This window comes from Salvelinus namaycush, chromosome 9, assembly GCF_016432855.1.
Source record: "Salvelinus namaycush isolate Seneca chromosome 9, SaNama_1.0, whole genome shotgun sequence".
NCBI lineage: Eukaryota > Metazoa > Chordata > Actinopteri > Salmoniformes > Salmonidae > Salvelinus > Salvelinus namaycush.
This window is the reverse complement of record NC_052315.1, coordinates 35,718,515-35,790,603: the sequence shown is the minus strand read 5'-3', so window position 1 is coordinate 35,790,603 and position 72,089 is coordinate 35,718,515. Positions and strand designations below refer to the sequence as shown.

The 72,089-nt window shown below is 43.9% G+C and overlaps 1 protein-coding gene across 1 annotated transcript; it reads left to right on the top strand.

The window, feature by feature from the left end:
* The first annotated feature begins 19,202 nt into the window (after positions 1 to 19,202).
* LOC120054020 (GTPase HRas-like) lies at positions 19,203 to 54,416 on the top strand. The gene is made up of 6 exons (XM_039001375.1): positions 19,203 to 19,429; positions 39,492 to 39,630; positions 41,881 to 42,059; positions 48,742 to 48,901; positions 49,158 to 49,282; positions 51,208 to 54,416. Exons 2-5 carry the CDS (start codon positions 39,520 to 39,522, stop codon positions 49,275 to 49,277), a joined length of 570 nt encoding a protein of 189 aa, XP_038857303.1. The 5' UTR covers positions 19,203 to 19,429; positions 39,492 to 39,519; the 3' UTR covers positions 49,278 to 49,282; positions 51,208 to 54,416.
* Positions 54,417 to 72,089: the final 17,673 nt, after the last annotated feature.

The following is a 72,089-nucleotide window of genomic DNA, read 5'->3' as shown; positions in this document are numbered from 1 at the left end:
CTGTGTATGTTCCTATCCCATAGCCTACCAGCAGGACCCAGGGGTCTCGGTCTTCAAAGCCTAGCTCTTAACCACATTGCGGGCCTCCAGAGCCTTCTGCTTCTGGGCCTTTCCTGATGCAGACAGCCAGGCCAGGGTGAAGCGTCACAGTGATCCCCATGGGACGACACTAGCTCTGGTTCCAATTACAGCTCTCTTTGTGGGAGGATGGGAAACCCACACACAGTGGGTCTCCTGCTTTGTCCCCTATCATAGGAATGGAGCATCTAGGTCTACCTGCCTTTTTACTGTTAGCTGCTGCTAGTAGTAGTGTTTGTAGTACTCAGAGCAGAAAATGCTTTGCTTTATTGAACAGAAAATTCCAACACATAACTACAATAGACAGAGAGACAGAGACAGAGCACTATAGTGGGACTTTCCGCTTACCCCACTGACGTTATCATACTGTTGTTAATTTTCAGCTGCACCAGCTTGGGCAAGTAGGCACCTGCAAGATGATAAGATAAAGAGAGAGAGACGTTCCTCACACGTCACAGAGGGCCGATGACTTGATTCGATTGGGTCTTAAACAACTGGCTGGCTCCCTCCCAGCCACGCCTTAACAGACCTATAATCTCCATTCATTAGCGGAGAGAGAGAGACAGAGTCTGCTGCTAGTGATTCACCCCTGTGCAGACAAACTTCCGTCATGCCTGCACAAGTTGTGCAATTGAGGTTTTCTTAAGGACATAGGTGAGCATGATGGTGCGGTTCTTTCTGTCCTTATCTGTTAAAGCAGTGAGAAGAGCAGGAGGGAGTTGTGCTCAGTGAGAGAGCTATGTATGGTACAGTACAAACCTGAGTGTGAATTTGGCATGTTCTGTTTTGTGCATGGGGTTGGAACCTAAATTATTGCCATTGTTTCGTTCTGAACAGAACCATTATTTTTTCCGTTCTACTGTTCCGACCAGCAAAATAAAGTTCTGAACCAGTTCGAACCCCCAAAAAAGTAATGGTTCCTTTTTAAACTTCTGAAATCGATTTTTTTTTGCTTGACATTAAATTACATAACTAATCGGATAGAGCAGCTTGCTATGGAGCGGGAAAGCGAGGGTGGAGGTGGAGGAGGAGCTTGACTTGAAGCGCTGGAAATCTTGCTGTTATGCATTATCTGAATTAGGCTCACAGAATTATACCTATGGAGGAGCAGCTTCTATGAAGGAACTTTGAATGTCTTTGAACTTCAGAGAGTTGGCTTAATGTTAGACCAGAGAAGCTAGCTAGATAGCTAGCTAACAAGCTTGTGTGTGCAGAGCGGCACCAGAATTAAAATAAAAACACGTCTTAGCTTTTTGTAGTTAATAAATCCAATATGAAATGTGATAACTACAGTATCCTTAACTAGTATTGAAAAGGTTAATCAATTATTCTCTAATTAAATCTCTCTCCCTAATTTCTGAATCACGGTTGTAACGTCAGTAGGCTACAGTAGCCTATGTTTCGGAGGGGAAGGGTCAGGTAGCCTACACACACACACACACACACACACACACACACACACACACACACACACACACACACACACACACACACACACACACACTGGCAAAGATTTTCAGCTGGCAGGCAGACACTGGAATACGTTTCTGAGTGACAGTGAGGGCTTTGCGTAGGGTCTATGTTGCAATTTTTAGTGGGACTGGAAAAAATTCCCGGAACGTAAAATATCGTTATTAACCGATTCCCATTATTTGAAAATAATGTTTCTGTTCCGGAACAGATCACTTTCGTTCCCGGTTCTGATTCTGTTCCTTGAAAAACATATTTTTTCCTCAAATTCTGTTCTGTTCCCTGCACCGGTTCCAACCCCTGGTTGTGTGCATCATACAGCCACGGTATGTTTTTTGTCTGGCCTTTATCTGTGTCTGGCCTTTAACAGTAAACCATGTCTGTGTAGATTGTGATTGTCTTAATTTATCATACTATGAGTCAATACACATAATATGAACTCATGTGTGAGTCTGTCAACACTGTACATTTTCACACATACAGTAGGTATTGCATAATGCCCACTTCATGTTTGTTTAAAACAAGGATTCACATACAGTACTGTTCACATATACGTCATATTCAGTAAAATATACAGTACATAGTCCCCTATAATTGCAAATACTGCAACAATACAGTGAGCTCCAAAAGTATTGGGACGACACATTTTTTGTTGTTTTGGCTCTGTACTCCAGCACTGAAATCGTAGTAGCATCCACATTAATATAGAAGTGTTTAGAAACGTATTCTATTCTTATTTACAATAAAAGTGACTCCAAAATGACACAATACATTATTTACCATTCATTTCTATTGGGAACAAAATAATCTGAACCACATCCAAAACAAACAGCAAATGCATCCAACAAAATATGTCACTGTCCCAATACTTTTGGAGCTCACTGTATGTTACAAGTAACTGCCAAAATAAAGGAAATGGCAACATAAAGTGTCTTAACAGGGTGCTGGGCCACTACGAGCCAGAAGAGCTTCAATGTACCTTGGCATAGATTCTACAAGTGTCTGGAACTCTATTGGAGGGATGCGACACCATTCTTCCATGAGAAATTCCATCATTTGGTGCTTTGTTGATGGTGGCGGAAAAACACTGTCTCAGGCACCACTCCAGAAACTCCCATAAGTGTTCAATTGGGTTGAGATCTGGTGACTGAAAAGGACATGGCATATGGTTTACATCATTTTCATGCTCATCAAACCATTAAAAACCACTCGTGCCCTGTGGATGGGGGCATTGTCATCCTATGGGGGCAAAGCCATGGTAGCCAACATAATAGCCTGCCCAGCATTTTCATACATGACCCTAGCATGATAGATATTCATTTCTTAATTAACTCCGAAACCACACCTTCTTCTTTGGGATTGGGTTGGTGGATCAAATCCAACTTAACCTGTCTGGCACCGGGGTTCCGCTAGCGAAACTCCTCCCACATTCCACTGAAAAGGCAGAGCGCGAAATTCAAAAATATTTTTGAGAAATATTTAACTTTCACACATTAACAAGTCCAATACAGCAAATGAAAGATACACATCTTGTGAATCCAGTCAACATGTCCGATTTTTAAAATGTTTTACAGCGAAAACACCACATATATTTATGTTAGCTCACCACCAAATACAAAAAAGGACAGACATTTTTCACAGCACAGGTAGCATGCACAAAGCCAACCTAACTAACCAAGAACCAACCAAACTAACCAAGAAACAACTTCATCAGATGACAGTCTTATAACATGTTATACAATAAATCTATGTTTTGTTCGAAAAATGTGCATATTTGAGGTATAAATCAGTTTTACATTGCAGCTACCATCACAGCTACCGTCAGAAATAGCACCGAAGCAGCCAGAGTAATTACAGACACCAACGTCAAATACCTAAATACTCATCATAAAACATTTCTGAAAAATCGATGGTGTACAGCAAATTAAAGACAAACATCTTGTGAATCCAGCCAATATTTCCGATTTTTTTAAGTGTTTTACAGCGAAAACACAATATAGCATTATATTAGCTTACCACACTACTGCATTCATTCATCAAGGCACGTTAGCGATAGCAATAGGCACGTTAGCGATAGCGAATAAACCAGCAAAAGATATTAATTTTCACTAACCTTCATAAACCTTCATCAGATGACAGTCCTATAACATCAGGTTATACATACACTTATGTTTTGTTCGAAAATGTGCATATTTAGAGCTGAAATCAGTGGTTATACATTGTGCTAACGTAGCATCTTTTTCCCAGAATGTGCGGATATTTTTATGACACTCAACTATTCTGACCAAATAACTATTCATAAACGTTACTAGAAAATACATGTTGTATAGGAAATGATAGATACACTAGTTCTTAATGCAATCGCCGTGGTAGAATTCTAAAAATAACTTCATTACGACATCCAGCTTAGTTATAGCGAGAGAGTGCCCAAAATCTGGGCGCAAACTACTATTTCACATGTTCGACAGATATATGAAATAGCATCATAAAATGGGTCCTACTTTTGATGATCTTTCATCAGAATGTTGTACAAGGGGTCCTTTGTCGGGAACAATCGTTGTTTGGTTTTAGAATGTCCTCTTCTCCAGTCAATTAGCACGGAAAGCTAGCAAAGTAGCGCGAAGCTCTCCTTCCTGAACAAAGGCACACAACGCAACACGCCTAACGTCCCGAATAAATTTCAATAATCTAATAAAACTATATTGAAAAAACATACTTTACGATGATATTGTCACATTTATCAAATAAAATCAAAGCCGGAGATATTAGTCGTCTATAACGACAGCTTTTCAGAAGGCAATACCAGGTCCCTTCTCGCGCGCTCCAGAAAACAGGAAACTGGTGACACGTCATGCCAAGAGCTTTTATTCGACCCCAGATCAAGTTATACACTCCATTTCTTCTCTCACTGCCTGTCTACATCTAGTGGAAGACGTATGAAGTGCATGTATACTAATAAATATCAAGGACATTTATAGGCAGGCCCTAGAACAGAGCATCGATTTCAGATTTTCCACTTCCTGTCAGGAAGTTTGCTGCAAAATGAGTTCTGTTTTACTCACAGATATAATTCAAACGGTTTTAGAAACTAGAGAGTGTTTTCTATCCAATAGTAATAATAATATGCATATTGTACGAGCAAGAATTGAGTACGAGGCCGTTTAAATTGGGCACGATTTTCCCCCAAAGTGAAAACAGCGCCCTCTGTCCTCAACAGGTTAAAGGTGCATACACCGCCCCCTACTGTACTAAAATGTGAGGCCAGTCACTATCTACCAACATTAAATTATCTTCATTATTCCTGTTCCTGAAAGGAAAAACTTGCACCACCAACTAACCCTATACCTATATACCACTATTTCATATAAATTAAAATCAGCACCCCATTAACTCATACACCCAGGTACCTCTCTTCAGATGCCACCTACACTCATTAAAAACCCACTACCCCATTTTACTACTTTGACGGCCTGGGAGGACGGGCCACCACCCCTCAACACACCCTGTTACTCTTCTGAAGTCAAATCTCGTATACCCTTCTCTGCAGCTGCCACCACAACATCTATTCGCTGTGATTTACATTCCATTTCTGTGGTACAGTTGATAACCATTGCTACAGTATGAACGCTAAGAAGCCAACCTTACTGAAGCATAACTCACTCGTTACCCTATCCCTCTGTGCTGGCACAAATCTACTACTCACTGGGATCCTCTCAGGATCCCTCACCCTTGACTCATCCCCCTCCACTTCCTTCACTGCCTCAGCATATGACACCCTCTGCACTACTCTGACTCTGGCCACTTCAACCTGCCTCTGTCGCCCCGGACACTTCAGATCCCCAGCAACATGGGCACCCCTACAGTTGACACACACAACTTTATCCAACGAAATTACACAATCCTCTGTCCCATGCACTACTGCACACGTCCCATATCTTGGAATCTCCCTTCTACACACTGCTGAAACATGACCATTGCACCAGAAACAACGCGGTAGCGCCTGCTCCCTCTGATAAAAAAAACCACAAACACATATCACAAGTCCGCTACAGGTTACTTCACTGATTCAACTGCCCCCAACTCCTTTCTCACCCACCCTGAAACACAAATGGATCTGCCAATAGGCAGGGGTCCACTTTCTCCCAAAATGTCACTCCTATTGGTCCAGATTCTTCTTTGTCATGTCTGACGCCATTCTTCCTCAACACGTATCTTCCCACTACACTTGGCTCTTCTCCTTCTTCCTCGCTGTGCATTATCACATCTATCCGTTCACCATGCTCTTGCCGCGCCTTCATCCACTGCATTGCTTGCAGAGCACGCACTGATGGTATTTCTCCAAAACCAAACTTCTGTTCCTTAGCCCATTTTACAAGTCAGGCTAACTCTGACCTCTCCATGCTTCCTTCACCTTCTGGAACCACACCTGTGTGGAAGCACATCCTTTCAATGTACTTTGCATCCCTCATTTACTCAAGTGTTTCCATTATTTTGGCAGTTACCTGTATATTTATTAGTAATACAATACAAATACAGTATGGGCCTACACATATAGTGGACTGCGAGGGTGGTGTATGCTGCTTGGCCAGTGGTTGTCTCTCACCAAAGTTCCCCAGAGTACTCTCCCGAGTGTCCACACACATTTCTAGGGAGGTGACCCAACAGAGGTCTTCTGTTCCAGACAAGGCTTTCTGTGGAGTCAGATATAAATATGTAATGGTCTTTTTTTACATTGTTTCTCTAAGCCTACAGTATGTAACAGTGCTGGATAGGTCTCAATCTCGCAAAGGCCATAGGATACAGGTGGACAGGGGTGGTCTGCTTGTCACTGGGACGACAATCCAACCTGTGATGGGGGGAGGTTTTAGCAGGTGGAATAGTGGAGAACAATTGGAGGTTTACTCAGTAGTAGTGCAGCTATTTGGACATTGGTACAGCTATTTGGACATTCAATCATTATGGTACTATTTAATGGCAAGTTTACAAACATATATTATGATAAATAGAATTGAAACTTGTATCTCATTGTGGTAAATGGTGAAGTAAGTATAGCCATTTATAATTATAATGGCTCGACCGATAATAAAAGACGATCAGTATTTACCTGGCTAAAAGAGAAGGAATATAATATCATTGTTTACAGGAAACTCATTCAACACTTTTAGATTAAGTTGTATGGAAAAAGGACTGGGGGGCAGAATATACTTCTCCTATTGGCAAAGAAACTAAAAAAGCAGTGATGATATCAATAATTTTGACCCGAATGTGCAAATTGTCCAAACAGATCCTCAAGGTAGATGGATTCTTTTAAATATGTTATTGGACCATAAGCAGTTCTGGATCATTAATCTATACGGTCCAAATAATGATGATCCATGCTTCTTTGAAAATATATATCATAATTTATCAAGCCTACAAGCAATACAATACTCTATTATTATGGTGTCAGATTATAATACGGTTTTAAATACCTCAATGGACGGTAAAGGAAATCACACTACAAACTATCACCCTTATGCACTTAAGGAAATCACGAATATCATGGATATATTGGAACTAGTGGATATATGGAGGCTTAAATATCCTGACCTAGTGAGATATACATGGCGGAGGCTCAATCAAGCTAGTCGTCTTGACTATTTTCTTATGTCATTCTTCGATGGCACCAAAATAATGTTGTCGGACCATCAAATAATTGGCATATACATTACTCTTACAGAATTTTCACTAGGGAGCGAGGATATTGGAAATTGAATCAAGAATGTATAACTTGTTTTTTATGACATAGGTACAGCAGATCCCCTTATTGTGTGGGACACTTTTAAATGTGCCTTTAGAGGCCATGCAATTAAATACTCATCTTTAAAACAAAAGCAACTTAGGTCAAAATAATTCATATTAACAAAGGAAATAGAGGGACTATGTCACAACTTCCGCCGAAGTCGGTCCCTCTCCTTGTTCAGGCGGCGTTCGGCGGTCGACGTCACCGGTCTTGTAGCCATCGCCGCTCCACCTTTCATTTTCCATTTGTTTTGTCTTGTTTTCCCGCACACCTGGTTCACATTCCCTCATCAGACTAAATGTATATTACCCTCTGTTTCCCCCATGTCTGTGTGTGGAATTGTTCTTTGTGTAGGGCGTTACGCTACAGGCTGGCTTGCGCTAGGTTTGTTTGTTTTGTTTAATCCGGTTCATGTTACCGTGGTTTTGCTTTGTGCTGCCTCGCCTGTGCCTTTGGGCCAGGGTGTATATTAAAGTTCTCCTGTTATCACCCATCTCTGCTCTCCTGCGCCTGACTTCCCGGCAACCAGTCACTCACCCCGTTACAGAATTCCACACCACCAATGGAGTCAGCAGGAGCGGGTGGCCCCATTGTGGGGGTTGAGGAGCGCATCTGGGAGCACGCGGCGATGCTTCACCATCTCGGCGCTGTCATGGACCGCGTCGTCCAGACTATGGACCGCTGGGAGAGACAGGGAGTCCCTCCAGCGCCCCCACCAGCACAACAGGGGTCTCCACTACTCGCCTCCCCTGTACCCGGTCCCAGTGGGATTCGTCTCGCCCTTCCCAGGGAGTTTGATGGGACGGCGGCACGCTGCCAGGGGTTCCTGCTGCAGCTGGACCTGTATCCGGGGACCGCCCACCCGGCTCCTTCGGGATGTGAGAGGGTGTGTCCCCTCGTCTCGTGCCTCTCGGGGAAAGCCCTGGAGTGGGCTGACCCCGTGTGGGTAGAAGGAGATGCGGCGCTGGACCACTTCGAGGAGTTCACCCGCCGCTTCCGAGCAGTCTTCGACCACCCGCCCGAGGGTAGAGCGGCGGGTGAACGTCTCTTCCACCTGAGGCAGGGGACAAGGAGCGCCCAGGAGTTCGCCCTGGACTTCCGGACCCTGGCCACCGGAGCGGGATGGAACGACAGGGCCCTGATCAACCACTATCGCTGCAGCTTGCGCGAGGATGTCCGTCGGGAGTTGGCCTGCAGGGACACCACCCTCACCTTTGACCAGCTCGTGGACCTGTCCATCCGGCTGGATAACCTGCTGGTCACCAGCGGACGTTCAGACGCGGCTCTGTCAGTTCCATCTCCCAGCACCACCGCTCCGGGGCCTATGGAGCTGGAGGGTGCTGCGCTCAGGGAAGCCGGAGGGGGGGCCTTCACGTGTACCATCTGTGGCCGCAAAGGTCACACTGCCGGTCGGTGTCGGGTTGGTTCCTCTGGGGGTCGAGGCAGCAGGCAGAGCGCTCTGGCGTCATCCCAGGTGAGCTTGCACCATTCTCACTCAGAGCCCTCTGTTGCCCACCTGTTTTTGCAAGCCAACTTTCCTGAATTTTCCCCGCATTACCAGCATAAGGCGCTCGTCGATTCAGGCGCGGCTGGGAATTTTATCGACAGAGCATTCGGCCATAGTTTAGGGATCCCCATTGTTCCAGTGGGTAGGCCCTTTCCAGTTCACGCGTTGGACAGTCGACCATTAGGGTCCGGCTTTATCAGGGAGGCCACCACTCCTGATATGTCATGGTGACGCAGGGGGGTCACAGGGAGAGAATCAGTCTCTTCCTCATTGACTCCCCTGCGTTTCCCATGGTTTTAGGCCTTCCCTGGTTAGCCTGTCATGACCCCACTGTTTCATGGCAACGGAGGGCTTTCACGGGGTGGTCGCGAGAGTGCTCGGGGAGGTGTTTGGGGGTTTCCATTGGTGCTACTACGGTGGAAAGTCCAGACCAGGTCTCCCCAATGCCCAAGAAGAAGGCGACTCAATTACCACCACATCGTCGGGGGGATTGTGCGATAAACCTTCAGGTAGACACCGCACTTCCCACGAGTCACGTGTATGCCCTGTCACAGGCGGAGACGGCGGCTATGGAGACATATGTCTCCGAATCTCTGCGTCAGGGGTACATTCGGTCCTCCACTTCACCCGCCTCCTCGAGTTTCTTTTTTGTGAAGAAGAAGGAGGGAGGTCTGCGCCCGTGTATTGACTATCGAGCCCTTAACCAGATCACTGTGAAGTACAGTTACCCGCTACCTCTCATAGCCACAGCGATTGAGTCAATGCACGGGGCACGCTTCTTCACTAAACTAGATCTCAGGAGCGCTTACAACCTGGTGCGTATCCGGGAGGGAGACGAGTGGAAGACAGCGTTCAGTACCACCTCAGGGCATTATGAGTACCTCGTCATGCCGTATGGTTGATGAATGCTCCATCAGTCTTCCAAGCCTTTGTGGACGAGATTTTCAGGGACCTGCATGGGCAGGGTGTAGTGGTGTATATTGATGACATTCTGATATACTCCGCTGTACGCACCGAGCATGTGTCCTTGGTGCGCAGGGTGCTTGGTCGACTGTTGAAGCATGACCTGTATGTCAAGGCTGAGAAATGCCTGTTCTTCCAGCAGTCCGTCTCCTTCCTAGGATACCGCATTTCCACCTCAGGGGTGGAGATGGAGAGTGACCGTATTTCAGCCGTGCGTAATTGGCCGACTCCCACCATGGTAAAGGAGGTGCAGCGTTTTTTAGGGTTTGCCAATTACTACCGGAGGATTATCCAGGGTTTTGGTCAGGTAGCGGCTCCCATTACCTCACTGCTGAAGGGAGGCCCGGTGCATTTGCAGTGGTCGGCTGAGGCGGACAGGGCTTTTGGTCACCTAAGGGCTCTGTTTAACTCGTGCTGGAACATCCGGATCCCTCTTTGGCGTTCACGGTGGAGGTGGACGCGTCCGAGGCTGGGATAGGAGCCGTGCCCTCTCAGCGCTCGGGTACGCCACCGATGCTCCGCCCCTGTGCCTTCTTCTCGAAGAAGCTCAGCCCGGCGGAGCGAAACTATGATGTGGGGGACCGGAAGCTGTTGGCTGTGGTGAAGGCGTTGGCGTGGAGACATTGGCTTGAAGGGGCTCAACACCCTTTTCTCATCTGGACTGACCACCACAACCTGGAGTACATCCGGGCAGCAAGGAGCCTGAATCCTCGTCAGGCAAGGTGGGCCATGTTTTTTACCCGTTTTGTTTTCACCCTGTCTTTCAGACCAGGTTCCCAGAATGTTAACCTGTTTTGGCTGCAGCCCGACGTCGGTACACTTATGACAACATCCAGCTCAAGTGCAGGGCGCGAAATTCAAAAGATATTTTTTTTAAATATTTAACTTTCACACATTAACAAGTCCAATACAGCATATGAAAGGTACACATCTTGTGAATCCAGCCAACATGTCCGATTTTTAAAATGTTTTACAGGGAAGACACAATATGTAAATCTATTAGCTAACCACGTTAGCAAAAGACACCACTTTTTTACTCCACCAGTTTTTTACTCCATCAGTAGCTATCACAAATTCGACCAAATAAAGATATAAATAGCCACTAACCAAGAAACAACTTCATCAGATGACAGTCTGATAACATATTTATTGTATAGCATACGTTTTGTTCGAAAAATTTGCATATTTCAGGTATAAATCATAGTTTACATTTCAGCTACAATCAGAAATTGCAGCCATAATATTTACAGACACCAACGTCAAATACCTAATTACTCATCATAAAACATTTCTGAAAAATACATAGTGTACAGCAATTGAAAGACAGGCATCTTGTGATTCCAGACAATATTTCCGATTTATTAAATGTTTTACAGCGAAAACAAAATGTAGCGTTATATTAGCGTAGCCACAATAGCCAGAAACACTTGGGCGCCGACGACCAGTTCACATGCACGACAGATATTAGAAATAGCATCATAAAATGTTTCTTACTTTTGGTGATCTTCCGTCAGAATGTTGGACAAGGTGTCCTTTGTCCAGAACAGTCGTTGTTTGGATCTGGAACGGCAAATTTCCCTCTTCATTTAGCATGGGCACTTGCCAAGTGGCACGGATCTCTCCAACGTCAACAAAGTCAGAGAACGGAACACGGCAAAACTCCCGAAAAAATTTCAATAATCTGATTAAACTATATTGAAAAAACATACTTTACGATGATATGGTCACATGTATCAAATAAAATCAGAGCCGGAGATAGTAGTCATCCATAACGGCAGCTAAACAGAAGGCAATCCCACTGTCCACCTGGCGCTGCCAAGAGTACCGGAAATGAGGGATACGTCATACAAAGAGCTTGTATTCAAATTCAGATCAAGATAAACACGAAATTTCTTCTCTCACAGCCTCTTGACATCCAGAGGAAGGTATATGAAGTGCACGTAGACTCTTATGTATCATGCCCATGTATAGGCAGGAAGTTGAACAGAGCATCGATTTCAGACATTCCACTTCCTGGTCAGGAAATGTGCTGCAGAATGAGTTCTGTTTCACTCAGAGAAATAATTCAAACGGTTTTAGAAACTAGAGAGTGTTTTCTATCCAATAGTAATAATAATATGCATATTGTACGAGCAAGAATTGAGTACGAGGCCGTTTGAAATGGGCATCTTTTATCTGGCTACTCAATACTGCCCCTTGCAGCCATAAGAAGTTAAGGCAGACGCACTGTCCCGGCTGTATGACACAGAGGAGCGGCCCATGGATCCTACCCCCATATTCCTGGCCTCCTGCCTCTTGGAGCTGGACGCGGACATTGAGCGGGCGTTACATGCAGAGCCCGCCCTCTTCCAGTGTCCCGCTGGGCTTCTGTACGTTCCATCTGCTGTCCGTGACTGGTTGATCTATTGGGCCCACACATCACCCTCCTCTGGTCATCCAGGCATCGGTCGGACGGTGCACTGTCTGAGTGGGAAGTACTGGTGGCCCACCTTGGCAAAGGACGTGAGGGTTTATGTTTCCTCCTGCTCGGTGTGCGCCCAGTGTCAGGCTCCGAGACACCTGCCCAGAGGTAAGCTACACCCCTTACCCATTTCACAACGGCCTTGGTCGCATTTCGGTCGATTTCCTCACCAATCTTCCTCCCTCACAGGGTAACACCACGATCCTGGTCGTTGTGGACCGTTTTTCCAAGTCCTGCCGTCTCCTCCCTCTGCCCGGTCTCCCTACGGCCCTACAGACTGCGGAGGCCTTGTTTACACATGTCTTCCAGCACTACGGGGTGCCTGAGTATATAGTGTCTGATCGGGGTCCCCAGTTCATTTTGAGGGTCTGGAGGGCATTCATGGAACATCTGGGGGTCTCGATCAGCCTTACCTCGGGTTTTCACCCCGAGAGTAATGGGCAGGTGGAGAGAGTGAACCAGGATGTGGGTAGGTTTCTGCGGTCTTATTGTCAGGAGCGGCCGGGGGAGTGGGCGGCGTTCGTACCCTGGGCCGAGATGGCTCAGAACTCGCTCTGCCACTCCTCCACTAACCTCTCGCCCTTCCAGTGCGTACTAGGGTACGAGCCGGTTCTGGAGCCTTGGCATCAGAGTCAGACCGAGGCTCCTGCGGTGGACGACTGGTTCAGGCGCGCGGAGGAGACCTGGGACGCCGCCCATGTTCACCTCCAGCGGGCCGTGCTGCGCCAGAAGGCCAGCGCAGACCGTCACCGCAGTGAGGCGGTCTGGCTCTCGACCCGAAACCTGCCCCTCCGCCTGCCCTGCCGGAAGCTGGGGCCGCGGTTTGTGGGGCCATTTAAAGTCCTGAGGAGACTGAACGAGGTTAGTTACCGGTTACAGCTTCCCCCCGATTACCGTATTAACCCCTTGTTCCATGTGTCTCTCCTCAGGCCGGTGGTGGCTGGCCCGCTCCAGGAGTCTGAGGTGCGGGAGGTTCCTCCGCCACCTTTGGACATCGAGGGGGCCCCGGCGTACTCCGTTCGCTCCATACTGGATTCGAGGCGTCGGGCGAGGGGCCTTCAGTACCTCGTGGACTGGGAGGGGTATGGTCCGGAGGAGAGATGCTGGGTTCCACCGTCTTCGTCCGGATCGCCCTGCACCTCGCCCACCGGGTTGTCCCCGAGGCCGGTGTCGGCGCGCTGCTGGAGCCACGCGTCAAGGGGGGGTACTGTCACGACTTCCGCCGAAGTCGGTCCCTCTCCTTGTTCGGGCGGCGTTCGGCGTTCTTTCCCCCATGTCTGTGTGTGGAATTGTTCTTTGTGTAGGGTGTTACGCTACAGGCTGGCTTGCGCTAGGTTTGTTACAAACCTAGGTTTGTTTGTTTTGTTTAATCCGGTTCATGTTACCGTGGTTGTGCTTTGTGCTGCCTCGCCTGTGCCTTTGGGCCAGGGTGTATATTAAAGTTCTCCTGTTATCACCCATCTCTGCTCTCCTGTGCCTGACTTCCCGGCAACCAGTCACTCACCCCATTACAGACTAACAGTAGAGATGGATAGCAATACAAAACTGTACCATAGAGGCACAGAATGTTAGAGGAAAAACATAAAGAAATGTAGGAACTTATTCAAGAAAAATCAAGTGTATTATATTATAAAAAATAAAGCAAACTGGATGGAATATGGGGAAAATGCACCAAATTCTTCTTTAATCTTCAACATAGAAATGCTACCAAAAATAATTTACTGAAACTTGTTACAAATGAGTGACCCAAGATTCAACAAACAATATTTTGAAAGAGGAAGCAAAGTACTTAAAGCATATGTTTGTTTCAGTCTCCTCCATCTCCACTAACTGAAGTTAATTGTAAGGATTTATTTCTATTAATAATGTAAAATTAACAGCTGTACAGAAAGACTCGTGTGAAGGCCAAATTACAGAGGAGGAACTTCTTGATGCAATTAAACTCTTTAAGTCAAGGGAAAACTCCAGGGCTGTATGCAATAACAGTTGAGGTATACCAAACCTTTTTTATGTACTCAGAGGACCATTATTAGCATTGAACCATTCCTATTAAAATGATAGATTAACAGATACTCAACATGAAGGTCTGATTTCATTATTACTGAAACAGGATCCAAGTGGTAAATATAAAGATCCAGTCCATTTTAAAAATCGGAGGCCCCTTACAATTCAGTGTTGTGATGCAAAAATTCTAGCAAAATGCATAGCACATAGAATTAAAAAGGTATTGCTGGATATTATTCATCCTAATCAGTCAGGTGTTTTACATGGACGATACATTGGAGATAATATAAGACAAGTACTGGAAACAATAGAACACTATAAAAAATCTGGGAAACCAGGCCTGGTATTCATAGCTGACTTTGAAAAGGCTTTTGATAAAGTACGCCTGGAATTGATATATACAGTGTATTCACAACCCTTGAATTTTTCCACAAGCTTCGCCCCATTCTGAAGTCCTGACCACTCTGGAGCAGGTTTTATATATAGACAAATAACTTCACAGATCTTCATTATAAAGGGATTGATGAGAGAGAAAAAAACGATTTAATCAATTTTAGAATAAGGCTGTAACGTAACAAAATGTGGAAAACTTCAAGGGTTGTGAATACACTGTATATATCAATTCCAGGCGTACTTTATTTTTTTGCTGAGTGTATTAGGGCCCAGACAGAGATGCTGAAGTGGTTTGTTCAGTCGAGTATCTCGATAGGAGGAATAGAAGAGGTCTGAAAATGGTTTGACTGTTGAATCAGATGTGTTGGTCCTCCCCAGTGCTGATACCTAAATCTCCTCCGTCTCTATACTGTGTGTGTGTCAGAGTGTTGTACTTTCTGTTTCCCTCTCATTCAGCTGTAGTTAGTGTAGGTCATAAAGGAGACGCAACAATAAGCTACTGTATACCTGGGCTCTGAGGCCACTTCTCTACATGATAGACTACAGTACACAAGCCGACTGCGTAGGATTAATCATCCCTATAAAGCTGTCACACAGGCTTTTCTACTGACTCTGAAAAACACCAAAAGAAAGATGCCCAGGGTCCCTGCTCATCTGCGTGAACGTGCCTTAGGCATGCTGCAAGGCGGCACGAGGACTGCAAATGTGGCCAGGGCAATAAATTGCAATGTCCGTACTGTGAGACGCCTAAGACAGCACTACAGGGAGACAGGGAGGACAGCTGATCGTCCTCACAGTGGCAGACCACGTGTAACAACACCTGCACAGGATCGGTACATCCGAACATCACCCCTGCGGGACAGGCACAGGATGGCAACAACAACTGCCCGAGTTACACCAGGAACGCACAATCCCTCCATCAGTGATAAGACTGTCCGCAATAGGCTGAGAGAGGCTGGACTGAGGGCTTGTAGGCAGGCCTGTTGTAAGGCAGGTCCTCACCAGACATCACCGGCAACAACGTCGCCTATGGGCACAAAACCACCGTTGCTGGACCAGACAGGACTGGCAAAAAGTGCTCTTCGCTGACGAGTCGCAGTTTTGTCTCACCAGGGGTGGTGGTCGGATTCGCGTTTATCGTTGAAGGAATGAGCGTTACACTGAGGCCTGTACTCTGGAGCGGGATCGATTTGGAGGTGGAGGGTCCATCATGGTCTGGGGAGCTGTGTCACAGCATCATCGGACTGAGCTTGTTGTCATTGCAGGCAATCTCAACGTTGTGCGTTACAGGGAAGACATCCTCCTCCCTCATGTGGTACACTTCCTGCAGGCTCATCCTGACATGACCCTCCAGCATGACAATGCCACCAGCCATACTGCTTGTTCTGTGCGTGATTTCCTGCAAGACAGGAATGTCAGTGTTCTGCCATGGTCAGCGAAGTGCCCGGATCTCAATCCCATTGAGCACTTCTGGGACCTGTTGGCTCGGAGGGTGAGGGCTAGGGCCATTCCCCCCAGAAATGTCCGGGAACTTGCAGGTGCCTTGGTGGAAGAGTGGGGTAACATCTCACAGCAAGAACTGGCAAATCTGGTGCAGTCCATGAGGAGGAGACGCACTATAGTACTTAATGCAGCTGGTGGCCACACCAGATACTGACTGTTACTTTTGATTTTGACCCCCGCTTTGTTCAGGGACACATTTTTCAATTTATATTAGTCACATGTCTGTGGAACTTGTTCAGTTTATGTTTCAGGTGTTGAATCTTGTTATGTTCATACAAATATTTACACATGTTAAGTTTGCTGAAAATAAACGCAGTTGACAGTGAGAGGACGTTTCTTTTTTTGCTGAGTTATATATATATATATATATATATATATATATATATATATATATATATATATATATATATATACACAAACTACCGTTCAAAAGTTTTGGGTCACTTAGAAATGTCCTTGTTTTTGAAAGAAAAGCAATTTTTTTTGTCCATTAAAATAACATCAAATTGATCAGAGATACAGTGTAGACATTGTTAATGTTGTAAATGACTATTGTAGCTGGAAATGGCTGATTTTTAAGGGAATATCTACATAGGCATACAGAGGCCCATTATCAGCATACATCACTCCTGTGTTCCAATGGCACGTTGTGTTAGCTATTCCAAGTTTATCATTTTAAAAGGGTAATTGATCATTAGAAGACCCTTTTGCAATTATGTTAGCACAGCTGAAAACTGTCCAATGCAGATGGTTATATCTCAATATCAAATAATTGGTGGGTAACAACTAAGTACCTTACTGTGATTGTTTTCAATTCAAATTGTAAAAAATAAACTAAAATTGCTTTTTAGCAAAGAGCCATTTCTCAAGCAAGAATTTTGCTAAGACTGTCTGAGTGGGGAGGGAGAAACAGAAAACTAGCTTTTATAGGCAGAGAGGTTTGGAACTATTTCTTATTGTTCTATTAACTAATTTGCCGCATGGTGATGTGACCATGGAATGACCAAATACATATAAAACACAAGAAAATCTCGTTTTTGACTGCACACCACAGATCATTATGGATGGGAGTGTTTGCACTACATGCCTTTTGGCTTAGCATACTCACAACGATGCACAGACACCAGAGATAAATCCAAATCTCCCCAAAAGCTTTAATGGCCAGATCTCACTAGTTGCACCCAGCTGTCTCCTCCTTTCCAGAGACCAATTTCACTGAAGAGGCTAATGGCGTTTCGCACCAGACAACCACACCACAGCCTCATTTATAAACTAGCCCACCAAATTATTTCAACAGTGACGCTGACGGAATGGGCAATGAGAGTTTGCTTAATCATTTTGATTAAACCATTTTTTTTTAAACACTGCAAGGAGAGATTACAAAAAAAACGTTATCTTATTGATGTTAGCCTTATTGTTGATATCAGGGTATTAAATATGAAGACTTCCACGTACATAGACAGAGGCTGTGTGTCATTTATGTTCTCTAATGCTGTGCTTAGGCCTACATCCTGAGCGTCCAGTGTGCCAGTCATCAACCTCTGATGCTTGTGACACTTTTATGAATAACCCCCCCCCTCCCCCCCCATATGTCCACTCGGCAATCAAGGTCATGGAGCATGTTAATGGTTTAAGAACATTAGCTAATATGTGGAGTCACATGCTTGTCCTTTAAATGCATACGAATATAGTAATGTATAGGTTTTGTGCAAACTACAATTATATAATTGTTTTAATGCCCTAAATTTAGTCAAGAAGCATGCTTCCATATCCCATAAAGGGCCACACATCCCTTCCCAATAAGAGCCTCACCAGCTTTTCTGTAGGGAAGTAGAGCTCCACCAGCATGTCAGAGTCCTTGTAAGCAGCAGGGGATGGGTTCATCTGACCAGACCCACTCAGCTAAGTCACCAGTACCTTCTCTGTGCCTGGCCGTGCCAAAGGTACAGAGTCCCGGGAACAACTCATCACTCACGGACACCTGGAAGCAATTAAATAAAGGTGAATAATAATAATAATAATAATATGTTAGTGAAAGCGTCAACATATTTATGTGTGTGAGATGGCTGGTATGTGTAAATGAGTGTGATGTGGCTACTGTAATTGCAATGGAAACCATTGAAGAATATAGCTAGGATACTAAAAACAAAGCATATCAAATTTTACATTGCTAGCTAGCACCACTTCTACTGGTGTATCTAACATACTTGTTGCATAAATTCCTAAACAAGACATTCTATTTGAGGCATCTTGTCAGAAGAAGTCGCTTATCTGGCTATTTGGTTAGTTAGCCTTGTTAGTCAGCTGGCTGACATCCCACACTTAGGGGTTGGCTCTGCTGGCTTGAGTATGAAAAGAAGCTGGCTAACATCTCAATATCATACAAATGTTTTGACGTGTTGATTGGCTGCAGATAACAAATTCATTTAAAAGTCCAAATGGAATCACAAATGACTTTCCATTTTGGTTATCCACCAATATCCAATGTCGTATTTTATCTTACCTTAGATAGCTAGCTACATTCGTAAAGGTGTGAAGTGCACATTCTTCAGAGAGCATTTGCAAAGACAGGCACAAGTTTGCTTGACAACGGCAAATGACTTCCTGGATACGGTGATAAAGGGGGCTTTGCCCCTTGGGATATGTAGTCTAAAGTGTATTTCTTTTATTGCATGATCAATAACAACACTACGATGATAGGTTACCACACATTTTAGTCTACATATTCAGCCAAACATTAATATTAAACATACAATACTAAAGCTCCCAGGTTTACTTTATCTGACTGGGCTATGGTTCGAAAATGTGAATTGCATAAATCACGTTAAGATAGGCTACTACGGAATTTGTAGTTGTAATTCTGTATGCCCACACTGCCCCTTTATATTTTGCAGTTATACGGAAACCGCCCAACGTGCCAACTAACGATGGTCAAAACAGGCAACTGAACTGTTCTCGCCGGGGCGGTTCATACAGGGCTGGGCGTGGGCTCTAACAGTCTCCTCTCCCTATTCGAAGCACATTGTTCGCCGTGAGCTAACCTCGTATACAGCACTGAACGAATGCTTTGATAAATTTCACTTAAAATTGCAGTATCTGGAATAACAACATACATTTTCTGTTGTCGAAACTATTGAGACATTCGTTGAGGAAACACCATCTGGACTTCAACGCTTGGAACGCTCAGCTGCTACTGAGTAATACATAATACATTGTTTCCAGTAGACCACCTCGCCCTCTTGATAATTAGGGTAGAGCTCTGCTTATTGTAAGTATTCCGTGCATATTTTTCACCTCTTACACAAATGTATGATTCTTGAAATGTGTCGCTCAACGTTGTTTGTGCATTGACCAGGGAACCCATACAGGGGACCAAAATGTGCTACAACTGCTCGAGCTCGTTCACACCGCCACCACTGCGGCGCACCTTTACATTTTGTGTTTTTACGACATTATTCACGCCTGCATCAGGCTGTCTCGTTGGGAAGTGTAGCCTAACGTTTTGCCAAACAAACTGCTATTTCCGTGATCATAGACTCAACATATTGCTATATAATTTGTTTACTACTATTTTCTCATATAGGCTATATTTAGTTCGTAGGCTAAATCCTGGCTCGCCGCCTAAACTTCACGGACAGGGGAGGATAATTTAATGCCGATATGTAAACTAAACCATGGAGGCACATTTTCATTGTCAAGAAATTCAAGTGTTAAGCTGTTGCCATTTTTTTTGTATGTTATGGCCAGTCAATGAGCGCTCCACAGCCGCCCTGCGTCTGTAGTTTGTAGACCACACAGACACGGGTGACGCCCAGTCACAGTGAAAACCGAATTGGAGCACTGCGGAAGTTGCATTCCATTACTAGGCGTTTGATTAAGAACGCGATTCCATTCCGACGTGCTTGGTCATGGTCCAGGAATAACTGATTTCTAGGCTAGAGACAGTAGGTTATGCCGCGTTCAAGACAACTGGGAACTCGGAGAAAAAAACCCAGCCCCGACTGGGAAAAATACTTATGAATGATCATCCAAACTATAGACATTAATGCAGCGTTCAAAACAACCGGGAACTCGGAAATCTTAGACTTCTGTGAGTATAAGACAACTGGGAACTCTTTTTAAACAGTCATCCATCTCGAAATTCCAAGTCGGAAACTTGGGCATCTTTCTAGAGTTCCGACTTGAAGATATCAGATCTCATGATTTAACCTTGTTTTTTTGAGAGTTCCCAGTTGTCTTGAAAGCACCGTAAAACCAGTAGATAGGATAACGCTGACATCATCCACGTATTCCTATGGAAATCTCCCGGCGGGCATGAATACGGAAGTATTTGAATTTTAAGCGAGCCATATTGCTGAATGGCACCCAAAAATTGCTAAGGGTTGTGGTGAAAGTGGCCGTAACTAGCAAAGGATCATGGTCAATGTAGTCGTTTTCATCCTGCCTGAGAGTTAAATGGCGTCTCCTCATAGCATGCCAGCCTGTGGTTGGTCCATCAACATGTGGTCCTGTATGATGACAAATGTTGTTGTCAGAATGGATCACTATTTAATTAAATATCTTGATTTGTAGCAAACTTTAAAATAATTCACTGTGGGTATCGAACTTGATCATAAACAAATTTTAGATCCGAAAACGAACATCCAACATTTTTTGGGGCCTTTCTGGTGATCGTAATTTACAACGGCTTTCTAGGGCAGACCAGGGCTTTTGGCACTGCTAGGTTGCTACGCAGTAGCCGACCAGCAGCGCTCATGACTCCACGCACCAGACCGGACACTGGGGGGCCTGCAACCAACTCGGAATTCCAAATCAGAAACTCTGGCTTCTTTCTAGAGCTCCGATGTATTCATTATTTTTTTTCAACCTGAAGATCACTGATATCATGATTGGCCCTTTTTAACTACCAGACGAAAATGTCACAAGTTTGTCTATGTTGCCTAGCTTACATTCAAAGTTTAGGCATGGAGTAAGTTACATGTGGAACAATATTTTTGAGTAGCCTGACGTTGAAACAAAAGAAAAGCATGGTATTGCATGTAGTCTATATATAGCCCACACAAGGCTAAATATAACGCTCATTCAACAACGTTGCTACTCCCTATCTGCCTGCCAAAGTGTAGCAACTCTCACCGGGTTTCCACTAGATAGCACAGCCACAAAGTCAAAATTGGCTATGTAATAGAAATTCCTAAAAACAGCTTGGTCTTAATTTAAGGTTAGGCATAAAGTTAGCTGTGTGGTTGAGGTTAGGTTTAAAGTCAACCCAAGTGGGCTGGGTTTATGACTTTGGCAGTAGTAACTAATGACGACCCTCTCACTGCCCCTCAGTGGGGTATGACATCATTTGACCAAGAGATTTAAGGTAAATCCACACTACAGCGACGGAAGCTACGGAGCGTAGCGCTGTGTTGTAATGTCGTTGTTTGTCACAAAAGCGGCGACTCCTTGTAATACGCTCCGGCATTTGACACAGTTTTTTGCTAACTGGAAATTGAGAAGTGCCATATCATTCCTTGCAAAGACTTGAGGGGCAGTATTGAGTGAGGTTTGGAATGGAAGTCCCGCCCTGTATCTAAATCACATCCCTTCAGATATAAACACAGAGATGGAAGTGCTGCTACTTCGCTGCAACTGCTATTCTACTTATTATTCTACTATATATTTTTTTGTGCTTTTATTTCAACATTTGCTACGCACAATTATGCCTGTCCAGTTTTGAGGAGCGTCTGCAAGGAGGTGAGACGATACGATAACCTCTACAATCCTTTAGTGCAGTTGTATTCGGACAAGAACGTAAAAGATAACCGCTGGAGGGAGATATCACAAAATTGGAACACGGATACTGATATCAAAGAAAAATGGAGTATGATTCGGGACCGGTATGTTCGCAATCAGAAAAAGGTGAAGGAGACAAGGAGTGTGGCTTCGTGTTTACGTGAAACATCATCGTCAGACCTACGCCAATATGCCAGATATGGTATGTACTCTTGTCATGCAGCTGAGTACTTTTGAACAGTGTATATTTGTATCTTATGTTTAGCAGACCTAGTTAGAACATGTGAAATCATCTCGTTTCTGGATGGGAGAAATTGTAAGTTGGAAATATCCCGTGCCTATTTTTGTTATAATAATGATTAGCAGGGCCAGTTCAAACATCTGAAAACAGACACTGTGTGTGCTAGTTAGATTGAGATGTTTATGAAATCAGTTATTTTGTGAGCATTTTAACTCAAAATGGGCCAATGGAGATTGCTACTTATAGGCATTGGGAGAGGGATTGCGTTGTAGACAGAACTGAGCACCGAGGGCCCATCTACAGGGGATTCATCGCCCATTGATTCATCATCTCCCCGGCCTAGTTCATCACGTCCCCGGACCCTCTCACTAACGCCTAATGCTCCGCCCAGGTGCACCCTTGCTCTCTGTCCTGGCACTCCATCAAACTCTACCCAGCTCCAGTGGCTGTGTGAGGATGACAGCGGAGGATCCTTAGGACACTGACATTATGTCCTCTTGTGATCGTCACCTGGGGAAAAAAATAAAAAATATAGCGCAAAAGGTCTGACAATGTCTTTGTCTGGTTATTGGCACTTGTGACAGAAAACAATTCTGTTTTCTTAATTAGCCACTCAGTCAACTTGTACTGCTTTGCACATGAGCTATGTGAAGTAGATGAGGTTAATGTCTTGGGGGTCTGTCCTTATTGTATACTGCTGGACAGTCATTCTCACCTATTTACCATAGTAGGAAAGTTCTCATTTGAAATGTTGAAAGGCCACTACACATAACACAAGGTTGTACATGGCCATGTAATTGTCTTGTGGGTCTAGCCTTAAAAGAATATGACAAACTAAAACAACACGAGGACGAAGTGACTCATTATTGTACTCTTTATTGTGATTAGTAAAGTGTGAATAAGATAAAGGCCAAAATCCAAACGGTGAAGCTAAGTGTGTCGCTCACAACATGACCTAGAAACAGACATCACCCAGAGGAAGAGAACATATGTGCGCCCATGTTTTCCGTACCACACCAACATTTTTTACATTTATTGTAGGGTGCCACGTGTGATGGCAGCATCTTGGAAAGACACTCAACCAGCTGGTATGAGGAAGTAGTCCTTTAGGTTATTGCGCACATCAAGGCCAGCAGAACCTTTTTGAATAAAATAAGTGTTTCCGTTAGCCTTCATGTTCCCGTTCAATACTATTGTGTACTGTAACAACTGTGTGGCCTATGCTTTGGACATAGGCCCCAATCCTCTTATTGGGATGCTAGATCACTTTTATGAGGCATATAATTACAAGTTCTATATTGGTATAATTTTCACACCATATATAATTAGTCATATGCATTTAGCGTATCTACATGGATATGGTCACATCAGGTTTACTCTGGGAATGCCTCGTCTCCCACTTAGACATATGTGCTCTGTGTTTGGGTCCCCGGTATGCACTCCGGCCTTGGTAGCTGCAATGAGTTGGGAGCCGACCTTGCTTTGCGAGAAGATTCCCACGTCTCCCTCCTAACCATATGCACCCATGTCGATCATGATGAAGCAGTACTTTCATCGCAAACTGCAATCAGTACCATTGAGAAAAAGCCCTTGTAGTTGTGGTACTCGTTGCCTGAGTTCCGTCGACAGCTCCTGCACACAACTAATAATTCCAACGATCCCAAAACTCAGCCGATTTCGTCCCATTTTTTCATGGAGGGATGAGCAACAAAATCCTCCTTCAGGACATACCAGATAGCCTGGCACACTTCTGTGATTATGGCACAAAATGTTGATATTTTAGTTTATAACTTGCTGCGATACTTTGTGTGCTGCCACTCGCTAAAAACCGAAGGGTCATAGCCAGCCTTTCTGCAGCACTTAGCTATGGACAAGCTTGTCCCTTGTAGTGTTCACTGGACAAACATTCCATTCTCCTTTTTTTATTTATTTCTCCTCCAGAGTAGTAAGAGCAGTTCAAGGTCTTCCAATTCGTAGAGCGACATGTTTGCTTCTGTAACTAATTAAATCCTTAAGAAGTGTCTGGGCCTCCTGAGTGGCGGAGCGGTCTAAGGCACTGCTTTCGGGTTCGATCCTAAGCTGTGTCGCAGCCGGCCGCGACCAGAAGACCCATGAGGCAGCACACAATTGGCCCAGCGTCGTCCGGGTTAGGGGAGGGTTTGGCTGGTTTGTCCTTGTCCCATCGCGCTCCAGCGACGACTCCTTGTGGACGCCAGGCGCATGCACGCTGACTTCAGGTCGCCAGCTGTATGGTTTTTCCTCTGACACATTGATGCGGCTGGCTCCTGGGTTAAGCGAGAAGTGTGTCAAGAAGCAGTGCAGCTTGGCGGGTCGTGTTTCGGTGGATGCATGGCTCTCGACCTTCACCTCTCCTGAGTCCATACAGGAGTTGCAGCTATGGGACAAGACTGTAACTACCAATTGGATATCATGAAATTGGGGGGGATTGGTAAAAAGTACAAAATAGAACACCATACTAGCCTGTATTTGTAAACAAAAGGCACATAACACCGGATCCGGAAGTTTAAATGTCATCACTAGCTACGGTCAGAGTGCCTCGGACCCTCTTGCTTGGTAAGCTACTCTGACATCCCAAGCCCCCTAGTAGATATACACTACACAAGGCAGACTTCCTCTCTGGGTGGAATGCAGAAGTGCACGCTGCTCCAAAAAAATCTGACTCCGCCCATGCACGCGCAGGCACGTTGATCGCTGGAGTGATGTCTATAGAGACCTTTATGGATTATATATTTTCACACTGTGTAATCATACATGCCATTCATTGCAGGTCAGTTTCCCACATTGTCAGTCATCGGGTGTTTTGATGATAACTTCCTATTTTTGTTTATGATGTCGATGCTTATTAGTAATACAGTAGCCTAGCGGTGCTTAGTAATACAGTGCTTAGTAATACAGTACACTAAAATATGAGTGGATGACAAATCAGTGCTGATAAAGAATGATTCAAGAAGCATGACTCATGTCATCAATACCCCATGAGTAACAGGTTAATACAAAAAGTAATGATTCCAATGGAAGGTCTACTCATTTACACTCAAGCTTGATAAACCATTGATATGGACACGGTCGGATTTAGAAAGGGTTCCATTCACATAACGGGCATTAAGGTGGTTTGTTACACTTGATGAGGGGTAGCCGAAGCAACCTGAGGGACAAGGCCCCTCTAATGCTTGGGCATGTTGCTTTGTGTTAGGGATTGTTGACTAATGGATAGAATGGTTGGTCTTCCAGCTGCTTTCTATTGTCAGAGCTGAATAGAGAGAGACTCTGTCCACTGATGGTCCTGTCTCGTGTGTGTGTGTGTGTGTGTGTGTGTGTGTGTGTGTGTGAGATGATCCCTGGTTAACAACCTAAAAGGAGGACCCAGTGAGGAAAAAGGTCATATTTTGCTAAGAGGCTGTCTGTTTTGAGGCTAGGGCCCTATTCTCTTCTACACACAGTGTTTTATTGGGAAGAAGAGAGAGGGCACTGCACTCTCACTCATTAACCCCCCCCTGCTTTCTTGACTCCAAGGATCATGATTAGTTGACTGACTGAAAACTGTGACCCTATTCATAGGAGATGCAGGCTTCTATCTTCACATTGTGTTCTAATGGATGAGCGATGAATGTAATGGGGTTACTCACCATCTAGTGCTCCCATTATCCATCCCTAAAGATAGGGTTCGATACGGTTAGCTAGCAAATAGATCCAAGTTGGCTAAAGATTAGCTGGCTAATCACTAGCACGTGAGCTTGATTGTTGATGAGACCTGTGTTCATTTTCTGTAAGCCAATACCCGCTACAAAAAGTTTGTCATTATTAGTGAATTTGCATTATGCGTGGTTCTAGTTAAATTTGTTTTTACAAAAAATATCATTCTCATAGACTTGAAAGCCAGATCAGTGATTATTGAAAAATAAAATATTAGTGGGTCTTAAGATTGTGGAAGGCTTATATTCAGCCTAGGTATAACTTCACAAGCCCTGAATTCATTAGATTATTGCTGACTGTTTAAAATCTGGTGTATTTGACCTTTTAATTGTACAACTCTTATTTAGGAAGAAAAAAAATCTAATCAAGGTATACAGTGCAAGTATTCAGATCCCTTGACTATTTCCACATTTTGTTACGTTACAACCTTATACCCTGACTACACCGTGCGTGAGCATTGCAAAATATATGTAGAAATCTATATTTTTCCATTATTGCACCCACACTGCTTGCGCGTGCCAATGAGCGTCTGCGTTGCCAAGGGCTAAAATATAAGTCAGTTCTATTTGTGATGCAGATCGCGCTGCAAGTCCTGCCTCTCCCATCTCCTCATTGGTTTATAGAAGCAAGTACCCATGTGCCATCTCCTCATTGGTTATACCCACGTGGGTGACTGAAAGACTAACGAGGTCAGTGGCGTTAATGCACCTAATTTATGAAAGTTACCAATCACAATATAAAGTCCAGAGAAGAAAAAGCCTGGAAGGAGGAGCGATGACTAGAAATGATTTGGTTGACCGTTTTATGTGTGGATTAATTGCCGGAGTAGAGGACCTTGTGCATTTCAGGTAAAATAACAATGTTTATATCCCAGGACAAATTAGATAGCAACAGCAAGCTAGCTAAATAGGACAAATTAGCTAGCAAGTGCAAGCTAGCTAGCTAAATTGCCATAAATGTTTAATGCTTTTCGACCTGTCCCCAAATTAATGTAATTGGTTCAGAGTTTGTTTTGATATTTTAACCTGCGTGTCGTGATCGAGTTTGGTGTAGGGGGACAAAATACAATTATGCACGATGGTGCACACGCGCAACCAGTTTGGGTTCCGTGTTATTCTAAAATTGACGAGGAAAATGTTTTATTTAATAAATCTACACACAATACCCCATAATGACAAAACGAAAACAGGTTCTTAGAAATGTTTGCTAATTTATTACAAATAAAAAAACAGCTGCCTTATTTACATAAGTATTCAGACCCTTTGCTATGAAACTTGAAATTGAGCTCAGGTGCATCCTGTTTCCATTGATCATCCTTTTTGTTTCTACAACTTGATTGGTCAATTCATTGGACACGATTTGGCTGGCACACACCTGTCTATGTAAGGTCCCACAGTTGACAGTGCATGTCAGAGCAAAATCTGCAGCATTGAAGGTCCCCAACAACACAGTGGCCTCCATCATTCTTAAAAGGAAGAAGTTTGGAACCGCCAAGGCTCTTCCTAGAGCTGGCTGCCCGGCCAAACTGAGCAATTGGGGGAGAAGGGCCCTGGTCAGGGAGGTGACCAAGAACCTGATGGTCACTCTGACAGTGCTCCAGTTCCTCTGTTAGAGATGGGAGAACCTTCCAGAAGGACGACCATCTCTGCAGCACTCCACCAATCAAGCCTTTTATGGTAGAGTGGACAGATGGAAGCCACTATTCAGTTTAAGGTACATGACAGCCCGCTTGGAGTTTGCCAAAAGGCACATAAAGGATGAAACCAAGATGGAACTCTTTGGCCTGAATTCCACGCGTCACATCTGGAGGAAATCTGGCACCATCCCTACGGTGAAGCATGGTGGTGGCAGCATCATGCTGTAGGGATGTTTTTTCAGCAGCAGGGACTGAGAGACTAGTCAGGATCGAGGGAAAGATGAACAGAGCAAAGTGCAGAGATCCTTGATGAAAACCAGGTCCAGAGCTCCCAGGACCTCAGACTGGGGTGAAGGTTCACCTTCCAACAGGACAACGACCCAAAGAACACAGCCAAGACAATGCAGGAGTGGCTACGTGACAAGTCTCTGAATGTCCTTGAGTGGCCCAGCCAGAGCCCGGACTTGAACCCGATCGAACATCTTTGGAGAGACCTGAAAAGAGCTATGCAGATATGCTCCCCATCCAACCCGACAGAGCTTGAGAGGATCTGCAGAGAATAATGTGATAAAGTCTGCAAATACAGGTGTGTGAAGCTTAGAGCTTCATTCTCAAGACTCGAGGTTGTAATCGCTGCCAAAGCTGCTTCAACCATGTACTGAGTAAAGGTTCTTAATACTTATGTGAATGTGACATTTCAGTTTTATTTTCCCCCCACATTTCATTATGTACATTTGTTTAAAACCCTGATTTTGCTTTGTCATTATAGGGTATTGTGTGTATTAATACATTTTAGAACAAGGCTGTAACGTAACAAAATGTGGGAAAAGTAAAGGGGTCTGAATACCTTTTGGAATGCACTGTGAATCGCCTAATATGTTTTTTTTTAAAGGAAAATTTTTAGGCCATATCTCCCAGCCCTATGCAACGGTGCCAGTGAAAATGTACCTGGTCACGTTAGTTTTTGTTTCACAATAAACCAACATTCTGAAAAGGCAACAACTGCACGGGTATGCCCCTCCCTGTTTGTCAGGGCTCAATAATCCAGGCTAAATAATTGATTTTTAAAAAACGGATGGATTTCCGACGCTGTTCGTTTTTGTCGATGTTTTTCTTTATTTATCACAAGCGCACTGCACACAGCCTATTAATCTGTCGGGCAGAGAGCGCGTGCAGCTCTCAAACAGCTGGTTGTTGTGTGGCGCGAAGACCAACAGTGGTAGGGGTAGGGAATATGATCCAAGTTATATCTACCAGTAAATGTATATCTACCAGTAAAAAAAAATATATATATATATAAGTCTTGGCTGAATTGCCCATTGTCAATATTCAACCATCATGGAAGCCTAACTTGAATCAGACATTTCCTCTAGGCTCTTTAGTCCTTGAAAATTCATGGATGTTATGGTAGCCGATTTAGAAGTTCTACTACTCCAATATAATTATTCCGTGATTTAATTTCTCATCAGTTTTTATGAGGTAGGCGCTTTTGTTTGTTAACCACCGTTTCAATTGAATGGTGTTGTGCTAGTCTGTTGCGCATGTTGCTGTAAAATCATTGAATGTTGGCTTCAACTTGGTTTCCATAGTGTTAAAAAAAAAATGTTTTGGTCGCTTTCTTATTTTAAAACATGATACAGTAACCCCTCAATAACTCTTCAACATCCCAAATGGCGAGACTGACTAGCTACCACATGTGGACAGGCTTCATTAGTGTGTTTGTGTCGGGAGCATGCTGTCTATACTGAACAAAAATATAAACGTAACATGCAACAATGTAAAATATTTGTACTGAGTTAGTTTATAGAAATAAATTCATTAGGCCTTAATCTATTGATTTCACATCACTGGGTAGGGGTGCAGCCATTTTCCCCGACAAAATGGCTTATTACAACAATGAAATATATCATGTTAAGTCCTCGAAAATTACAATTTAAGTGCTTGGGAAAAGTCCTTGACAGTCCTTGAATTTGACTTGCCGATGTCTGTATGAACCCAGTAGTTGCTCAGTTTGCAAATGGAAGATAGCAGATGATTTTATTGAAGTTATGTGCGCATCATTCGCTTTCCTGTCAGATCTTGAACTGGGCCAGAATTTTTTTCCATTTAGGGCCAGTAGCTTTGGCCTGGTGTGCTACTGGAAAATTTACCGGAATATCAAGCCCTGCTATATGTTTACCACCATGTCTACCACTTGCGTGGCCGTTAGCGTCGCTAATGATAGCATAACCATTTTCAGTTAGATGCAAAGGCAATTAAAAGGTAACTACAAAGTAGCCTATGCCAACCTTGCATAATCATGGTTATTTGCATCAATCCAATGGCCATTTGTTTTGAAAACTCCACATGTGGCTAAAGACATGCCACTAGCCAAACACAGCTGTCTGGCTGTTGCACACCTGAATTAAAGGTTAACTAAACAAAAAAAATCAAAATGACTCATTTTTCCTAGACCTCAAATGGTTCCCTGATGTGGTTTAAGCATTGTTGTGGACTTTTCTATAAAAAATAATAAGTGTGATTTTGAGAGTCAACCTGAAACATCAGACCTCCTTCCCACTTTTTTTTTATTGATAATTTTTTTGCTGTGGTATCGATTTTGCAGAAAAAAACACAAAGCTCTTAAAATAAAGTGCAATATTTATTTATTGCAGATTTTAAAGTCTCTTTACTTTGCTGTTACAGTAAATCAATGTAAGAACACTGGTTCTGTATGGAATGCATGCACATTTATGGCACACAGGGCAGGTCATTTATGTTTTTGTTTTTTAAATTGTGCGACAAGCACCAATGGAAAAAGTTAGTGTAGAAACCTGAAAGGCCTGGCTAGTTACATCTCCCTTTGTAAATGGATGGATTTTCTTAAGCTAAATTGTGTCAAGGCTTGGTTACATTGTGTTGTAGCATTGCAGCCAAGTCTCCTCCAGTGCCCCACTAAAGATGCCATTTACAGAGATGAAGTCATTTGTGTGTGTGTGAAGGGGGGGGTTGGCTCCATGGTGGTCGCTGTGTTCGATTGTGATCCGTCCCTAGAGAGGTTCCCCTTACAATCATCTCTCCATTAAAAATCTATTATCCCTGCAGTGGGCTTTTGGCTCTGACAATATGGATCCTTTAACCAATTTAAGTGCTTTAGTTGAGAGAGGGGGCTGCATGTGTAGACGCAGGAGGTCCGCTCTTAAGTTCTTCATCCTCGATATAGGATGGGTGGGACCGACAGCAGGACAATTCTTTGTTTTCAGGATGAAAGGTAGTCTCCCTCTCATCAGAAACTCGATTGAGTGGTAAAGAGTAGCCTACTAGTATCAAATCAATGCTGAATACAATTTATTTTCTATGCAGTGGGGTCTGAAGTTATTGACACCCTTGATGTGAAGATGAGCAATAATAACTGTATAAAAATAACTAATTAAAATACTGAGCTAAATTGTATGCTAAAAAGGGAAATTACATTATTTAATTTATACTAATACAATTGCTCAGAGGAAGAGATTTTGTTTAACAAGTAACCTCCCTCCCTAACCTCACCATTACCAATAACAGGAGAGGTTAGCATTTCTTGGGGATATGATCTTTGACCCTCGAACTTTCGTTATTCTCAATTCATTCAGGATTATCCATAATTATGGTACATTAATGTAGAAGTGTTTAGAAACATACAGTATTCTATTCACCATTCATTTCTATTGGGCACACAATCTGAAACGCATCCAAAAAGAACTGCAACTGCATTCAACAAGTTTATAGAGTGACAAGCTTGATGTGAGTCACATGACTTGCTAGGAACATTGAGACAAATACTACATTTTTGAATACTTTATTTATGGCAATTATTTATTCTTTAAGTGTCAATTTTGACCCACCTCCAAAAAAAATGTTGTTCAAGTAATCTCTCTGGGAAATTGTATTTGTTAAAAAATAATATAATTTCCCAATTTTTTGGGGGAGCATACAATATAGCTCAGTATTTTTATTTATTTTATACAGAAATTAGCAATAATCTTTATTGATGGTATCAATAATTTCAGACCCCACTGTATATAAACCCAAGGCAGTACTACCTCCTAGGTCCAAAATGTAGGCCTAACTCGTGGGGTGCAGTGCATACCAGTAAGGTAAGTTGAATGTCTCTGACTGTTTCAGGTCGATGACTCCCCCCCCTGTCCAGCGACTCCCAGCTCCCAACCTGCGCCCTCAATAAACTGTCATGTAAGATTACTCTCATGGTCTAAGCAAAGCTCTAGGGTTTCAAAACAAACTGTTAATGTCTCCCAGCTCAAGATGGCCGTGGGCTATATATAACCCTACACATGTACATGTACCTCTCCTTGAGCAAAAGGGCACAGCCATGCAGAGGTTTAGTGGAGTAGGCCATCAGACAGGGATGTGGCTGAAGACAGACAGAGTATGTAGACTATATTATCTGTCCCCACTGGAAAGTGCTTACATGAGGTTTGCTCCTCCAATTTTGACCTCGAGCTGTGTGGAATTTAATGTAGGTGCTGATGCAAGGTCCAAAGCAAATGCTTTTGGAAGCTTCTAAATATATATATATATATATATATATATATATGCTGGTGATCTTTATTTATTTATATATAAGATCACCAGCACTGTGCCCATCCCAGACTGTATGTGTTTACTGTAGTGATGGGGTTGGACTGTGTGTGTGTGTGACTATATTTGCGGTCTGTGTACTGTAGCATTGGGGTACTGTAGTGTTGGGAGTATGCGTGTACTTTAGGGGCTAATTAAGACTGGTGGAGAGAGACCCAACGTGTTGTGGCACTAATTACCAAACAGTCAGAGGAGCGAGAGGGTATGGTTGGCACAGGGAACTGTGTGTGGGTGTGGGGGGGCATCCCTCGTGGTAGTGTTCTCCCTCAGTAGTACCTAGACAAACACCACAGAAGAGCACAGATCCCTACAGACAACAAGTGGTACTGGAGTCTGCAGGCAGGGCTGAAAAAATAAAAAATAAAATCATCATCTCCCTATTTATATCTGGATTATTAATCTCTGACATGGCCTAGATCAGGGCTGTCACATTTATTCCATGGGGGGCCTAGTGCCTGCAGGTTTTTCCATTCCCCCCCCCCCCCCTTTCAATTAAGCCCTAGACAACCAGGTGTGGAGTTCCTTACTAATTAGTGACCTTAATTCATCAATTAAGTACAAGTGAGGAGGGAAAACCCGCAGACACTCGGCCCTACATGGAATGACTGACACTTGTAGCCTAGATTGTAATTGAATGGCACGGCTTTGTCTCCCCTCACCCATAGAAGTGTGTAATAGACAGCTCCTCTTACCAACATCCACAATAAAATTCAAATCTGCCTAGACTGCCGCTATTGGCTCTTCCCAATGTGGGCACGCCTCAAAGTGATGTCATGATATGACTACAGATGTCACATTACAGAGTTAAACTGTTATTCTCATTATAATGAGAATTTAACGATCCATGATCAATCCCTGATATGGCGTAGAAACAAGGTACTATTAGTGCTGAGCAATTAATGCTTTTTGAGGTCGGTTTCGGTAAAAGATCATCACTTTTCGATTTCTGTTTCGATGAATTGTTTTAGACATGAAATGCAATATGTGGGTTGAATGCTGTAACACAGAATTTAACAATTACAATTCCCATGATGGTAGCGACTGCCCATTACTGCTTATCACTTATTAACCATAATTTATGCACATTTACTTTAATAAAATGTTTTATTTTATTACAACGGAGGTGGAACAGGTGAGGGGGGGAGCACCAAGGGAGTGGAATGGTTAGGAGTCGGGTGAGGGAAGGTGAGGAGAAGTAATTGTCATTTTCTACCGTCTCCCTGATTTGACCTACCTGCCCAGTCCATCCTGTTGATTGGTTGTGCCTCTCCTGTGATGTCATCCTATCCTGTCATCCCTGTAGTTGTGTCCACCCGCCTGTCAGGAATGACAGCCCAGTAAGATAGATCTGCCGCTATAAATATCCATGTTGAAAAGGCAACAATGGCCTGTATGCAAGAAGCCATCTTCCCTATTGATTCAGAGGGATGGATCAAAGCAGCAGCTTCTCTCTCTGGACCAGACCTCTATCACAATAGAATGAATCACTGATTTGTATTCTGTTACAGCCTCCTGCTTCAGGAGATAACACTACGGTAGCCCAGGCCAGGCTCAGCCAAGAGACGCCTCAAAACATGTCCTCCACCTCTGCTGTAATAGCCAGATACTGGGCATTTAACTGGTTATGTTAGTGCATTGTGTGTGCATAGACGAGAAGTGTGCGTGCATGTATGCACTTACGTGGATGTTCCGTGCACGTGTGTGTTTTTTACTGACTTTATTTACAGTATGGAAAGAAGGAAGCTAAATGTTTGCCCACACGATTGAGGTCGTGGTAATTCCCTTCCTGTTGCGTTAGCGAATTATAGCCGTGTGTGTGAGAGAGAGAATTATAGCCATCAAGTTGTTTTCACAAGCCTGTGAGTGTTGACATTGGTGATGGTTTAGCCGATCTGGAGAGCTACCTGTTTCCATGAAACCCTGTGGAAGTCTGATATAGAGCCTGCTGAAACTGCCGTGCAGGAGAAGCTGTTTTGAAGCAGAGCAGAGGGCAGTTGCTCTGTCAGAAAGAAGCCTGCCGTGACCCAACAGTCAGTCTGCTCATCAACAAGTCCCCCTGGTCTGGACAACACACACACATAGGGGCTCAAAGAAGCAGAGTTGCATGATCTATTAATACACCGAGACAAATATAGGAGTTACTTGGTGTGTGTCTGTTGCCTTTGACTCCCTGCCACTGCATTAGCCTTGTAAATGGGTTGTTTTGGGGGATTTTGTCATGTATCCTGCTCTCATCAAACTGTCCAGGTTGATGTCACTAGTTACTCCTCTCCTCTAGGAACACTGCAGCTGCTGTGTGTAGGCAGATGTGTCTGTGTGTGTGTGTGTGTGTGTGTGTGTGTGTGTGTGTGTGTGTGTGTGTGTGTGTGTGTGTACACACAGGGAGTATGTGTACAGTTTTATGAGCACATGAGGAGTAACAGGGCTTCGTGGAGCTCAAACTGTAGAGGTAGGGTTGGGCAGACACACACGTGCCCGCGCACACACAGGTCAGGACAGGAGGTTAGTGTAGGATGGGGCTGTTGCGTAATAAAGATATTTCTGAGTGCAGTGAGGATGTACAGTGGCTGGTTGGTCAAGAAGGTTGTGGTGAGTGTAGTGTACTTACCACAGGAGTATGCATATGTGGGGTAGAAGATCCAGGGTTTGTTTGTTTGTACGTGATCTGTGTGGGTACAGTAGAAGATAAAGGTGGGGCAGATCCATACACTAGGTTGCAGTGGTGGGAGGTAGGAGAGGTTGTTTGGCTGGCTCATTATACTCTTGATGGTTGGCTGGCTGGCCAGAGGATTGGGTGTTGTACTGGAACTGATTCCACCAGTGTGTTCAGTCTTGTCTCCTCATCTGCTTATTGCCTTTTTGAGAGACACATACATACATACATACACACACACACACACACTCACTCCTGACTTGCAGTGAAATGTTTATACGTTTTCCCCAGTCTCTTCACAGATCTGACAACCGCTCTGATGATGCTATATCACTGATCTACGTCCTCTGTTACAACACTCTGAATTTGTGTAACCAAGGGAGGGGTTCTGCGGTTGCCAAGAAGCATCAGTGAAATTATCTTGTGGTTAGCTGAGGTCCTGGTTACATCCAGAAAATAATGTTGCAAAACACGATTCTACACATTTTGCTATGGCTTATGCCGTGTTATGCCGAGTGAGTCAAAAATTTGAACAAAATCAATGGGGGCCTCATGCCATGACATGTTTTGAATTTTTGATTCTCCCTGACTGTCTAGTTTTTGTTTTGGTGATTGTTAGTTCTCAATGATCTTATTTAAAAAAATATATATAGCTCCATTATCTTAAACACTTTATCTGGTTTTAGTCATTTAAGTTTACACTGACCTTTTTACATCCCAATGTATTTTTTGTATAATTATTATATAAACTCAGCAAAAAAAGAAACGTCCTCTCACTGTCAACTGCATTTATTTTCAGGAAACTTAACATGTGTAAATATTTGTATGAACATAAGATTCAACAACTGAGACATAAACTGAACAAGTTCCATAGACATGTGACTAACAGAAATTGAATGTGTCCCTGAACAAAGGAGGGGTCAAAATCAAAAGTAACAGTCAGTATCTGGTGTGGCCACCAGCTGCATTAAGTACTATAGTGCATCTCCTCCTCATGGACTGCACCAGATTTGCCAGTTCTTGCTGTGAGATGTTACCCCACTCTCCCACCAAGGCACCTGCAAGTTCCCGGACATTTCTGGGGGGGAATGGCCCTAGCCCTCACCCTCCGATCCAACAGGTCCCAGAAGTGCTCAATGGGATTGAGATCCGGACTCTTCACTGACCATGGCAGAACACTGACATTCCTGTCTTGCAGGAAATCACGCACAGAATGAGCAGTATGGCTGGTGGCATTGTCATGCTGGAGGGTCATGTCAGGATGCGCCTGCAGGAAGGGTACCACATGAGGGAGGAGGATGTCTTCCCTGTAACGCACAATGTTGAGATTGCCTGCAATGACAACAAGCTCAGTCCGATGATGCTGTGACACCGCCCCAGACCATGACGGACCCTCCACCTCCAAATCGATCCCGCTCCAGAGTACAGGCCTCAGTGTAACGCTCATTCCTTCGACGATAAACGCGAATCCGACCATCACCGCTGGTGAGACAAAACAGCGACTCGACAGAAGAGCACTTTTTGCCAGTCTTGTCTGCTCCAGCGACAGTGGGTTTGTGCCCATAGGTGACGTTGTTGCCGGTGATGTCTGGTGAGGACCTGCCTTACAACAGGCCTACAAGCCCTCAGTCCAGCCTCTCTCAGCCTATTGAGAACAGACTGAGCACTGATGGAGGGTTTGTGCGTTCCTGGTGTAACTCGGGCAGTTGTTGTTGCCATCCTGTACCTGTCCTGCCGGTGTGATGTTCAGATGTATCGATCCTGTGCAGCTGTTACACGTGGTCTGCCACTGCGAGGATGATCATCCTTCCTGTCTCCCTGTAGTGCTGTCTTAGGAGTGTCACAGTACGGACATTGCAATTTATTGCCCTGGCCACATCTGCAGTCCTCATGCCTCCTTGCAGCATGCCCAAGGCACGTTTACACAGATGAGCAGGGACCCTGGGCATATTTCTTTTGGTGTTTTTCAAAGTCAGTAGAAAGGCCTCTTTAATGTCCTAAGTTTTCATAATTGTGACCTTTAATTGCCTACCGTCTGTAAGCTGTTAGTGTCTTAACGACCGTTCCACGGGTGCATGTTCATTAATTGTTTATGGTTCATTGAACAAGCATGGGAAACAGTTAAACCCCTTCACAATTAAGATCTGTGAAGTTATTTGGATTTTTACGAATTCTCTTTGAAAGACAGGGTCCTGAAAAAGGGACGTTTCTTTTTTTGCTGAGTGTATATAATATCTCAGTACTAGTCAAAAGTTTGGACACATACTAATTCAAGGGTTTTTCTTTATTTTTGCTGCCTTCTCCAATGTATAATAATAGTGAAGACATCAACTATGAAATAACACATGGAATCATGTAGTAACCACAAAAGTGTTAAATATATTTGAGATTCTTCAAAGTAGCCACCCTTTGCCTTGATGACAGCTTTTCACACTCGTGGCATTCTCTCAACCAACTTCACATGGAATAACTTTCCAACAGTCCTGAAGGAGTTCCCACATATGCTGAGCACTTGTTGGCTGCTTTTCCTTCACACTGCGGTCCAACTCATCCAAACCATATCAATTGGGTTTCTCACATACTACATGACTCCATATGTGTTATTTCATAACTCTGATGTCTTCACTATTATTCTACAATGTAGAAAATAGTAAAAATAAAGAAACTCTTGAATGTGTACTGTGTGTGTGTGGATATTTATTTTAAGAATATTTGTTTAATCTTATTTTGGGAGGGGGCAACAATTTAGCAGTGTGGCTGTTTTAGCCACGCTACACTGCCACCCAGTTCACTGGCCTATTGGGTTTGACCCTGTCAGTTCAGAGCTTTACTGGTTGGCTCGGTCTACTAAGGCTGGCCTGGGATGCATGTGCTGAGATCTTATGGGACAATTACAAATTGATAGCTTTCTGTTAGCGGTTTTTGTTTTACGGCACTGATGTCCTATAAGTAAGCCACTAGTCTGACACCGTGTTTTATAGCTACAGGTGACACACTGATTGGAGCTAGTGGGGCTAGTGTGTAGTGACACACATGGATCAAAACCATCACCAGTGTCATCAAGGCTACATTCATATCTGATGCTGTGGGTTATCTCTGAATCCCTCTCACACACTCCATTCTGCCATCTGTTGCAGTGAGCGACTGGATATGTACAGACAGTTTACCCTTCCACTTGACAGTTCACTGTGTATTGGACAATACTCCTATGGCTCCCTTTCCTTGCCTCCTCTCCTTCATGATCAATGAATGGATTGGATATGGTAGATTTCCACCTTTTTTATAGCTCTCACCTGTCAAAAGAATGCATTTCTAAAGACAGACATTTTTACATTTTGCAGACGCTTTTATCCACAGCAACATACAGGAGCAATTAGGGTTAAGTTGACTCAGGGATTTGAACCAGCAACTTTTTGGTTACCGTCCCAGCGCTCTTAACTGCTCGCCTACCTGCCACAGCCTGTTGTTTTGCGTCTCTCTCTCCAGTCATGTCAGATCAGTGATGAGATGAAGTTGCCTGGCTACCCAGCCTCCTTGCTTCAGCCAAACGCTACGCCCATGGACGTACCTCCCCAATCTTTCACCGAATGTGAACATATTCCGGGCTGTCTGATTGGTCCAGAAACCGATGGGTTGAGCCAGAACGCGTGCGTAAAGTGCCGGTTTCAAAATTCGTCATTAGCTTTGATAATCTGATTGGTTAGAGACGATCCCATCGCTGACGTTTTGTACAATGCCCCTCATCACCACAAACGACTTCACTAAAGTATGTAGTGAACGACAGAGCAGCGGAAGAATTTAGTGTGAGTCGTCAGGCTAGAGATAAAGTGAGATCACGATAGGAAAGGATGTGTTCTGGAAGAGAATAAGGCCTGGTCGTATTTACTATTAGCCATATGGAAGCAGACAAGACAAAAAAAGGACATGCCTGTCCAATAAGAAGCGCTTGCTTTTGTTGCAAAACGTTTTGCACTAAGGAATACGACCCAAGTTGTTTAGTGAGAGCCAATGATTTATTGGCAGGGCAGCCGTTTGTAATGGCTGTGCCTGTTAACTGGACCCACATGGTAGTCCTAAAACCTTCTGACAGCAGGGCCTCCCCTTCTCTGTCCTCTCCTTTCCACTGCCCAGCAATGCTGCAGTGCCACCATGTACTGTATATTCAACAGCTGCATGGGCTACATACAGGCTTTCAGAGAAACAGCACCTTTACGCTGTATGGAGAAAAAAAAGGCTTCCGATTGTGAGGTAGGCAATACTAGGCATCAATGAGGAGCACTCTGCCAGTGTCAAACCCCCTCCGCTCTCTCCCTCCCCCTCGTGTTGAGCGGGAGTGGATGGAAACATTGAGTACCTTCAGCACATTTTTCACATTCCCCTATGGGGTCTCAGCCCCCCTACACACACACACACACACACACACACACACACACAGACACACACACACACACACTGTTTGCCCATCCACCTGGGCAGAGGTGGTGGTTAACTCCGTAGCATGGTAGGGGTTCAGGGAAGCTAATGTCAGACTCAGAATACTGCCAATGAATATACAGTACCCCAAATGTATACTGTACATTGAAGAATAACAAAACATCATAACATGTATTAACCTTTCTCTTCACTCCCTGTTTTTCTGCTGCTCTGCTATTTCTTTCTCTCCTCTCTCACGCTCTCCCTCTCTCTCGCAGAAGTGTGTGTGTGTGGGGAGCAGTGAGGATGACGGAGTACAAGTTGGTGGTGGTGGGGGCAGGAGGTGTGGGGAAGAGTGCACTCACCATCCAGCTTATCCAGAACCACTTTGTGGATGAATACGACCCCACCATAGAGGTATGTGTCCAGAGCTTCTGTCTGCAGCTGATCACTGTGGGTGATGTCATGCGGATGTGGCCCCTCCCCTGGTCTAGTGAACGGAGTAGAGTAACCTAGTGTGACTCCGCTGGCTCGTTGGAGAGACCACTTCACTATGGCTGCAATATTTTTTCCATTAAAACACGAAGCAGACTACTCTTTGGTCTTTCTAAAACCTGCTGTATGTAAAATAGTGTGTTATAGCTTGGAAAATAAATCAACTTGACTCTGGATGACAACATGTTGTTTCCAACATTAGGGATGTTTTCCTAAAACCACTTTGTTTTGTTTCCTTGCCACGACACTAACGACTATTGCATTACTGGTATTGTCCCGTCCCTGCTGTTCACTACAAAATCTCATTACCAAATATGACCACTCACTATCAATTCAATTCAACTGTTTTTGTTTTTTTACTACACCGCTACTCCTAATGTCATTCCCCTCCGTTCACTATAAGAGCGGGAGAGAGATTTGGAGAGAGAGAGAGAGTCTGTCTGATTTCTCCACTACCCTCTCTCTCTCTCCCCCTTTCTCTCTCTCGTTCTCACCACGCCTGCCTCTGGCCAGACAATGTCTTTTTTGTGTGTGTGTGCATTCCTGTCCCCTATGCACTAGCACACAAAGGCCCTGCACCACATGTTTGTGTCTGTGTGTTGGGACGCTAAACATTTGCCCTGCTACTCTGCCCTCTTGATACCACTACCTCTTCCCTGGCCAGTCACACAGCATAGGGATTTAGCGTATATATCAACCAGCACACTCCTCTCTCTCTGTGTGTGTAAAAAAAAAAAAAAAAACTGGGTCCCAGGCTCATGCTTTAGACCTAGTCGAGAGACGTGTGTAAATGGTTAGTTATTATATTGAACACGCATCAATGGATTTCAGCTTATACTTCATTCCATATTGCTAGTATGTTAATTTAGTCAATGGAATTTATTTGCAAAGAATTTGCAAAACCCAATCAGATTTCGACAGAAATATGTCTGGGACGCAAAGAAAATTCAAGGAGAGGGGGTACAAAAATGGTCCGATTAATACCGCCATTGAGAAAATTCCAAACAAATCGAGACATGATCTTTTTCAATGACAGTCTCGCAAAAAGAAGCATTCTTGCATTCTAACTACCCACTATTCAAAGTGCTCTGAACAAATTAAAGGAATCGTTCAAACATTCTAAGATCCGATGACAGTATCGGTATTCTCGCGGCGCTCAGAGATCAATTGGTAAACTCTAATTTACCACCCCAAAATATCCCTGCACAACGTCAATTTGCCCCTCGACCGGATGGAAACTACAAGTGTAATGGCTGTGCTCAATGCAATGGCACTTATATATGTAGATCCTTCAAACACCCCCAAACAGGGAAACAGATCCCAATTAAAGGTGTTATCACGTGCTTCACTAAGTCAGTTATTTATCTAATAACTTGTCCTCGTGGTAAAAATGATGTGGGTAAAACAAAACGCGAATTGGAAGTGAGAATCTCGGAGCATCGTAGCACCATTAGGTGCAGGAACTCGACTTACCCAGTTGCGGCCCACTTTTTGGAAGTGAACCACTCGATTTTGTCCCTATGTTATATCGGCGTCGAACATGTCACCCTCCCTAGGAGAGGGGGTGATCTCAACAATTTATTGTTAAAACGAGAGGCTGCCTTGCTCCTCTCGGTCTCAACGTAGACTTTGATCTGAAGCCATTGTTGGGATTTTGCTATTGTTATTGTTAGTTTCCTATGTAGCCAAATTGTATATATGATCGTATGCTATCCATTCATGTGTTTTGTATGTTATTTTTATCTGAGAATTAACCAATGATATCAGGCCACAACCGGCCATGATTACAGACACCTGTGTGTGTCCTTTGACACTATATAAACTAGTGACCTGCAGTGTTTGTCTTTATATCATGATGAAGACAGCTTGTCTGTCAACGTTGGTTATTAAATTATTGCATCACCTCTCCTAATAAGGTGTGCGTTTCTTTCGCCTCCAGATTACAGCCATCTGAAACCTAACAAGGTGGCAGGTAGTCTAGCAGTTAAGAGCGTTGGGCCAGTAACCGAAAGGTCGCTGGTTCAAATCACCGAGCCAACTAGATGAAAAATCTGTCTGTGCCCTTGAGCAAGGCACTTAACCCTAATTGCTCCTGTGCACACTTAGTTAAAGAATACGTAGGCAGCCTGTCTGTAGCAGTGTAACTGGAGGATGTCCCTCCCCCTGTTTTAGGACTCGTACAGGAAGCAGGTGGTGATTGACGGGGAGACGTGTCTGCTGGACATCCTGGACACTGCAGGTCAGGAGGAGTACAGTGCCATGAGGGACCAGTACATGAGGACAGGGGAGGGCTTCCTCTGTGTCTTCGCCATCAACAACACCAAATCCTTTGAGGACATCCACCAGTACAGGTGTGTGTGTGTGTGTGTGTGTGTGTGTGTGTGTGTGTGTGTGTGTCAGGACAAAGGGTTATACAAAGCTATACAAAAAAAGCTTAGCCTGTGACTGAGGGGATTACAGCACGCTGTCAATTAAATCGATCCTGACTCAATTGGACCAGAGAGAGCAGTGTTAATTTAGTCAACGACCTTTTTCCTGACTAAAACTATGACGATAACGAGATGAAATGCCCTTGAAAAATGTGAACTATTACAATTTTAATTGACAAATGTGACAATTCCACTTGAGACTCAATTTCACATGAAGCTCCTTTTCATCTGTTTTTTTTTTCCCCCAATCTTCAGTGTTGCAGCAAATGTGAGTTGCGGTAGCTTTTTTCGTATAGGAAAAATTAATGCTATTTTGAATATTAGGAGTACAGTAATACCAGGTCCTCTCCTAATACTATCGCTGCACCATTGAGAGCATCCTGACTGGTTGCATCATAGCCTGGTACGGGAATTGCTCCGTCCACGACCATCCAGCAGGTGATGAAGACGGGTCAGTAAATCACTGGGACTGGGCTCCCACCCATCCAGGACATCTACTTGAAACGGTGCCCGAGGAAGGCATGCAGCATCATCAAGGACCCCACATACCCCAGCCACGAGCTGTTCTCTACCGTGGGGCAGACGATATCAGAGCATGAGGTCTGATACCAACAGGCTCAGACATTTTCTATCTACAAGCCAACAGACTGCTGAACAATTGAACTGGACTGACCACCTGCTCTGATTCTTTGCACCTTAGCACACATGTACACACCCACACAGATAGATAGATGTGTGTGTGTATACCTATCTATCTATACATACATACAGTTGAAGTCGGAAGTTGACATACACCTTAGCCAAATATATTTCAACTCAGTTTTTCACAAATCCTGACATTTTAATCCTAGTAAAAATTCCCTGTCTTAGGTCAGTTAGGATCACCACTATTTTAAGAATGTGAAATGTCAGAATAATAGTAGAGAGAATGATTTATTTCAGCTTTTACTTATTTCATCACATTTCCAGGGGGGTCAGAAGTTTACATACACTCAATTCGTATTTGGTAGCATTGCCTTTAAATTGTTTAACTTGGGTCAAACGTTTCGGGTAACCTTCCACAAGTTTGGTGAATTTTGTCCCATTCGTCCTGACAGAGCTGATGTAACTGAGTCAGGTTTGTAGGCCTCCTTGCTCGCACACGCTTTTTCAGTTCTGCTCACATATCTTCTGTAGGATTGAGGTCAAGGCTTTGTGATGGCCACTCCAATACCTTGACTTTGTTGTCCTTAAGCCATTTTGCCACAACTTTGGAAGTATGCTTGGGGTCATTGACCATTTGGAAGACCCATTTGCGACCAAGCTTTAACTTCCTGACTGATGTCTTGAGATGTTGCTTCAATATATCCACATCATTTTCCTGCATCATGATGCCATCTATTTTGTGAAGTGCACCAGGCCCTCCTGCAGCAAAGCACCCCCACAACATGATGCTGCCGCCCCCGTACTTCACGGTTGGGATGGTGGTGTTCGGCTTGCAAGCCTCCCCCATTTTCCTCCAAACATAATGATGGTCATTATGGCCAAACGGTTCTATTTTTGTTTCATCAGACCAGAGGACATTTCTCCAAAAAGTACGATCTTTGTCCCCATGTGCAGTTGCAAAACGTAGTCTGGCTTTTTTATGGCGGTTTTGGAGCAGTGGCTTCTTCCTTGCTGAGCGGCCTTTCAGGTTATGTCGATATAGGACTCGTTTTACTGTGGATACAGATACGTTTGTACCTGTTTCCTCCAGCATCTTCACAACGTCCTTATACTTGCGTACTATTGTTTGTACAGATGAATGTGGTACCTTCAGGCATTTGTAAATTGCTCCCAAGGATGAACCAGACTTGTGGAGGTCTACAATTTTTTCCTGAGGTCTTGGCTGATTCCTTTTGATTTTACCATGATGTCAAGCAAAGAGGCACTGAGTTTGAAGGTAGGCCTTGAAATACATCCACAGGTACTCAAATGATGTCAATTAGTTTATCAGAAGCTTCTAAAGCCATGACATTATTTTCTGGAATTTTCCAAGCTGTTTAAATGCACAGTCAACTTAGTGTATGTGAATTTCTGACCCACTGGAATTGTGATACAGTGAAATAATCTGTCTGTAAACAATTGTTGGAAAATTACTTGTGTCATGCATAAAGTAGATGTCCTAACCGACTTCCCAAAACAATAGTTTGTTAACAAGAAATTTGTGGAGTGGTTGAAAAAATAGTTTTAATGACTCCAACCTAAGTATATGTAAACTTCCGACTTCAACTGCATATACATATGTGTATACACACACACACAAACATATTCATGCTGCACACACATCACAACTGCTGCTACCAGACTCTTATTATACTGCTTAGTTTATACACTGCCCCCTTCCCCAATACATAAGTAAATATTGGACTGTAAATTGTGCCTTACTGTATTATACTTATGCTAAAATGTTTATTCTATTCTACTGAGCCATTTACTTTATGTTCGTATTCTTATTGTTTATTTCTTATTGTTGCATTGTCGAAGGAACCTGCAAGTAAGCATTTAGTTGGATGATGTATACAATGTGTATCCCACACAAGACTACTAAAACTTGAAACTTCTGGTATTTTTGTAAAGCTGAAATTCTCCCCTTTTCAAGGAAACAACTGTTATTTACCCATCTTGGCGGTTATTTTGGGGAGATAATCAGAGCTGTAAATTGTTTAACCTGTAGGCAAGACTTTTATTGCCTATATAGTTAATAATGGCTGGCATTGGTTACAATCTGCCACTATCAATGTTGCCAGTTAAGGTATACTACTGGATAGTAGGCCTAGTTGGACAAGGTTATCTGGATGTACATAATGGAAGTTAGAGGTGGCCTAATTATTCATTATTTAATATTTAAAAACGCAGACTATTATGTGATTAAAATGTCTGTGACTAAAACTAAACAAAAATGGTCCCGCATTTTAGTCTTTACTCAAATGTCACTAAGACTAAAGGGTATTTTAAGACTATAACTAAATCTAAAATAGCTGCCAAATGAACACTGGACCAGAGAAGAGCAGCAGGAGAGGAGAGGGATAGCACCCCCAAGGATGAGGGAGAGATGGAGGGAAGAATTCCAGATGACGATGATAATCTATTCTGCGTCTTCACTCTCCCCACCCCTGCCTCTCTTTCTCTCTACCTTTCTCTCTCCCTCTTGTTTGTTTTATTGGTAATGAGAAAGATTGTTATATTTGGGGATCGTGATTAGAACAGAACCACACACTCTAACAGCCAGTGGCAATTTTAGCATGTTAAAAAAAATGTTGGGGATGCATGCCAGCAAAGCCACGACACAAAACAACATTAAACAATACATGAATTGCACTATAAGGTGACAAACTGTGCCCACAAACTGTTAGGGCCAACACCTTACCATTGCTACACCTGGCTATCAGCGGAGCCTTGTCTGGCAGCGAAACAGTTCATTCAGCCTCATTTACTACCTTTAAAAAAAAAAGCTGATATGGCTGACTTGCTTAAACAAATGTCGTTTCTACTGATAATTGAGATGTGCAAACTATGGCACAAGGGGACAATAAGAGGCAATCCGAAATTCCGGTTAAGACATTAATGAGCGAGCTAGGACGGACGTAGTTAATAACTATTTGTTCAGCACTTTTGAAATGTACAGAGACAGAATTCAGAACATGGGCCGTTCTTAGTGTTCTCCCTGTACACCAAGTCAGAAGCATAGGATAAATAAATTGGGCATATAAGCAGACAATGAAAGCTCTTACAATATTCAATGATTACATTTCTCTAAAAACAGGTTATAGGCTACATGTGCACCACCAAGTCAGAACAGTAGGCAAAATTAAGAGTGGAAAATAGACCAAATGATTAGGGTGAGGCACATGGGCTACTAACAGCTTACTACACAACATACACTTAGTATTACTTTCTTAGCTACAGTATACATATCTCATTGGCATATTACATCATTTATACAGCAGCATACAATACATTTTTGGACTCACCTTGTGCTGTGCTCACTTGAACATGGTGGTGCAGCCATCCTTCGCGGGCAAATTTTGTCATCAAAGTCTGACTTTCTCTGGATTTATTGTGCTTTCAAGACAACTGGGAACTCTTGGGGGGGGGGACAAGGTTGAATAATGTTGAAGTCGGTGATCTAGAAAGAGGCCCCAGTTCCCAACTTTACAATTTAGTGGTGGGTGACCATTCAAAACTTATTTTCCCAGTCAGAACTCGTTTTTTCCCAAGTTCCCAGTTGTCTTGAACTCATTTAAGTCAGATTTCTCAGTTCCGAATTTTCCAGTTTTGAACGCGGCAGAAATCATGCTGGATTGACAGCATGGCCAATGTTTTTTTTTGTGGGTTTTTTTTTAAGCTTGGAATAGAGACCCTTAAACCCAGAATTGGCACCACACACCCACTCCACTGAATAGCAGGCTAGTGATTGCTTTGCAATGCTTGCAGTTAGCGACTGATGACTTCCAAACCACTCATTGTCGAATTTGCGATTTACAACTTGTTGTGTAATGTTTATGGCCGATGAGCACCGGTACGTTTTATCTAGAATTTCTCTTCGTTATTTCACTTCATATGACAAGGATTAAAAAGGATTTGCCAGTAGATTGTCGACTTGATTCATGATGATGACCACTAGCTAAGATTTTGAAAGTATGGTGTTGACATAAGTCCAATCAAAGCTACTGTTCAATTAAAGTGATTTGACGTCATTTTATCTGCAGCCAGTGGCCTCGAGCGTTCTTGGATGGGAACTTCTAATGTAACTCTATGGCAGCACCCATGGGGCTTGAATTTTCGCGCTCTACCCTTAGATTTGGCAGTGACGTAGTGTCCCCATGAGTGACAGAACACTGAGCCAATCACGGCACAACTAGAGAACATTACCAACCCCCTACGCTCCGTATTTTCCGCTGGATGCCCCACCACCACAGAAAGCACTGAGATAGGCTGAAACACCTGCATTTTGGAGCTGCCTTACAAACATGGTTTCTTTTTTGCTTTCTTGTGTATGTGGCTTTATTAACTTATTTTTTTTACACATTATTTGTAAACTGATATGTGACATGTATTAATGCCAAAATAACATGCAACCCAAAACCCCACCTGCCCTGAATGACGGGTCGCCGCTGCTAACAGCACGTTTGTCTCCCCCCTGTTTTACTCCTGGCAACCTGGTGTGCCAGGCTCCAAAGCTGTCAGTTAACACCACATCATTGTCTAAAGATGGACGGACACTCAATGCTGTAATAATACTCCCCATCCCAGATCCCGGGCCAGAATGGAGGATGACTACGGCGTTAAACTGGTCAAGTTATTTAAAGATGTATTGTTCATGTGACAGACAGAGGGAGGGTGCAGTTCGTTCAGTGTCTCTGTGTTAACTCCAGCTCTAATGCCAGGCTGCCAGCTGTGGGATTGGTGAAGCGTGCCTGTTGCCCACCATTTGGCCTGCACTATATAGGGAATCGACAAGGCCAAAGCGCTATGCAGAGTCACTGATCTACAAATCACACCAAACGGACCATAGATCGGTGTTGGTGGGTTTGCATTGGCTATTGTGTGTACTGCTAGGTGATGAAGGTAAATTAAGGGGGTGATTATATAGATCTGACCCATTACCCTCGGTCTCACACGGTCACACAATCATCTGACTGGCTGTTTTAGTGGTGAGCTCATGTTCCCTGCCTTTCCCATCCATCTCCATAGAGATTGAGCATGCGCGTCCCAGGTTGTCTTTATTTTCACAGCACGACCATGGATAAAGACAGCCTGGAATGCCACCACAACTCCTCCACCTGGTGTTAGCTGTCCTGCCTGTGACTGTGCTGAGTTACGGACATAGAGACGTGGCACGAGCTGAGTTGATGGATAGATCTGACCCACTCCCCTCAGACGCTCACACTCCCCTGGCCTGCTAGCTAGATTGCTGCTGGAGAGATGAGGTCATACTGTTTGCTGCCCACCTGCCTGCTGTCCACCTCCCTCCAGCAGTGCTGCACAGCAAGGCCTGCTCCTCTGGGTCATAGAGCCCCTTGTTTGTCTGACTGGTGGTGTTTATAGGAGGGAAGGAGAGGGAGGTAGGATCCTATACAGAAGGGTGAAATGACCCACGAGCAGTGAGCTCCTTCCTTGGGAATTGATTATGGCAACTTTACATAATGCATTAGTTGTGGAATGACTTTGTAACAGGTGGGTATGTGTACAGCCAGTCGCATAGTGTTTGCCTAGAGGGCGGCAGGTAGCCTAGCGATTGAGCGTTAAGCCAGTAACCGAATGGTCGCTCGTTCGAATCCTAGGTGAAAAATCTATCAACGTGCCCTTGAGAAAGGCACTTATTCCTCCTGTAAGTCGCTCTGTATAAGAGCGTCTGCTAAATGACAAAATAATTTACGTAAAATGTTTACAGTCACCGTGACGAAGTGCATTCCACTCTACTACAAGGTATTGACATTACACCAGTAATTCTACTGGTAGTTCCTCTGGTATACGGTTGATGTAATGTGGAGTACGGTACTAATTCCTGTACACAAAGGTTAAAAGAGAAACCGGTTAGACCAAGTAAGGTACTGACCAGTGTCTTTCTGTCCTCCTGTAGGGAACAGATCAAGCGTGTGAAGGACTCTGACGACGTACCGATGGTGCTGGTGGGTAATAAATGTGACCTCCCGGCGTGTACCGTGGACACGCGGCAAGCACAGGAACTGGCCCGCAGCTATGGAATTCCCTACATTGAGACCTCGGCCAAGACACGACAGGTACACTTCCACACACATTGTCTCGTTTCGACCATTGCAAATGTTCTATTGGTTGCATCCGATTGCCGTTTCCATGGTGATACCGATCCGACTTTGAAAAGCTCAAGTTTTTGAGATTTCATTTGTTTTCATTGTTAAAGAACTGCTCAAACAAATATAGAGAAAGTCATGTTGATGGCCATGTTTACGAGCTTGATAATATGTAATGCCCACTTTGCAGATTGATGTAGTTCTGAAGGTGTATGTGTGTTTGCAGGGGGTAGAGGATGCCTTCTACACACTAGTCAGAGAGATCAGGCAACACAAGCTGAGGAAGCTCAACCCTCCTGACGAGAGCGGGCAGGACTGCATGAGCTGCCGCTGTGTGGTGTCTTGATGGAGGTCAGTCATAGACTCAGCCCATTACCAACTTTATTGCAAGCAGGGATGGGCAAAAATGACAAAATACAGTTATAAAATGTATCTGATTTAAAATGCATGCATTTTAAAATACTAAAATAAATTTGCAAGTAGCCGGGCCGTACAGCAACAACATTCTCAGTAACGGTTACAGAAACGTTTTACTTGCTATGACTGATATTTATTTTTATTTCACCTTTATTTAACCAGGTAGGCCAGTTGACAACAAGTTCTCATTTACAACTGCGACCTGGCCAAGATAAAGCAAAGCAGTGCGACAAAAACAACACAGAGTTACACATAAACAAACGTACAGTCAATAACAGAGAAGATCTATGTACAGTGTGTGCAAATGTAGAAGAGTAGGGAGGTAGGCAATAAATAGGCAATAGAGGCGAAAATAATTACAATTTAGCATTAATACTGGAGTGATAGATGTGCAGGTGATGATGTGCAAGTAGAGATACTAGGGTGCAAAAGAGCAAGAGGGTAAGTAATAATATGGGGATGAGGTAGTCAGATATACACAGCCAATCTGTAAATAGCACAAGTACAGTGATCGGTAAGCTGCTCTGACAGCTGATGCTTAAAGTTAGAGGGGAGATATAAGGCTTCAGAGATTTTTGCAATTTGTTCCAGTCATTAGCATTAGAGAACTGGAAGGAAAGGCGGCCAAAGTAAGTGTTGGCTTTGGGGATGACCAGTGCAATGTACCTGCTGGAGCGCGTGCTACGGGTGGATGTTGCTATGGTGACCAGTGAGCTGAGATGTGGCTGGGCTTTACCTAGCAAAGATTTATAGATGACCTGGAGCCAGTGGGTTTGGCGATGGATATGTAGTGAGGGCCAGCCAACGAGAGCATACAGGTCGCAGTGGTGAGTAGTATATGGGGCTTTGGTGACAAAACGGATGGCACTATGATAGACTGCATCCAATTTGCTGAGTAGAGTGTTGGGGGCTATTTTGTAAATGACATCGCCGAAGTCAAGGATCGGTAGGATAGTCAGTTTTACGAGGGTATGTTTGGCGGCATGAGTGAAGGAGGCTTAGTTGCGAAATAGGAAGCCAATTCTAGATTTAATTTTGGATTGGAGATGCCTAATGTTAGTCTGGAAGGAGAGTTTACAGTCTAACCAGACACCTAGGTATTTGTAGTTGTCCACATATTCTAGGTCAGTTGTTGTTCTTTATCTACCTTAGTTGAACACACTTGACTATAAGTCACTGTGGTTAAGAATTTCTGGTAAATAACCTAAATGTGTATGTGAAAATGAACATACCAAAATGAACTGCAAAGCACACGGTATTATTATTTCGCCTTGTTTCGGGGCGGAGCTCATTAGAATAATATTCAGCATGCTTTGCAGTTGTTCGTTTTTACATATACATTTATATTTAATTAATTTAGCAGACACTTTGATCACACCATAGTGCAATCAGACTTATTATACAAATGAAGGGTGAAAGGTAATTGCTGTAATAAAAAATATATATCTAAATTATAGCTCTCGAATGCATCTGGTTACAAAATCATTGTAGTGTAGTTCAGCCCGGTGTAATACAAATGACAAAATACTCAAAAGTAATTTAAATACTGCCCATATCTGATCTCAAGAATAATCAACAATATAGTTTATCCGGCACAGCCAGAAGAGGACTGGCCCCCCTCAGAGCCTGGTTCCTCTCTAGGTTTCTTTCTAGGTTCCTGTCTTTCTAAGTTTTTCTTAACCACTATGCTTCTGCATTGCTTGCTCATTGGGGTTTTAGGCTGGGTATCTGTATAGCACTTCGTGACAACTGCCAATTTGTTAAAATTACTTAAATAAAATACATTTGATTCATTTATTCACAGCAGAGACGCTGAGTCCTTACACAATGTCTTAATAATTTATCCTTCTCTCCCACAGCTCACCAATTCGCGGTGAGGAGTGGACCTATGGCGCGTAGTGGCAGCATGGACTTGAAGACTGACGGTGGAAGCTGAAACAACAACAACAAACTTTGAAACTAAAGAGGACGGTCAAGGAAAGGCAGAGCAAGCAGATGTATCACCAAGCTATCTGTGTACCATAGACGTTTGGGAGAGGAGTACCTTGCCCCTGCCAGGCCAGGCTGTGCCATGCTAGTCTCGTCTAGACTAGGCTTTCTGTCCCCTCTTTTTGAGTCCATGTCTGCCAGAGCAACACCACTAATGACTGTTTTTCTCCAGTGTGATCATGCCGAACATCTCCAATGAGTTCCTGCAAAGTTATTGTTTAACAGTCTCAACACTGGTCTTAAAGGGGGGTGTCACCAACCCATAGTGAGTCCCCCCACCACCACCTCACACCTCAACCCAGATTTTACATTTGACCCCCTGAAAAGAGTGGACAGTAGTTGCCTATATCCCCATGCCTAATTAACCTCCCCCAGCCTCCCTGTTCCACTCTAGAGGGGCTCTGCAGAAACCTCATTATTATGGATACAAGTAGGGGACAGAGCATGATGCAAGACACACCACATAGGAATGGTGCCTTTTTTTACGGTTAGTCCAGCCGTCGAACCTAACTTTTCTTCTTAAACACATTGTTTTTGCTATGTGATTTTTGTTGTGATTGAAGGTGGTCATGCTCAGCGCTGTAAAGTAAGTCAGGATGTTTATTTTGTGTGATGGGAGGTTGCCATTTTAAGACCTGTCTTGGGTGGAGAAGTGAGTGGTACATGAGTGATGTTTTACTTTCTGTTGCCTTCAAGGTTGGGCTGAATTGTGGGTGGAGGCTGGGAGACTAAGGTCAATGCTTGGTCCATGCAGTGCCATTTATTTATCATGGAATGGTTACGCAGTGAAAGATTCTTGCACAGCTTTTCAAGGAAGTGGAACAAAATGTGCTTTGAGCTTGATTACCGGTGGCATTAATTTCTTTCAAGTTCCTTTGCTTAAATAACTTCATGGTGTTTAGTATAGTTTGCCAGTTGTAGATAGCAGGTATCAGTCTTCCCTGTGTTTTTATTAAGGCTCAGGAAATAGGCATGTCCAGAAATGCCACGTCTTTTGATCCTGGAACATAAGATAGAATGACAGAATTTCAACTTCACAGATTGTAATGCACAAGACCTGCCTTAAATTACTGCTAATATGCGGGATAAAACTGGTTGTTTGGCCACAGTAACCTTCTCTCTCATTCTACTCACTACTGCCGCCTCAGAAAGATATTTGGTTCCCTGAGAAGATCATTTGATTTAAGATAGTCATGTCTGAGCCAACTTCTATTGAAAGAAAAGTCAGCGGAAAACATTCTTCATTTCAGGGGTTCTCGTAAATTTTCTCAATATTGAATGATGTAGGTAGGACTACTAGCTTTTGTGCTCTCTACAACACTAACATCAGCATAGGGCTGACAATACAAATGAACACTGCTTGGTCCTGTTTAACTTGCCTTATTTGTTAGCTAGTACTTCATGCCTTGTACATGTTAGAGCAGTAAGTTTGTCGGAAGCAAGTGTTTCTGTGGTGGTCTGTGTCTGCTTTCCTCTGTGGATAACTGTTGTTGTGAATGACTTATGGCGATTGGAGAATGTTTTCCTCATGTCTGGAGGGAAAGAAGGAGCACAAACAAACTCTGAAACACTCCAACCAGATGTGATTTTGTACTGCATGCCCTGTCTGAATAGTTAGATTGTTTGTGTTTTAGTCCAAACTAAGTATGTTTAGTGACTCCAATCTTAATTCATTAAGTGTTCTGGGGTTTCTTTTACTGTAAAAGGGCCACTTTATTTCGATTTCCTCCTCTTGTTTTTGAAGGTACTTATCCCCATAGTTCAGCCACAGTGCCACAGTAGAACATTGTGATGCCTCATTAGACTTCTGTCAAAGCCAAGTCAACACCCCTTGACCTCTTGTATAGAAGATAGACCTAAATGTTGGAAAATAATCATTTTCTTTTGTTTCTAGAAATGCTTAATTTCACTCTGACTTTTTGCTGCTATCATACATGTGAGTGGTGTTCCTTAGCATATGTACAGTACGTGCTCTTGTATGTGGTTTTCCAGGAGCTCCCTCCCTCCAACAAACACTCTGCTGAGTTACCCCCTATCTTGCCTGAACACAACACCTTTTGGCATATAAGGGCTTTTTGACCTGCACCCTCTACCATGAGAGGGCCCTGCAGTCAGACAAGACTCCCCCAGATCCTGTCACCTTTCCTGGTTTGCTACCCTTCATATGACCCCTTGGATCCAGGGAATGGACAAACTGTCATGGAGGTGGGCTGTGGTCGAAGGATGAAGACACTGCACACAGGCTTGGTACCGTAACCTCAGACGACAGCCACTACACTTATTCTGGCTCTGTCTGGATATAACTTCTCCACTGCATTGTGTGGACCACAGATTATATTCTGGAGCTCTGAGGGATTCTGAGACTGGGGCGATGTTGACCCTGTATAGGTTGATTCTCAATCATTTTTTGTGGGGGGGGGGGGGGGGTCAAACTGATCAAACTGTGAAAAAAAAAGTGCATTTTAACAGAAAATACTGTTCTATTAATATATGGCACTCCATAACCGTATAAAGTAAATCTATTCTGTACTTTGAAAAATAAATAACCAATCTTAAATCTTTGTCCACATAGTGATCTACTGGGTAATGTTAAACAAATCAGACATGCTATGTAACTTGTGTATCAGGTGAACATCTGGTGATAGAAGACATGTACTGTACAGTTGTCTGAACTATAGTTGCCAGTTATATGCCAGTTAATTATTTTCTACCATTTCCCTTGTCTGTCTGTACTATATTGTACACTGACTGACAGGCAGTTATGGACACACATCTGAAGGTAAATTCTTACAAACTGGACATCAGTTGTCGTCAAGCGGAATACAAGACCAGCAGGCCACTGGTAATCATGTCTGAATGGAGGGGACAATTTTGGGGACAAAAAACGTGGACATTGGGGGGGTTTGCCCAAGTACTGAAATCACATAAAGGGCTTGCTTCTCCCTGTAAAACTGTAGTTTGAATAAGCGAGAGAGGATGTGGGTTTGGAAGTTTGATTGTGAAAATATCAACTGTTTGAACTATTTAAGATGTATTTACTCTAACAAAATAGCAAATGTACAGCAGGGCAGGAATAAAGATGTCAAGATAAACTCATTCACCTGACTGACCGTAGTTCTTTTAGCTACCATCTCTCCCCCCTCAGTCCTTCCCTCTCTCCTCTCCCCCCTCAGTCCTTCCCTCTCCCCCTCAGTCCTTCCCTCTCTCCTCTCCCCCCTCAGTCCTTCCCTCTCTCCAGGCTAAAATATGAATGTAAATACTATGAACACCACATTTGTTTTTAGTGCAAAAACAAGGACTTTGTTAGGGAATTTTACAAGAATCATTGGAGCAGTTAAATATAACTATTTATCCACATGATTGAAGATGTCTAGTGATCAGAGCAGACGTGTGCAAATCACAGTAACAAACTGAATTGATAGCACAAGTTAGAGTTAAGAATATGAAAAATGCACAAAAATGCAATACACTGTCACAAAATATCTCTTAATCTGGATAAAGATGATATAATTTATCCCCTGTGACCTAAATTCTAGTCTAGACTACACCCTTTCCAGTGAGTGAAATGGTGGTTTTTATTTCTCCACAAGAGGGAACAAAAGCTCTTTCAGATGGAATGTGATGATCATAATTGTGTTTTTCAGTTAAAATAATAACAAAGGCTGTGTTTACACTGCTACCCTAAGAATCAGATTTTTTTCCCCCCTGGTTGTCCACACAAAATTTTACAAGTGACCCATATTTAAATGTATATTTTAGTCAGTCACAGGGTGTTCCTCTGCCCAGGCGTTGCTGACTCCTGACAGATCTTACAACGCCTGGACAGGTATTTTACGTATCAGCTAACTACACTGCTCAAAAAAATAAAGGGAACACTAAAATAACACATCCTAGATCTGAATGAATGAAATATTCTTATTAAATACTTTTTTCTTTACATAGTTGAATGTGCTGACAACAAAATCACACAAAAATTATCAATGGAAATCAAATTTATCAACCCATGGAGGTCTGGATTTGGAGTCACACTCAAAATTAAAGTGGAAAACCACACTACAGGCTGATCCAACTTTGATGTAATGTCCTTAAAACAAGTCAAAATGAGGCTCAGTAGTGTGTGTGGCCTCCACGTGCCTGTATGACCTCCCTACAACGCCTGGGCATGCTCCTGATGAGGTGGCGGATGGTCTCCTGAGGGATCTCCTCCCAGACCTGGACTAAAGCATCTGCCAACTCCTGGACAGTCTGTGGTGCAACGTGGCGTTGGTGGATGGAGCGAGACATGATGTCCCAGATGTGCTCAATTGGATTCAGGTCTGGGGAACGGGCGGGCCAGTCCATAGCATCAATGTCTTCCTCTTGCAGGAACTGCTGACACACTCCAGCCACATGAGGTCTAGCATTGTCTTGCATTAGGAGGAACCCAGGGCCAACCGCACCAGCATATGGTCTCACAAGGGGTCTGAGGATCTCATCTCGGTACCTAATGGCAGTCAGGCTACCTCTGGCGAGCACATGGAGGGCTGTGCGGCCCCCCAAAGAAATGCCACCCCACACCATGACTGACCCACCGCCAAACCGGTCATGCTGGAGGATGTTGCAGGAAGCAGAACGTTCTCCACGGCGTCTCCAGACTCTGTCACGTCTGTCACATGTGCGTGTGAACCTGCTTTCATCTGTGAAGAGCACAGGGCGCCAGTGGCGAATTTGCCAATCTTGGTGTTCTCTGGCAAATGCCAAACGTCCTGCACGGTGTTGGGCTGTACTCATATCACATGTACAGTTGAAGTCGGAAGTTTACATACACTTAGGTTGGAGTCATAACACATTTTTCAACCACTCCACAAATGTCTTGTAACTATAGTTTTGGCAAGTCGGTTAAGACATCTACTTTGTGCAATTTTTCCAACAATTATTTACAGACAGATTATTTCACTTATACTTCACTGTATCACAATTCCAGTGGGTCAGAAGTTTACATACACTAAGTTGACTGTGTCTTTAAACAGCTTGGAAAATTCCAGAAAAGGATGTCATGGCTTTAGAAGCTTCTGATAGGCTAATTGACATCATTTGAGTCAATTGGAGGTGTACCTGTGGATGTATTTCAAGGCCTATCTTCAAACTCAGTGCCTCTTTGCTTGACATCATGGGAAAATCAAAAGAAATCATCCAAGACCTCAGAAAATAAATTGTAGACCTCCACATGTCTGGTTCATCCTTGGGAGCAATTTACAAATACCTGAAGGTACCACGTTCATCTGTACAAACAATAGTACGGAAGTATAAACACCATGGGACCACGCAGCCATCATACCGCTCAGGAAGGAGACACATTCTGTCTCCTAGAGATGAACGTACTTTGGTACGGAAAGTGCAAATCAATCCCAGAACATCAGCAAAGGACCTTGTGAAGATGCTGGTGGAAATAGGTACAAACGTATCTATATCCACAGTAAAACGAGTCCTATATTGACATAACCTGAAAGGCCGCTCAGCAAGGAAGAAGCCACTGCTCCAAAACCGCCATAAAAAAGCCAGACTACGGTTAGCAACTGCACATGGGGACAAAGATTGTACTTTTTGGTGAAATGTCCTCTGGTCTGATGAAACAAAAATAGAACAGTTTGGCCATAATGACCATCGTTAGGTTTGGAGGAAAAATTGAGATGCTTGCAAGCCGAAGAACACCATCCCAACCGTGAAGTACGGGGGTGGCAACATCATGTTGTGGGGGTGCTTTGCTACAGGAGGGACTGGTGCATTTCACAAATAGATGGTATCATGAGGCAGGAAAATTATGTGGATATATTGAAGCAACATCTCAAGACATCAGTCAGGAAGTTAAAGCTTGGTCGCAAATGGGTCTTCCAAATGGACAATGACCCCAAGCATACTTCCAAAGTTGTGGCAAAATGGCTTAAGGACAACAAAGTCAAGGTATTGGACTGGCCATCACAAAGCCCTGACCTCAATCCTACAGAAGATATGTGGGCAGAACTGAGAAAGCGTGTGCGAGCAAGGAGGCCTACAAACCTGACTCAGTTACACCAGCTCTGTCAGGAGGAATGGCCCAAAATTCACCCAACTTATTGTGGGAGGCTTGTGGAAGGCTACCCGAAATGTTTGACCCAAGTTAAACAATTTAAAGGCAATACTATCAAATACTAATTCAGTGTATGTAAACCTCTGACCCACTATGAATGTGAAAGCTGAAGCTGAAATAAATCAATCATTCTCTCTACTATTATTCTGACATTTCAGTGGTGATCCTAACTGACCTAAAACAGGGAATTTTTACTGGGATTAAATGTCAGGAATTGTGAAAAACTGAGTTCTAATGTATTTGGCTAAGGTGTAAACTTCCGACTTCAACTGTATATACTGTATTTTATACCATCTATTGCACCTTGCCTATGCTGCTCGGCTGTCGCTCATCCATATATTTATATGTACATTTTCTCATTCACCCCTTTAGATTTATTTGTATTAGGTAGTTGTGGGGAATTGTTAGATATTACTGCACTGTTGGAACTAGAAGCACAAGCATTTCGCTACACTCACATTAACGTCTGCTAACCATGTGTATGTGACCAATAAGATTTGATTTAAAGTAGCACACATATGTAATGCTCATGTGCAAAAAAAAACACTTCAGAGCAAACATATCTGATCTGAGCGTCCACATAGAGGTCACATGGAGGATCATGTTTGTTACAGGATTCAGATCCACATATGGAGGTGTTATAAATCGGAAGTCAAAGATCAGGTTCCATGTGTTTTTTCTGTTTACCCATTAGGTAAAAGAGCAGATGGGTATCAGATATGCAAATAATTGGCAAAAGATTTGAATTGGGCTGCCTGTGTAAACTCAGACAAAGTTGATTACTTATATTAGGAGCCCAGACACAACAGAGTTGATGGAAGGATCTGAGCTGTTCACATCTCAACTGGTCTTTATCGACAAGGCTCAGGAACAGTTTGACTTTCTCTTTCTCTTTCCTCACGCACAGAGGGCCTTTTTACCAAGACTCACAAAGAAAATGTGTATTTCTATTTTGTTCAGCATAGTTTTACAAATAAAGACTTTATTAAATGTTGATTGTGACAGAAATTAAAAGACAACAAAAGAAACATAATTCCACAAGATAGTCTTGAAAGTGAATTGTGCCACATAATGTTTTATTGAATATTATTATAGTATATTCCAGTGTTGCAAATAACTGGTTCACCAATTTTGAGTGAAAGGTAAGGAATTGAAGTTAACAGTGCTCCATCCCAAATGCAGTGCCTTAAGAAAATGTTCATATCCCTTGACTTATTCCACAATTTGTTGTTACAGCCTGAATTCAAAATGGATGAAATATTATTTTTCTTATCCATCTACACACAAAACCCCATAATGACAAAGTGAAAACATGATTTTAGAAATGTTGCAAATTTATTGAAAATGAAATAAAGAAATATCTAATTTGAATAAGTATTCACACCCCTGAGTCAATCATTTGTAGAAGCACCTTTGGCAGCGATTACAGCTATGAGTCTTTCTGGGTAAGTCACTAAGAGCTTTCCACACCTGGATTGTGCAACATTTGCCCATTATTCTTTTAAAAATTCTTCAAGCTCTGTCAAATTTGTGATTGATCATTGCTAGACAACCATTTTTTGGTCTTGCCGTAGATTTAAGTCAAAACTGTAACTCGGCCACTCAGGAACATTCACTGTGTTCTTGGTAAGCAACTCCAGTGTAACTCCATTTGGCCTTGTGTTTTAGGTTATTGTCCTGCTGAAAAGTTCATTCCCAGTGTCTGGTTGATAGCAGGCTGAACCAGGTTTTCCTCTAGGATTTTGCCTGTGCTTTGCTCCATTCTGTTTCTTTTTCATCCTGAAAAACTCTCCAGTCCATAACGATTACAAGCATACCCAAAACATGATGCAGCCACCACTATGCTTGAAAATATGGAGAGTGGTACACAGTAATGCGATGTATTGGATTTGCCCCAAACAAAACATTTTGTATTCAGGACACAAAGTGAATTGCTTTGCCACATTATTTGCAGTATTAGTTTAGTGCATTGTTGCAAACAGGATGTATGTTTTGGAATATGTGTATTCTGTACAGGCTTCCTTCTTTTCACTAGCTAGGTTTCCATCCAATTGTCGACAGATTTTCATGTGAATATTCAAAAATATGCATAAAAACAACATGCACATTTTCCCACCAGAGATGTTTCCATCAAATTGACTTGTTGCAAGAGTAGTAGGCTACAACCGCAACAGAGCATCCACGTGTATTAATTATTCCGCCTAATTCTAGCTACTGACTGGGAAATACTTGTTTACATAACTTTGAGTGATGTAGTGCAGGCTAAAGAAGTAGCCTATTACACAACACAACAAACACCTTCACCCAATATCTGTCAATCAACACCACGTGTCTGTCTTCTGGGCGGGCGCTAGCTTCTTCTTAAATTTTTATTTACAGATCGCGACCATGTGGTGCATACACTGCCACCTACTGTACCGGAGAGTGAGGCCATCCACAGCCTCCCTATTCATCTATTCCTCTCATCTAGCTCTGTGTTTCTACCTACTGTTCTGGAATGTGCGTTCATTAAACTTGCCCTACCAACTAACCCTACACCCATTAAAAAAACACCACTATTCCACTATTTGGCCCTATCTGATCCAACACCGGGCCAGCAGCCAGTGAGGATGGGACACTCCTGCTCAACACAGCTTGTAATTCTTCTTAAGTTAAATCTCATACACCCAAGTACTTCTTTGCAGCTGCCACCACAACATCTATTTTCTGTGATTTACGTACCATTTCTTCAGCACAGTTCATAACCATGGCTATGAACGCTTAGAATTCAATCTTACTGAACTACATGTTATTCCTATCACTCTCTATTGGCCTCGGCCTACTCACAGCGATCCTCTTAGGATCCCTCACCCTGGACCCATCTGCCACTATTACTGTCTTCACTGCCTCAGCATACGACACCTTCTGTAGCAACCTCAACCTGCTTTTCTCTTTTACCCCTACATTTAACACACACAACCTCTTCCACCAGTACTACACAATATTTTGTCTCATGCCCTCCTGCACACTTCTCACATCTAGGAATCTCCCTCCTACACACTGATGCAACATGACCATACGCTTGGCACCTAAAACACTGTAATGGGTTCAGGACAAAAGTCCTCACGGTGTAACTGACACATCCTAACGTAACTTTTTCAGTGAAAGACTCCACATCAAAACTTAGCAGAACAGACAATGTTTTCTCTGTTTCAACACACTCTCCACCAGGTCTGCGTCGCACCAAATGGCGGACGTCACAGACACCGGGAATCTTCCATTTCAGTTGCTCCTCCCCAACACTTAACAGCACCCCAGTTATCACTATTTTCAATGGCACCCTGCTCCAGAGAACAAAGCAAGTCACAGTACTTGTCCCTAGGCGTTTAGTATGAAGCGCCCGCTCCATCTGGATGGTAGAAAAACAAAAAATCATCATGCGTCAACTTCGAGTTACTTTCACCAACTCAACAGTCCCCAACCTCTTCTCCACCCAACCTAACACCACATATGGAACCACCATTCTCTCCCCCAAAAAACTCACACCCAATGTGCCAGAATTATCTTTATCATCATCAGGACGAGGCTTAATCTTGGGGTCTTACACCTACCACCAGGTGTAATAGTAGATGTTGCCTTCTTCCACCTTTTTCTGTTTTCCTGCCATGCTGGATTCCCTTCCTTTGTCGTCATCTTCTTCCCACCCATCCTATCTCTCCTCAGGTGTAGTGGTAGATGTTGCCTTCTTCCATCTTTTAATTTTCTGTTTTCCTGCCATGCTCAACATACTTTCATTGACCTCCACGCTCTGCCGTCGCATGCTGTCTATTTTCCCCGTCATCTTCCTTTAGTCAGTCATTTACCTTCGCGGGCGCTAGCTACATTACGATTTCCTTTTTCTTTCTGCAAACGGCAGGAAATTCATGGAAGTAAGTTTCACCGGGCTGGCAGGTGCAGCATTGTGGGCAGCCTGAAGACTGGATTATTACTTTTTTTCATAATCTAATTGTTCTTTGTTTTGGACCAAATTGAAGACAACTGTTGGTCTCTCAAGTAAGAACTATCCCGAGCTAGCGTTTATGGCCACTAAACCACGAGCAGTATTACGTGGATAGAGGGGCTTATTCAGCAGGTTTAAATATTTAGAATAGAAATAGGCTATTTGCTGATTTTAAAAAAAGTTCACTTGCCATAGAATCTTGTATGCTTCTACAATATTTATCTGAAAGTTCTGAATGTTATTCATTTCTGAATGATCTGAAACCCCGACATCCTCAAAATAAAATCCTAAATCATATCAGCAGCCAGGCACAGTTGCGCATACAGTTGCTATTCATTATCACTTCAGAAATCAAGACTTGCAAATACGTCAAACTCTCAAAGCATAAGTGGTTCTTCATGACTAGTGACTTGACTGACTGTCTGTTTCTCATTAAGTTGATCTCAGATAGAAAACCACCAGTCGTGATCTGTCCAGGAAAAGGCTTGGGACTGAGGCCCAGTGTTCAAACCCAGGGTACTGATCTCGAGCACAGCCCTCATACACAAGGATCCAGCACCGGTAACACAGCCACCGCCCCAGGGTCCAGTGCCCCATTCCACCAGCGCACGATACTCAACCCGAAGATGCTCTAAAGCCCCTGCTTGAATCTGCTGCACCTCTCCACACCCTCCTGCTCCTTCAACCCTCCTCCGCTCCAAGCTGCCCCGTCCAGCTGGGCCTAAACACACTTCAACCCTCCTCCGCTCCAAGCTGCCCCGTCCAGCTGGGCCTAAACACACTTCAACCCTCCTCCGCTCCAAGCTGCCCCGTCCAGCTGGGCCTAAACACACTTCAACCCTCCTCCGCTCCAAGCTGCCCCGTCCAGCTGGGCCTAAACACACTTCAACCCTCCTCCGCTCCAAGCTGCCCCATCCAGCTGGGCCTAAACACACTTCAACCCTCCTCCGCTCCAAGCTGCCCCGTCCAGCTGGGCCTAAACACACTTCAACCCTCCTCTGCTCCAAGCTGCCCCGTCCAGCTGGGCCTAAACACACTTCAACCCTCCTCCGCTCCAAGCTGCCCCATCCAGCTGGGCCTAAACACACTTCAACCCTCCTCCGCTCCAAGCTGCCCCGTCCAGCTGGGCCTAAACACACTTCAACCCTCCTCCGCTCCAAGCTGCCCCGTCCAGCTGGGCCTAAACACACTTCAACCCTCCTCCGCTCCAAGCTGCCCCGTCCAGCTGGGCCTAAACACACTTCAACCCTCCTCCGCTCCAAGCTGCCCCGTCCAGCTGGGCCTAAACACACTTCAACCCTCCTCCGCTCCAAGCTGCCCCGTCCAGCTGGGCCTAAACACACTTCAACCCTCCTCCGCTCCAAGCTGCCCCGTCCAGCTGGGCCTAAACACACTTCAACCCTCCTCCGCTCCAAGCTGCCCCGTCCAGCTGGGCCTAAACACACTTCAAACCTCCTCCGCTCCAAGCTGCCCCATCCAGCTGGGCCTAAACACACTTCAAACCTCCTCCGCTCCAAGCTGCCCCATCCAGCTGGGCCTAAACACACTTCAACCCTCCTCCGCTCCAAGCTGCCCCGTCCAGCTGGGCCTAAACACACTTCAACCCTCCTCCGCTCCAAGCTGCCCCGTCCAGCTGGGCCTAAACACACTTCAACCCTCCTCCGCTCCAAGCTGCCCCGTCCAGCTGGGCCTAAACACACTTCAACCCTCCTCCGCTCCAAGCTGCCCCGTCTAGCTGGACCTAAACACACTTCAAACCTCCTCCGCTCCAAGCTGCCCCGTCCAGCTGGGCCTAAACACACTTCAACCCTCCTCCGCTCCAAGCTGCCCCGTCCAGCTGGACCTAAACACACTTCAAACCTCCTCCGCTCCAAGCTGCCCCATCCAGCTGGGCCTAAACACACTTCAACCCTCCTCCGCTCCAAGCTGCCCCGTCCAGCTGGACCTAAACACACCAGGCAAACTGCAACCCCTGCTGCCCTGCCTAAACACCTTCCCTGTAGTCCTGAACCCACCTCCCTCACAGCACACCTCTCCACCCTCAGCTCTAGCACAGCCTCTGAGTCTAGAACACCACACCTCTCCACCCTCAGCTCTAGCACAGCCTCTGAGTCTAGAACACCACACCTCTCCACCCTCAGCTCTAGCACAGCCTCTGAGTCTAGAACAGCCCACCACGACACCACCGATATTCGTAACCCCAGTTACCCCACCTATAAACACCACGCTTATCCCCAACCCCACACCCTACGCCCACCCCTAACCAAACCTCACAACCCCTGTCCCTGCCACCGTGCCCCGCTCCTAGGTCCCCCGCAGCTTGACATGGACACTGTGGATAGTGTTGTGATCTGGAGGGTTTAGTCTTTTTTTAATCTAGTCCAGGGGAGGGTAATGTAATTGATGAAATGTCAATATTTCTCAGTGTTTTATAATTGGTTGCTTATAAGGCTATATATTGATGTGTGCCCGATGCCTCCCCTCATTTCTGATTCTCCACTGGGTGCATAATATCAAGTGAACCTATAGGCTATTTAGTGTGGTCTCAATCAAATTATCCATAACCTATAGGCTACTACGTGCATGCTTGGAGAAACACAGAGCAAAGTTATATTTCTAAGATAGCTGCTGAGATGGTGGAAATAAAAGGCTGCATTACACACTGCAATGGATATTCTAGCCCTGGCCTGCACTGCTCTTGCCGATCAAAAACATTATTTTGTGCTGCCTAAACAATAGCTGTGCTGTATAGGCGAGAGTCAAATGCTTCTTCAAAGAAAACATTTTTATTACTGCATTTTTTTTTACTATGCCTATCTTACGCCGGACTAGCCTATAGCTTATGTTCCGTTTTTAGAAGAGAGAGTGCGAAGATGAGGACGGTGGTCAACTTTGATAGCTTTCTACTACCAGAATAGATTTTATTAAAAACAATATGTTTCTTGCCCATGATTTAGGCCTCGTTATCAGAGTTATAGAGTACCACAGTACAAGTCATAATACCCATAAAACCTAACAGTCAAACAGGGAATTGGTTCCAATCGTTTTTCCAGCATACATTTTTTGCATAGGGGATTTTAGAAATACTTAAAATAAGGGGTGTTTTGTTTAGGCTTAGTCTGGCGTGACGTTTTGATAACCGTGTTAATCCCTCTAGGGCAAGGGGACTTATATCAATATATTTGCCTGTATTTACCCTCCCAAAAATGAAATGCTAATGTGGCTATCATAAAGAACTACAAATGCCATGATAATCTGGGTGAGGCTGCAAAAGAAAAATGTCACCTTTATTTAACCAGGTAGGCTAGTTGAGAACAAGTTCTCATTTGCAACTGCGACCTGGCCAATATAAAGCAAAGCAGTTCGACACATACAACAACACAAAGTTACACATGGAATAAACAAACATATAGTCAATAATACAGTATGTGCAAATGAGGTAGGATAAGGGAGGTAAGGCAATAAATAGGCCGTGGTGGCGAAGTAATTACAATATAGCAATTAAACACTGGAATGGTAGATGTGCAGAATATATATATATGAATGTGCAAGTAGAGATACTGGGGTGCAAAGGAGCAAGAAAAATAAATAAATACAGTATGGGGATGAGGTGGTTGGATGGGCTATTTACAGATGGGCTATGTACAGGTGCAGTGATCTGTGAGCTGCTCTGACAGTTGGTGCTTAAAGCTAGTGAGGGAGATATGAGTCTCCAGCTTTAGTGACTTTTGCAGTTCGTTCCAGTCATTGGCAGCAGAGAACTGGAAGGAAAGGCGGCCAAAGGAAGAAATGGCTTTGGGGGTGACCAGTGAGATATACCTGCTGGAGCGCGTGCTACGGGTAGGTGCTGCTATGGTGACCAGTGAGCTGAGATAAGGCGGTGCTTTACCTAGCAGAGACTTGTAGATGACTTGGAGCCAGTGGGTTTGGCGACGAGTATGAAGCCAGGGCCAGCCAAAAGCGTACAGGTCGCAGTGGTGGGTAGTAAATCAAATCAAAGTTTATTTGTCACGTGCGCTGAACACAACAGGTGTAGACCTTACAGTGAAATGCTTACTTACAGGCTCTAACCAATAGTGCGGAAAAAAGGTGTGTGTGTGTGTGTGTGTGTGTGTGTGTGTGTGTGTGTGTGTGTGTGTGTGTGTGTGTGTGTGTGTGTGTGTGTGTGTGTGTGTGTGTGTGTAGGGAAATAAAACAACAGTAAAAATACATTTGAAAATAACAGCAGCAAGGCTATATACAGACACCGGTTAGTCAGGCTTATTGAGGTAGTATGTACATGTAGGTATGGTTAAAGTGACTATGCATATATGATGAACAGAGAGTAGCAGTAGCATAAAAAGAGGGGTTGGCAGGTGGTGGGACACAATGCAGATAGCCCGGTTAGCCAATGTGCGGGAGCACTGGCTGGTCGGGCCAATTGAGGTAGTATTTACATGAATGTAAAGTTAAAGTAACTATGCATATATGATAAACAGAGAGTAGCAGCAACGTAAAAAGAGGGGTTGGGGGGGGGCACACAATGCAAATAGTCCGGGTAACCATTTGGTTACCTGTTCAGGAGTCTTATGGCTTGGGGGTAAAAACTGTTGAGAAGCCTTTTTGTCCTAGACTTGCCACTCCGGTACCTCTTGCCATGCGGTAGTAGAGAGAACAGTCTATGACTGGGGTGGCTGGGGTCTTTGACAATTTTTAGGGCCTTCCTCTGACACCGCCTGGTGTAGAGGTCCTGGATGGCAGGCAGCTTTGCCCCAGTGATGTACTGGGCTGTACGCACTACTCTCTGAAGTGCCTTGAGGTCGGAGGCCGAGCAATTGCCGTACCAGGCAGTGATGCAACCGGTCAGGATGCTCTCGATGTTGCAGCTGTAGAACCTTTTGAGGATCTCAGGACCCATGCCAAATCTTTTTAGTTTCCTGAAGGGGAATAGGCTTTGTCGTGCCCTCTTCACAACTGTCTTGGTGTGTTTGGACCATTCTAGTTTGTTGTTGATGTGGACACCAAGGAACTTGAAGCTCTCAACCTGCTCCACTACAGCCCCGTCGATGAGAATGGGGGCGTGCTCGGTGCTCCTTTTCCTGTAGTCCACAATCATCTCCTTAGTCTTGGTTACGTTGAGGGATAGGTTGTTATTCTGGCACCACCCGGCCAGGTCTCTGACCTCCTCCCTATAGACTGTCTCGTCATTGTCGTGATCAGGCCTACCACTGTTGTGTTGTCTGCAAACTTAATGATGGTGTTGGAGTCGTGCCTGGCCATGCAGTCTTGGGTGAACAGGGAGTACAGGAGGGGACTGAGCACGCACCCCTGGGGAGCTCCAGTGTTGAGGATCAGCGTGGCAGATGTATTGCTACCTACCCTCACCACCTGGGGGCGGCCCGTCAGGAAGTCCAGGATCCAGTTGCAGAGGGAGGTGTTTAGTCCCAGGTTCCTTAACTCAGTGATGAGCTTTGAGGGTACTATGGTGTTGAACGCTGAGCTGTAGTCAACGAATAGCATTCTCACATAAGTGTTTCCTTTTGTCCAGGTGGGAGAGGGCAGTGTGGAGTGCCTAGTTCCTCCCGGGTGGCGCAGTGGTCTAGGGCACTGCATCGCAGTGCTAGCTGCGCCACCAGAGTCTCTGGGTTCGCGCCCAGGCTGGGCTGGGTTCGCGCCCAGGCTCTGTCGCAGCCGGCCGCAACCGGGAGGTCCGTGGGGCGACGCACAATTGGCATAGCGTCGTCCGGGTTAGGGAGGGTTTGGCCGGTAGGGATATCCTTGTCTCAGTATGTAAAATGTAATAAAATGTATGCACTCTACTGTAAGTCGCTCTGGATAAGAGCGTCTGCTAAATGACTAAAATGTAAAAATGTAAAATGAGTGCAATAGAGATTGCATCATCTGTGGATCTGTTTAGGCGGTATGCAAATTGGAGTGGGTCTAGGGTTTCTGGGATAATGGTGTTGATGTGAGCCATTACCAGCCTTTCAAAGCACTTCATGGCTACGGACGTGAGTGCTACGGGTCTGTAGTCATTTAGGCAGGTTGCCTTTGTGTTCTTGGGCACAGAGACTATGGTGGTCTGCTTGAAACATGTTGTTATTACAGACTCAATCAGGGACATGTTGAAAATGTCAGTGATGACACCTGCCAGTTGGTCAACACATGCCCAGAGCACACGTCCTGGTAATCCGTCTGGCCCCGCAGCCTTGTGTATGTTGACCTGTTTAAAGGTCTTACTCACGTCGGCTACGGAGAGCGTGATCACACAGTCGTCCAGAACAGCTGATGCTCTCAGCAGGAAGCAGGAATCAGGAGGATAGCGTTGTGGTCGGATTTACCAAATGGAGAGCGAGGGTGAGCTTTGTACGCGTCTCTGTATGTGGAGTACAGGTGATCTAGAATTTTTTTCCCTCTGGTTGCACATTTAACATGTTGATAGAGATTTGGTAGAACTGATTTAAGTTTCCCTGCATTAAAGTCTCCGGCCACTAGGAGCGCCATCTCTGGGTGAGTGGTTTCCTGTTTGCTTATTTCCTTATACAGCTGACTGAGTGTGGTCTTAGTGCCAACATCTGTTTGTGGTGGTAAATAAATAGCCACGAAAAGTATAGCTGGGAACTCTCTAGGCAAGTAGTGCGGCCTGCAATTTATCACAATATACTCTACTTCAGGCGAGCAAAATCTAGAGGCTTCCTTAGATTTCGTGCACCAGCTGTTGTTTACAAATATGCACAGACCACCCCCCCCCCCCCCCCCCCCCCCCTCGTCTTACCGGAGTGTGCTGTTCTATCCTGCCGGTGCAGCGTGTATCCCGCTAGCTGAATATCCATGTCGTCATTCAGCCACGATTCCGTGAAACATAGGATATTACAGTTTTTGATGTCCCGTTGGTAGGATATTCGTGATCGTACCTCATCTAATTTAATGTCCAATGATTGCACGTTGGCGAGTAATATTGACGGTAACGGTAGCTTTCTTACTCGCCTTCTGCGGGTCCTGACGAGGCATCCGGCTCTTCGTCCTCTGTACCTGCGTCGCTTCCTCTTGCAAATAACTTGGATGTCGGCCCTGCCGGGTGTTTGGAGAATGTCATGTGAGTCTCGCTTGTTGTTGAAAAAATCTTTGTCTAATCCGAGGTGAGTGATCACTGTCCTGATATCCAGAAGCTCTTTTTTGCCGTAAGATACGGTTGCAGAAACATTATGTACAAAATAAGTTACAAATAACGCGAAAAACCCCCACATAATAGCACAATTGGTTGGTCGCCCGTAAAGCTGCTGCCATTTCTTCCGGCGCCATTTTGGGGCTTTGGTGACAAAACAGATGGCACTGTGATAGACTGCATCCATTTTGTTGAGTAGAGTGTTGGAGGCTATTTTGTAAATGACATCGCTGAAGTCGAGGATCGGTAGGATGGTCAGTTTTACGAAGATATGTTTGGCAGCATGAGTGAAGGATGCTTCGTTGCGAAATAGGAAGCTAATTCTAGATTTAATTTTGGATTGGAGATGCTTAATGTGAGTCTGGAAGGAGAGTTTACAGTCTAACCAGACACCTAGGTATTTGTAGTTGTCCACATATTCTAAGTCAGAACTGTCCAGCGTAGTGATGCTGGACGGGCAGCGATTGGTTGAAGAGCGTGCATTTAGTTTTACTTGCATTTAAGAGCAGTTGGAGGCCATGGAATGAGAGTTGTATGGCATTGAAGCTCGTCTGGAGGTTAGTTAACACAGTGTCCAAAGAAAGGCCAGAGCTATACAGAATGGTGTCGTCTGCGTAGAGGTGGATCAGATAATCACCAGCAGCAAGGGCGACATCATTGATGTATACAGAGAAGAGAGTCGGCCCGAGAATTGATCCCTGTGGCACACCCATAGAGACTGCCAGAGGTCCGGACAACAGGCCCTCCGATTTGACACACTGAACTCTGTCTGAGAAGTAGTTGGTGAACCAGGCGAGGCAATTATTTGAGAAACCAAGGCTGTTGAGTCTGCCGATAAGAATGTGGTGATTGACAGAGTCGAAAGCCTTGGCGAGGTCGATGAATACGGCTGCACAGTAATGTCTCTTATTGATGGCGGTTATGATATCGTTTAGGACCTTGAGCGTGGCTGAGGTGCACCCATGACCAGCTCTGAAACCAGATTGCATAGCGGAGAAGGTACGGTGGGATTCGAAATGGTCAGTAATCTGTTTGTTAACTTGGCTTTCGAAGACCTTAGAAAGGCAGGGTAGGATAGATATAGGTCTGTAGCAGTTTGGGTCTAGAGTGTCTCCCCCTTTGAAGAGGGGGATGACCGCGGCAGCTTTCCAATCTTTGTGAATCTCAGACGATACGAAAGAGAGGTTGAACAGGCTAGCGATAGGGGTTGCAACAATTTCGGCAGATAATTTTAGAAAGAGAGGGTCCAGATTGTCTAGCCCGGCTGATTTGTAGGGGTCCAGCTCTTTCAGAACATCAGCTATCTGGATTTGGGTGAAGGAGAAATGGGGAGGCTTGGGCGAGTTGTAAGAATCTCTGGATTTGTAAATGTAGTAATGAAGGAACTGGCTAAATATCTTTAAATTAATAATTCTGTGAACTGTCTTGTGCGATTTTTAAATTGACACAATACCTGTTAGCAAAGGTGTCAGCTAGAGATAACGTGCAGAAGCTTGCAGGGATTTGTAGTTTTGCATGATGTTTACTTGAATGCTAATTAGCATTTTCGAATCTGAGAGTAAATAGAACCGAATATATTGATAAACGTCACCTTGTCCGAGAGATATTTACATGGTTAACAAAATGTCACGCCAGGGTAAGCCTACACGAAACACAGCCCTTATTTTAAGCGTTTCTAAAATCCCCTATGGAAAAAAATCTATGGTGGAAAAACGATTGGAACCATTTCCCTGTTTGACCGCTAGGTTTTATGGGTATTAGGACTCCACTGTTGGGCCCTATTGACCTCACAATAGGCCAGATTTCTAGTAATTTACATTGGTGCTGAAACTTGAAGCAGCTGCAGCACAATGAATTGGAAATGGACAGCTCATGGTGCTGAAAGTAGGCAAATTCGAGTATGCATAATTAATGTTAACGTCATCATTTTAATTATGCTTTACTAACAACAAGAAGGCTTTGTGTTGGAGCCTATTTCTCCCTATTTAATAAATAAGAAGTAGGCCTACCTGTTTGACAGGCGAAATTAGGCTATGGGCTGCTATATCCATAGATTTGTAGGTCAGTTCCTCCACCCACCATACACTTTAAATAGTCTACCTCCATGTCAGTGAAGGGCTGTTAAGTTAAAACTAAGACTCGAGTTAAGGGAATGCAATAGGCCTACTTTTTATTAAAGAAAAAAAGAACAGGCATACACCTTGGTAGCTTAATTAAGATTTTTAAGAAAATCCGATTTTATAAAGTGAACAGTGTTTGGTCGGCGATGCTTTATGCTGGAATCAAGCCAACATACCCAGGGCAAACATGATTAGGATGCGTATGGGGATAGCATTGTTTTGTTTCTTTGACATTCAGAGGCTGAGCTAAAACCTTCTATAGCCTAGGAGACAAACAATTGACTTTGCTTGGGAAGTAATCTAATTCTGTCATTATCAATTGATTAAGCTATTCACTTTCTGTACAGTAGAAGATGTTTAAACCCAGACAGCTTTTAGGGAAACACGTGTGACCTTCTGTCGTTGGGTTAGTTAAACCACGGAAGAAAAGTAGCTTACATTTTTCTGCGTCATACTCTGTCTGGGGTGGAATGGTTGGTTTAACTTTTGAAAGTACCACGCTCAGATTCCTAATGACATATCATATTTAATTATTTGCAAACAAGAACAGTTTCGTTGCAATCAACAAGACACACTGATTTGGCATTGGAGAAATATGATACGATTAACAAATATAGGTTTATATTTCTGTACATTCTTAGCCTGTAATTTCGGTAATTTGTGTTGTATTAAAAAATATTCCGCTAATATGTACAATTATGTAAAAATGTTTATAAAAGGCAACGTTTTCTCGGACCTACAAATACGATCACTGATATAATGCTTTCACTATAAAGGAGATCTTACCACCCCTACTGTTGTTCACCGTGGTCTGCGAACCCACAACCTTCTGGCCCGGAGCCCTGTGCGCTATCAACATTAATGTGTTACCATGTAAATCTTACAGGACGAAGAACAGTTTCTAAAACTGCATATCTAAGGCTCTGGTCTGTCCAAGAAGTGAGGGTAAATGATCAGGCTTGTCATGATCTGTCTTGTCTGACTTTTCTAAAACAAAAATAAGAACCTAAAGCAAACAGCACCACCCTGTGGTTGTGTGGCAAATGGCAATGATTGAATCTGAATGTAGATAGACCATTATTTGGCTGAGGCACTGCGTGGATGTTCTCTTTTTCTAGGATCCTTGAGGAAAAAATCTTATTGAACTTTAAAACAATGAAGGTGGATAATTCCACTGTGGACAGCAGTCAGCAGGCTCAACTACATCGCAAACCACTGTCGTTTTTACTGGGAATCCCACAAGGGCGGCGCATGTGACAAATACAATTTGATTTGAAAGTTATCGCACCTCATTCAGTTCTCACTTCTGACACAAATTAACTAGGCTGATGTATAGAAGGTTACTGGCCGTCTGAAATGTTTTATTTGTTTGACTAGAGAATGTTTTCTGAGTGAGTCCTCAG

Coding starts and splice junctions, on each gene's coding strand:
- LOC120054020 (XM_039001375.1), top strand. CDS start 39,520: ATGACGGAGTACAAGTTGGTGGTGGTGGGGGCAGGAGGTGTGGGGAAG. Junction 42,060..48,741: donor GAGGACATCCACCAGTACAG/GTGTGTGTGTGT, acceptor GTCCTCCTGTAG/GGAACAGATCAAGCGTGTGA. Junction 48,902..49,157: donor CCTCGGCCAAGACACGACAG/GTACACTTCCAC, acceptor GTGTGTTTGCAG/GGGGTAGAGGATGCCTTCTA.